We start from the raw sequence: 70,821 nt of genomic DNA on the forward strand, positions 1-70,821 counted from the left end.
GACACACATACAAACACACAGGCATACACACATACACACACAGACAGACACACTCAGACATACACTCACACACAGACACACACACCAATTATTAAGGCTTTCATGAGGCTCTTTGGCTGCTGAGGGACCCCTCGCCTCCATTTCTGATGTGAGCAGCTGAGACTGGGGGAGTGGCGAGGGCCAGCTGGAGCTTCTCTCCCAGTGCCCCTTTGGGCAGAGGATGGGCTGGTACAGGAAGTGTCACCTCACCAACCTCGACTTCTCCTGTGCACTGGGTGGCTCAGACTTGAGTCTCAAATGCTATTTGTTCTCTCAAATCTGTCAGCCTAGTCCTGGAGTTGGAGTCCCTGCCCACAGGTAGAAGACTGTTCTCAGGCACCTGTGGGCCATTATAAAAGAAGGTGTCATCGCTGCCTGAGGGAAGGAGGACAGGCAAGTGCCATCTGCCTTGCCCACCTGGACAGTGTGTGCTGCCGAAGTTTCTAGCCAAACCCTGTGCTGGGCTTTTGCTGACACTGTGGTTGGGTGAAGATGGAACTGGCAGGGCCAGTTCTGACAGCCTGACTCACGGCCTCTTCAGTCCCCTCAGTATGGCTGAGGAGATCAAGTGGGGGAGGCTGTGGGAATCTGTGCAGGAATGCCACACTGCGGGCTCCTTGGCCCTGGCCAGGGAGCCGGGGCAGGCCGGGGCCAAGGTTTAGGGTCTGTGGATCCTAAGGAACCTGATGGGCATGGGAAAAGGGGACTTGGAGAGCACAGATGCTCTGAGAATATAAGGCATCAACATAAAGTGGCTACACTGGAAGGGACCCCAGGCACACCTGCTGTGGGCGGGATGCCCCCCAACCTCACTGAAGATTAAGTCCCCACTGTGACTGTTGAGAGTGAGAAATCCTATTGTGGCCATTGGAGGGTGGGGCCTTGAAGAGGTGATTAGATTGTAGGACCCTGCAGTAGTGAATGGATTAATAACGCTGCTCAGGGGCGTGGTTCCGAGGGCTTTAAAAAAAAAGAGCACATAGGGGGTTAGTCTCTCTCTGCTCTGCCATTTTCTTCCATGTGAGACCCCTGGGTCACTGTCACCACTACCAAGACCCTCACCAGATGTGTTCCCTAGACTTTGGACTTCCCAGCCTCAGAAACTGTAAGCAGTAAATTTTGTTTTCTTATAAATTGCCCAGTTCCGGGTATTTCATTATAAGCAACAGAAAGGAAACTGGTGAAGAGGCTGTCCCAAGGCCATACATCAATTCTGTAGCAGATCTGGGATCTCCTGACAGTTATACCGAGACATCACTTTTTGTGGCATCTGGGCTACTTCCCAGACAGAACTGCTATGTTCAGAATTACCTGAGAGTAAATATTTCCCAAGGCCAGACCTATGTGCCCTGGGGAATCCCGTTTCCAAACACCGACATATACCATGCCCGATATCCTTGCTCCTTACTGGACCAGCTCCCTGAGGAAGATGCAGGGTGGCGCCCACCACAGGCTGAAGGAGCCTGATTGTCTGAGCCCCCTGCAATCATAAAAGCCCTTCATGTGAATTTCCAAGGAATGGGAGCTTGGAGACCTCAGAAGTCAGGTGGTTTTCAGGGCTGGATGACAGCATAGTCTAGAAATGAATGCCCCAGATCTGAGAGGTTCCAGCCCCACTGTACTTGGTGCTACTCAGACCACATCTGACTTCTCTTGCCTTATTCAGACACAGTGACAACCTGAGACACGTTCAGAGAAAGGTGACCAAGACAGTGAGAGGGACGCTAAACCAGGTCCTCAAGGAGTGCTTGAAGAAACCAAGGAGGTTTAGCCTGGATATGAGAAAACGCAGAGGAAGAAATGGTTATGTTCAGGTGTTGGAAGGATTGTCATGGGGAAGAGAGACTGGATCTATTCTCTATGGCCCCAGTGGGTGAAGACAAGGGCCAGTGACTGAAAGTTGTAGGAACCCAGAAGTTGGAGCCACATGAGAGACATGCCTAACACTCAGGACAGCTCTGCAATCTCTCCCCTAGAGGTGCTCAGAGGGCGCTGCTTGGCCAATGGGGAAGGACGGTCAAGGAACTTCAAGTGTCAGATACAGGGAGGGATGCCTGGAAGATTTTTGAGATCAGTTCAACGTGAGATTCTATAAATCTACACCGAGACTCATCTTCAGTTCAGTACATGTTGAGAACATGCTCTATGCTGGACACTGCACTGGTGTTGAGAAAGGACACAAAAATGAGTAAGTCACTGTCCCTGCCCACAAGGAACTCATTTCACAGAGGGAGAAAGTGGACACATGCACAAGTCAGGGCATGTTGGGGGCCTCCACATGGTTGCAAACATGCAGGTCTCACGGAGGGAATGACTGTGAGCTGGGCCCCAGAGGATGAGTAGCATTTGACAGGCAGAGCCAGGGGAAGGGCACACCAGGCAGAAGAAGCAACACAAAGACAATGGGATTAACCAGACAGGTCGTGTTTGGGGAGATGCCCATCATGGGTGGAGTCCAGAGAATGACTGGGGAGGAGCAGGAGTCAGGGAGGGTGGACTGGGGCCAGCCTGGGAGAGTCTTGGGTGACAGCCTGAGAATCCTAGCTACAGAAAACTGGGAGCTGGCAGAGGTTTTCAGGCAGGGGAAGGATACAGTCAACATTATTTATAAAAATCACTCTAGTGGTGGCACACTCTGGTGGCTGGGGAGGTAGTGGCAAAACAAGAGGTGGAGAGGCCACTGGGGCCAGACTTAGTGGTGGCCCAGGTTAAGACAGTGGTAATGGTTGTGGCGATGAGGTGACATTTTAGAGTTGTCAGAACTTGGTGCCTGAATGGGAAAGGAAGTGTTAAAGATGAGGCCAGAGTTTCTTGCTTGGGTGACTGGGTAGGTAATGATTTCATTAACCTTTGTCTTTTGTTTCTCAAAAGCAAACAAACCAAACTTACGGTTTGTTTGATGTGCCTGGCTCACTTTCATGTCCTTTCTCAACACCAGCGCAGTGTCCAGCACAGAGCACATGCTCAACATGCACTGAACTGAGGATGACTCTGGGTATAGATTTCTAGAATCTTACATTGAACTGATCTTAAAATTCTTCCAGGCCTCCCTTCCTCCCCACATCTGACCCTTGAAGTTCCCTAAACAGCCTTCCACGTTGGCCAAGCAGTGTCCTCTGAGCATCTCCAGCGGAGGGATCTCAGGGATGTCCCGATTGTCCTGGTTTTAAACTTTGTGGAGCCCTGAGCAAAGAAGGGAAGGCCTGGGAAGGCACTAGAAAACTGGGAAGAAGCTCAGATAGATAGGCACAAGAGGTCTGAGGTTTGGTGGGTGTGCTCCCCTCTTGGGGTCTCAGTTTCCTCCGAATGAGCAGCAGTGGCAGACACAGCATCCTGGCTCTCAGGCAAAGACCCAGATCATCTCCTCTGCCTCCCTCTCTCACACCTGCCTCTCTCAGTCTATCCCAATCCTCTGCAACTCTTGCTTCAAGACAAGTTGGTAGGTTGATAATAAGGCATCTTTACAGTGCCTGCTGCACCACCCCCCGCCCAGATCCCCAACCTGCCCTGCTGGGAGTTAGTGTAGCCACCAGCCGGGATCTTTGGTTCACAGAGCTCAGACCTACCAGAGCCGAAGCGTGGATGCTTTTTGCTCTAATCCCAAACAACATTTTGTTCTTGGGTTTTCTTTGAGCCTGTGGAGGAAAACTCATCTCCTTCACAAGATGGTGTTTGTGCATTGACCGGAAACTACCATAGGTGGAGTTCAGGAAAAAAGAAGGTCTGGTGATGAGTCGGAGCCTTACTTCAGTTTGGATAAACCAATATCTCATGTCATCACACTGTAGAGGTTCCACTGCTGTCCCTTCTGTTGCTGTCACCTACAGAGCTCAGGACACTCCTCTCATTTCCCTGAAGATTTTAACTCCAATCTACGATCATTTTCTCAGTACCGGTTTTGTTATTACTCTTGGTGGTTTCAATGCCTATGAGCACGATCATTCCAATATCTTGGCCTCTTGCTTCCTCAATCTCCTTTCCTCCTGAGATTTTGTCCTCTATCCTACCTTAGCCATTCGCTCCCATGGTTGGCCAGGGCTGATGTATTCAACAATGACAATTTCTGCGTAGTCTCAGTTTCAAGCAATGCATTATCTGACTACTACTTTCCAGGTGACACCTTACTCACTCAAGTACCCTGACCCTCATAACTTTTTAGACCTGGCAATCCATTCAATCTCTCATGTTAATTTTAATTATCTCTCAACCCCCTGATAGTCTCTCCTCCCTTGCCCAGGTTGAAGTTCATGGCCCATCTCTGATCACTCGCTTGCATACATCCTGAACGTGCTCCTTGTATACACACTCCTCCCTGGCTTCACTATACCTGCCTGAGAAAACCTTAGGTTAAATACTCTTTACTTACTCTACACCTGCACCTCTGTGGTAGCAAAATGTGGGTGGAGAAAACACATAACTCTGCTGACCAGTCTTTTTATATTCATGACCACCAACCTCAGGAGGGTTCTCAGGGTGCCTGGCATTCCTACTACATTTTGCTAGTTCTTCAGTTCTCCTACTCTCCTAGAAAACTAGTTCGTGCCTTCTCCCCTCTTCCAAACATCTAACATGTCCTCCTCTGTCCTCACTCTCAGGTAATAATCACTCTTTCTGTCTCACTGAGAACATGGAAGCAATGAAAAGAGAGCTTCGACAAGCTCCCTCTACCACATCCACCAGCCACCTGCCTTTGTGACTGTGGATGAACTGTCCACACTAGCCAAGGCCAACCCAACCCCTCCACCGTGCATCAGGTCCTATCCCCTCTCATCTAGTCAAGGATGTCACAGCAGCAATTCTTCCCTCTCTCAGATCACCAGTTTCACCTTCCCTGCTGGATTATTCCCATCTGCATATAAAACATGCTTTTATCTTACAAAAAGGCCTCTCTTGATCCACATCCATCTCCAAAACCCACCTCATTGCTCTCTTCTCCTTTACAAAAAAAAAAAAAAAAAAACTTTTCAAAAAACTGTCAATCCTTGGGCCGGCCCCGTGGCGCACTCAGGAGAGTGCGGCGCTGGGAGTGCAGCAGCGCTCCCGCCACGGGTTCGGATCCTATATAGGGATGGCCTGTGCGCTCACTGGCTGAGCGCGGTGCGGCCGGTCACGAAAAAAGACAAACAAACAAACAAACAAAAAAACTGTCAGTCCTTGCTCTCTTTAATTCCCTTTCTTCAACTTTCTCTTGAACCCTCTCCAGTCAAGTTTCTGCCCCCACCACTCAACCAAAGTTGCTCTTGTTAAGGCACCAATGACTTCCACGTCACTAAATTTGATGGTTACAAGGTTCCTTTTCCAGTAATGGTGGAGTAGTTCCTATCAAATTGTCTTTCTTATAGATAACAGCTGTAAACTCTGGACAAAATAGAAAAAGTAACAACTACCTGAAGAAATCAGAGTGATTGAAAGCAAGCAGAATTAAAGGGGAGCTGACAATCAGAGAAAAAATTTCACTGGGTAATTTTTCTACTTTATAGCTCTTTACCCAAGGGAAGGCTGCAATTGGTCCCATGCAGACTGTCTATAAAAAAATCCATGCACGCAGTGTTATCGGCTTAAAGAACCAGAGAGTTTGAGGCAGCTGGAAAGTGGGGAAGGGCATATTGGAAAGGAGACAGTAACAGAGAGAGTGCCCCAAATTCTGAATATAAACACTGCCTAAATCTGATTGGCCCTTCAACTGTGCATACATGGGAGAGAATCCAAGTAGTCCAACTAAAACAAAAAGAACTGAATAGAGATTTCAGCTGCTGCTCACCACAAAGGAAACAGGGTTTGAAGTTTGAGTTCAGCCAGTTAATTACCTGATAAAACAAAACATCAATATCCTTCAGAGGAGTAAAGAATGGAACTTAGAAGCTATGTAATGTATCATTCATAATGTCCAGAATGCAATACAAAATTACTAACATAAAAAGAAATAAGAAAATGTGACCTACAATTGAGAGAAAAGGCAACAAATGGGGACTGATCATTAAATGATTTAGATACTTGAATTAGCAAACGAGTATTTTAAAGCAGAAATTATAATTTTACTCAAAGATGTAAAAGAAAATATACTTGTAATGGATGAATAAAAAAATTATAAAATCAAATAGAAATTCTAAAACTGAAAAATATAATATTTAAGATAAAAATTTACTAGATGGACTCAATAGCACATTTGCAATGACAGAAGAAAGAGTCAGTGAACCTGAAATCGCATCAACAGAAATGAACCAATCTGAAGCACAGAGAACAAAAATAAACAGACACCCAGTGATCTGTGGAACAACATCAGAAGGCCTAACATATGCATAATTAGAGTCCCACGATGAGAGGAGAAACAAAATGAGACATAAAAGTAATTGAGGACATAATGGGGAAAACTTCCCCAACATGGTGAAAGATGTAATGTATAGATCCAAGAAGTTCAGCAAACCTTAAGCAAGATATATACCACACACACACACGCATGCACGCACACACGCACACGTGCACACACACAAGACACGCACACATGCACACGCACACGTGCACACACACAAGACACGCACACACAGACACGCACACACACAGACACACACACACAGACACACACAGACACACACACAGACACACACACACGGACACACAAACACAGACACACACACACAGACACACACACACAGAGGGACATTATAGTCAAGCTGTCATAAACCAAAAATGAAGAGAAAATGTTGAAATCAGGCAGAGAAAGATGTGATCCAATAGATACGGGGGGACAACAATACAAATGACTGCTAAATTCTTGTCAGAAATAATGGAGGCCAGAAAACGGTGGAACAGCATCTTTAAAGTAATGAGAGACAGAGAGAAAAAAAGGCATCATCAATCAGAATTGCATATCTAGAGAAAGTGTCCTTGAAGAATGAAGTAAAATAAAGGCATTCACAGATGAGTGTGACTAAGAGGATTCATTGCCATTCGACCTGCACAAGAAGAAACGATAAAGGAAATTCTTCAGGGTGAAGGGAAAGAATACCAAATGGAAATTCAAATATTCAGGAAGGAATGAAAAGCATCAGAAATGGTAAGTATTAAAGACTATTTTCCACTTAATTTCTTTCAAGTGCATGTGACATTTTAAAGCAAAATTATAACATTTAATCATAGGGTTTACAATCTATGTAGACATAATATATATGACAAGTCCAGCAAAAAGGAAGGAGGCTGGCAAATAGACCTACATGATTGCAAAATTTTTACATTTTATTTAAAGTGGCACAGTGTCACCTGTAAGCAGACTGAAAATTAAAAGATGTGTAATAATCCCTAGAGCAACCATACACACACACACAAAAAAACCCCATAAAAATGTATAACTAAAAAAACTTGATGAATTACAGTAGAATTCTAAAAATATCTAATTCAAAAGAAGGGAGTGAGGAAAGGAAAAACAGAGGATTAAAATGAGATTTGACAATCAGAAAACAAATAGTAAAATGGTAGACTTAATTCAACCATGTCAATAATTATGCCAAATGTAAATTGATTAAAGACTCCATTTCAAATGCAGAGATATCAGAATGGATAAAAATAAGAGTCTTAACTATTTGTTAACTACGAAAAATGCACACTTACTGTAAAGATACATGTTGAAAGTAAAAAGGTGGAAAAAGATGTAGGATTCAAACAGCAACTAGAAGAAGAACGGAGACTAGATTAATATCAGATAAAAATAGATTTCAGAACAAAGAGTATTAACAGAAACAGAGAGGAACATTTTATGATGATATTCATTGATAAGACATGGCAAACAAATATATGTAATACACTCAATAACTGTAGAATATACATATTTTTCAAGAGCACTTGGTTCATTCACAAAGTATGCTGGGCTATGAAACAAATCTCAATAAATTTAAAAGAACTGAAGTTATACAGAATATGTTCCTTCAGTGTAGTGGAATTAAATTAGCAATAAATAAAAACAAAGTATCTGGAAACTCCTAGTGTTTGAAATTAAATAACACTCTTCTAGATAACCCATGAGACAAAAAAAAAAAAAAAAAAAAAAAAAATCACAGGAGAATTGGGAAAATATTCTTACTAATTGGTGATGAAAGTACAATATCTCAAAATGTATGAGATGCAACAGAAACAGAGCAGAGTGGGAACTTCAAATACTTGAAAAGTCTAAAATCAACCTCCTAAATTTCTCCTTTAAGAATCTACAAAAAGAAAAGCAAAATAAACCCAAAGTATAAGAAAGAAAACAACAAAGAGCAGAAAGCAATGAAGTAGAAAATAAGCAATAGAGAAAATTAACAGGGCTAAGATTTGGTTTTCTGAAAAGGTCAACCTCTAGCTAGACTGTCGGAGAAAACAAAGAGAGAAAACACAAACTACCAGTACTAGAAGTGAAAGAGGGCCTCTCGCTATGGACACTACAGACATCACCTGTTTTAAACAGGCAAAATCAATCTATTGTAAAAAAGCAGAACGGTGCTTGCCTCTTAGGGGAAGGGGAATTGTTGACTGGGGAAACGCATGAGGGAACTTTCTGCGGTGGTGATAACAATCTGTATTTTGATAGAATTTGGGTTGCACAAGAGTGTGCATTCGTTGAAACATACTGCATGGCACACTTAAGACCTGTGCATTTCAGAGTATCTAAATTTGACCTAACAGAGGGGAGGGTAAGAAAAGGGAGAAAATAAAAGAACCACCTATGCAGCAGTCAGCCTCGTCTCAGGCGGTCGCTCCCTCTGTCTACAGGCTCTTTCTTCCCTGGGCTTCCCGACGCTGCGCTTTTGGGGGTGGCCTCCCATGTCACTGGACGTTCCTCCTCATTCTCTTCTCCACAGTCATTGGACCCTTTCTCTTTTCTACCCATACTTACACCTCTGGTCATCTCCTCCAGTGTCATGGATTAAAAGCCCTCGGACCTTTGCTCAAAGATGGCTGGCCCCAATTATTCTAGACTGTGTTTAGGATGTGGGGGCCTTTGGTATCAAATCGTCCCCTTCTGAGTCCTGGTCACCAATGCTGGGGCTACAGGAAGAGCCCTACTCACCATACAAGAAAACTAATCCTTGCCAAGCCTCTGCCCTGTGCCCACCCGGGGCCAGGTGCTGTCATCGGTCCCCCTGTCAGCCATGTGGCTGTGCGAGTTCATGTATGTGAGCGAGTCTCTCTACCTTTAGATAGTCTCATGTTTTGTGAAATCTTGGAAACCAGTTAAAACAGTATTCCAGACAAAAAATATTTTTCTTGCCATATTTGCCATTTTCCCCTTCCTTTCTTCTGTCCTTCCATCCCTGTGACAGGCACTGCTTGGATCCCTGCCCTCAAGGAGCTCACAGTCTAGTGCAGAGAGAGATGAACAGGGTGTACCAACCAGCCAGGCTGGTAGTGTTACTTTAGGGCTCCTGCGGGTGCTGTGGGAGCAGCAGGAGGTCCACTTGGTCTAGTGGGAGGGGAGAGACAGTGTGGCAAGGAGCCGGGGGTCGTGTAGGAGAAATGGCCTAGCTTGGAATTCAAGAGACCAGAGCTCTAGACCTGGCCCTACTACTCCGACTGCTTTGTGACCCCTGAGCATGTCTCTTTCCCTCTCTGGGCCTCAGTTTCCCCACCTGCAAAATGAGGGAGTTGGACTAGACCAGAGGTTTTCCCACAGCTCCTCGGAGAAGAGGGGCAATTGGAATTCCTGTCCTGAGTCTCTTCCATCAGGGCTGCCTCTACCTTATCTGTTTGGTGTTTCAGCTTTCTGTGTTAGATGTCATTCACCTAAAGGACTCTGTGGTTGGAAAATGTGTGAATATCATCTGCCAAGGAGAGCTCTGAAGACCCTTCCACCTCAGATAGTCCGTGACCCTATGTGGGCCATCTCCAGAGGGCAGGACCTGGATGTTGATGTTGAGTCCAGGGCCAGCCCTGTCGTTGAGTCCCTGCCTGCCCCGGCACCTGTGGCTACAGCCCCACCCTCCACAGTCCTGCCAGTTCTCAGTCATCAAGGAGCTCTGATTTGCTGAGGCCAAGAATAAAGCCTCTGCCCCCAGGATTGCTCTGAACCAGACAGACATGGAGACCAGGCAGGACCAACTCTGGGCTGGCAAGAGCAAAAGAACAGAGAGGTTGGGCAAGAAGTGACCCCTTCCAGATTCAGGAGTGGACAGTCGGTGGGAGGTCTGGAAAAGGGCTTTTCTCAGCTCGGAGGAGTCAGTGGGGATGACGTGTCAACCTGTATTTGCCTTGGGAGGTTTTTGGAGGTGGACAGGAACTTTTTTTCCCCAGATGTTTCTTGAATTAAAAAGAAAATTTGAGCAGTGAATGACTGGGCACAGGTGTTTGTTCCAGTCTCACACCCAGGTTACAGAAGGCTCAGTGGGGCACCACTCTCTGAGGATGGAGTCATTATTAGGCTGGCAGTTTAGGAGCCAGCCTAACTGTTGGCAACCGGTGTCTGGATGTCAGCTATAGTGAAGGGAGAAGAGCACCAGCCTTGGCCTCAGACCTGGTTCAAGTTCCAAGTCCGTCCCCCACTAGCTGTGTGACCTTGAACAAGTTACTCGACCTCTCTGAACCACAGAGGGTAACCTTATGGGTAAAATGGTAATGGTTGTAGAGGTAGCTACTTTGTGGCATCTGCAATAAGATTAAAGATACTTAATGTGTGTCAGTGTCCATTACTGCTGCTGGTCACGGAATAGGTGGCCACTCTTCTCTAGATCTAAACCTGTCCCCCCCAACCGCACTGTCCTCTAGGAAAACTTTGGGCCCCAGAATGCAGAAGTGTGAGCCTGAGAGGATCCAGGACCACACACATGGGCTTAGTGTGGGCCCCATTGGCCTTGGAGACCTGGGTGAAGTTTCCTTTCTGAGAGAGGGGCAGAGAGCAGGATTTTAATGGCCTTGTGTGAAGGGGGTGGCATCTACAGCCCAGAGATTTAGAACCACTCAATAAATACTGAAGTGCTTTTATTATTTTTATTAATTCACCAGTCATGAAACTCCTTAATGGTCGACCAGAGCGTTTGGAATATTGGAAGCATGAAGTCCTTTCTGTATATGGGATGTCTCTGCTGGTCCCCCACCAGTGTGGCTCGTCAGCTTTGACATGCTTCCCACAGAGGGCTGATACATCACTCAGTGACATTCGTATTCTGCTGAACCAGCGACAGGTGTCTGAGGATGATGGGTTAGGGTGGGGGACACCTGCTGGGTCATTGAGGCATTTTTTTGCCCTGTGGCCTCATTACCCCCATATTCTAATCAACCAAACCAGCTTGTCCCAGACTAGATGCTCCACACAGTAGTAGTTCCTGGTATCTCATCTGCCATCTACCAGAGCTTTTTATTTATTGGCATGTCGGCACAGCAACCACAACTCGGAAGATGTGTACTCTTCTGATGCCTCAAGGTACCATGAGCTTCTGATTCACTAAAGATTAGATTACGCACAGTCTCGCTCTTGTGTCAAGCCTATCTGACTGTGTTCTGATGCTTTGACAGCTGGGCAGCCTCACTTGAGTGGACCAGAGTCGCTTGGGCTGGTACACAGGAGGCCTGGGTCCCAGGCTTGGTTCTGCCACAGTCTCACTATGGGACTCTGGGCTAGTCTCTCTCTCTCTGGGTCTTACTTTCCTCATCTGGAAATCGGAATATAATACTCTGTGCTCTGCCTATCTCACTAGAATGAAGTAAAGATCAAAACAAGAAAGGAACACTCTAAGGCTGTGAAAGTGAAAGGGTTGTTGTGGACCCCCTAGGAAAAAGACTGTTGACATTATTAACACCTCTGCTTACTCTTTTCTCCGACTGTGCTGGGCAACAGAACGCACTGCATTCTAAAAAGTGATGCCCAGGGAACTTTATCTTCAGTGGGGAGTATCGGCCCCCAGGCCAGGTTAGTTGCAAAGGGAACAACAGTGTGTGTGGGGGGGTTGCTTCAAGGCTCAGCAGGGGCAGATAGGCTGGTGGGCAGCTGGGACGTGGGGATCTGGGAGACTCAACCTCCAGGACCACGAGCTTCTCATTGCCATGAGAAGTGCGTGCAGGCTTCCAGCTGCTCCTGGTGCCTCCCGGGCTGATCTTGCCTGTCTGCTCCTGGGCTCAAGACCCTCCCACTATCACTGCCAGTCCCCTGAGGGGCTAGAAGGGCCTGCCACCCTTTTGGCCAGGGATGGCTGAATGAAGACCTTTATAGTCCTTTGGCACTCCTGCACATTAAATGCACGCACATCCCACATAAAATCTAATTTCTTTCCCATTAGTTATAATTTCCCAGTAACCATATCACACATGGGAATTTGGGGGGAGTGAGACAACTCACCCACAAATTGTCTTCAAACATTTGTGAATACTAGATGCAACAATGATGGGGATGCAATACTGCACTTTGCAGTGTAGCACAGTCATTACTCTACACAGCAAATTACCGTACACGGTGGACGTGATATGCACTGGGAACGAATGAATCTTATGAACATGTTGGGCTAAAGAATCCAGATGCAAAAGTGGACTCACTATGGACTCCATTTATATAAAGTTCAAAGCCAGGCAAAATTAATATGTGGAGTTAGAAGGCAGGACAGTGGTTCCCTCTGGGGAGGAAGATAGTGGCAGGAAGGGGCATGAGGAATCCGGGTGCTGTTAACGTTCTGTTTCTGGATCTGCGTGCTGTTCAGTTTGTCAAGATTCATTGAGTTGCACACATTTTAAGTTGTGCCCTTTTCTGCATGCATATTTCAATGGAATCTTAAAAATTTGAACATTTATTGATTTTGAATTTGTAATTTGATCTCCCAATTTGGAATCAATACATGTGTTTCAGGTCTCAAAAAATTTTCGGAGCCCCAGGTGTATTTAACAGTCTGGGCCACAGACAGGCCATCTTCCTTTCCTGGGCTGTGGGGCAGCCCCTCCTCCCTGGCCTCCCTGGTCATTACTAAAGTGTGGATGACCCGGCAAGTCAGGGCCATGAGATGTAGTAGAGAGGGCTTGCTGGTCATCAGCCTCCCAGGCTGGGAAAAGCTCGTCTTCAGCCCTCTCCCAAGCACCCCGACCTTCTCCACCCAGCTAGCCCTGCCTCTCACCGATGCTCACAGCAGTTATGCTCGTGCCATCACCAGTGCTTGGAATTTACTATGTGTGTCTCGGAAGGTTCCACATGTATGTCTTGCCTCTTATGAGTCTCTTGAAGCTGGGCCCACCACATCCTTCATTTTTGCGAATCCCTAGCACCTGATACAGAAGTCAGGCAGAGCAGGCATTGCATAGACATGAGCTCCTTGAACTTCATCCTTGAAGTTCTCTTTCCTACAGATGGGTCCGTGGTTGGGGTGGCTTTTCCATTTACAAGTTGCATGACATTGGGCATGTTTGGTCCCTTCCTAAGCCTCACTTTACTTTGTAAAATTAGTATAGCAATCCTAGCGCCATAGAGCTATGGTGAGGCTCAGATGGGCTAAGGTTTGGCAGGTGTCTATGAATGGTGCTGTCCCTCTGCCTCAGGTGGTATACTTGATCCTTGTCTGGTACAGGGTTAATAAGAAGAGATGTTGGAAAGATGTGAGTAGCCCCTTCATTGCTCAAGAGCACCCCAAATAAACCACTGCTTGAACAAGTTCAAAGAAACACTAGCAATTTATTGATTTCCTATATTTCCAAAAAAGCAAATACATAGTATATCACACAGGGAAACTGGGCCTGGCCAGCACAAGGTTCTTATACAAACACGAAGCAAGCGGAGGGATGGGCTATGGGGAGGCTGCAAGATACCTCACAGCAACCCGGGCTTCCTTTACCTGCATGACCCCTAGCCCCAGCCTTGGTCATCCCAGCCATCCACCTCTCAGCCAGCTCCAAGGTGGACAAGCAGAGAGAATTACTGCCTCTTGGGTCCCAGGGAGAACTGTGGGGTCTGAGGTGCTAGTCTGGGCCCCATTGGAGAGGCCACTGGTAGCCAGTGACAGGGTTTGTCTTAAGCACAGGAGATCCCAGAGTCAGGATGGGGACAGGGTCTGTGTCCTTCCTCATTTGGCCCCAAATTGGAACTTTGTGTTCTAGGTGTCAACCCTGGCAGCGTGAGGCCAACGCGGGCTTAAAATACTGGGACATGCCTCGGGTACATAAACCCCTTACTCCGTCTCTCTAGGAAATATGACCTCAGGCCCCTCTCAGTTTTGCCTCTTCCAAAATGACAGGCAGGGGTCAGAGGCCTGGGTGAGTAGGCCCATCTGGCCAGCCTGTGAGGGCACGAGAGAGGTTACAAAAATCAGGCCTGGCCTAGCTGCCCACCTCAGCCCACTGAGGTTTGAAAAGCTGCCCATTCCCAAGGCTGAGGGCTGGGCCCACCTGGCTCTTCATCCTGGGGGGGAGGAAAATGAGCCGAGGGTCTTCAGGGAGGAGGCTGAGGGGGCGTGCGGAGCAGCTTCTATTCTCCTAGAGAAGGGGACAGAGTGGCAGCTACTTCCTGCCTGACACCAGCAATGCAGAGGGAAGCCAGAAATCTATGCTCCGCTCCATCTGACAGCCTGGACTGAGGGCTGTTGACACAGAAAAGTTTTCTCAGGAGGCCTTCAGGAGCCTTCTACTTCTTCTCATCTGAAATGCACATAGTCTGGAGTCTTGGGTGTGGCTGGTGTCCCTGACGGGCCTCCTGCTCACATCCCCTGTGGGTTTCACATACACCGAGGGGATGGAGACAGGACGGCTGGGGTTCAGGGGAAAGTGGGGATGGCCCCTGGCTGGGATGTGGGCTTGCTGGTGTCCCGACAGGACACTTCCCTTTCCAGATCTATCCAAATTTCTTTCCTCCAAGTCTCCTGGAACCCCAAACACTCCCTCACTTGGCTCTCAGCAGGCTCGGTGGGGAGCATCTTCCTGGTTAATTTCCACCCTCGCCTTTCCACTGGCAGCCGGAGCAGGTAGATGCCCAGCCCTGGCCTGTTCCCTCTCCGCTGGGAATGTGAAGACAGAACAGCCATTCTCTGAGCAGCTCTTTGGATCTGAGCACCATTTCTTCCCTTCTCTCTCTTGTAACAAGTAGATGACAAGCCCCCTGAAAGCAGGGGCTTGGCCGGCTGAGCCTGCATTGATGGTACACGGCCCAAGGAATAGCGAGTCCCATCTCTCTGGCTCCTGCCCTGCAAGGCAGACCTCAAATAGCAAAGCAAGTAAGGTTGTCCTGCTGTTTTCTAGAGCCCCACACCCTGTCCAACCCAGTCTTTGCAGCATGGTGAGAAGGGCGGCATTGTCAGACACACTAAATTTTCCCATGAGATACACTGAGGTTAGCCCAAGCCCCAGTTACTCTCCCCTCCCACCCCAGCCCCGGGAGATGGCAGGCAGGAAGGTTGCAAGACTCCTCCGTGGTCCTGAATCTGGGGAGGACCCCCTGCCCTGGCACAATACATTTTAGGAACTACGGGCAGCTAACCAAAAAGCACGTCATCCTTGCTTATGAGGAAGAAACACGGGAGAGTCCTTTTCACCACCTATAAGCTGCAATAAAACAGCTTACCTAGATTTTTGCAGTTTGTGGTTATGCTTTCAGGCACTCATGCACATACACACACACGGACACATGCGCACACACATTATACACATATATATATACCATTTTCAGAGAAAGAAGTATTGACATCAGACATAAGCCCCTTTAACTCAAGAAAGTCCCCCCACCCCAACCTCCCCAATCCCCATCTCCTGCCAGTTCCCCCAAGGAAAAAAAAAAAGAACCTAAAAATATTTCCATCATCCACAGTTTTCAGGTTTGCTGTCAGTTGCATTTGAACTTTTCTAAATACTGCACAGTATGGACAGAATAACTCATCCAGCAAGGCCTGAGGTCTTCTTAGCTGGGTCATATCTTTCTGGAAAAAGAGAAGTCCTCAAGTTAGCATTTATAGTGAGGTGTTTCCATGTGGCAGTAAGTCTGGCCAGTACTGCTACCCTCTTCTCATTCACATTTGCTCTAAGGTGTACTCTGGCCTGTGACTGGATTCAGGGCCTCCCTGGACACATTCATAGGTTGCTCCTGTTGGTTCAGAAGCTTGTCAGCCTTGACCCCCCTAATCCCCCACCCCCTGCCCACCCTGTTCAGCGCTAAGCATCGAGACTGTGCTCACTAACAATCGCTGAATCTAATCAGCTCCCCCTTTTCATCCTCATGTTGTTGAAGCTTATCTACCTGGATAGGGTGTCTGAAGTCTTATGTAATCTCCATCTGGACCAAAGTTACAGCCCTGTCTCCCCACCAGGACCCTCCTCACATGTCAGGATTTGGGGGGAGGACGGTGCTGGCAGACAGCTTGAGCTAAGAAGTCCCCTTCAGCTCAGGAGGCCTTGTCCTCATTCCTGGCTATTTGCAGATGGTTCCACGCTGGAGCTGCCCCTGGCGACCCTCTCTATATTTGATGACATCTGGTGTGAGTACCCAGCTGTGGTTCCTGGCTTACCCGCATCAGAAACATTTTAGGAGTTTGTTTAAAAATGCATGTTCCTGGACCCCAGTCCAGGGCTACTGAGTCAGAATTGCTAGGGTTGGGGCCAAGAGTGTGCAGTTTAGCAAGCATCCCAGGTGATTCCAATGAATGTTAAGGCTTGCAAGCCTTTGTCATAGTATTGGTTTTGAGTTTTTGGTCCCCAGAATCATCAGCTAGAAATAAGCTTGTGTGTACGAGGCATGTGCAGAGACTGGAAAGTATACCGTAAAAAGGATTTAAAAAAATGAGCTGTGGATGACCAAATCCAGAATGACACATTGTATAACTCATTGTAGCCCATGTGAATGGCACAACCTGCATGGCTGTACCTAGCAGTCCTGCCCAGACTCTCTGGCCCTTCTGACACGACCAAGACATTATACATCCCTAATGTCCTATGGTGTGGGATAGTCCATGCCCCAAGCCAAGCAGTGTACACAGCTGCCCTCCCAGTCTTCGAGTCAGCCACAGCTAATCTATTTTCTGTGTCCCTGAGGAGCCCAGGCCTAGCCTGTCTTCCTGAAACTGGTGGAGACTACTGCAGTGGTGCTGGAGGCACCGTCGCCTGGGGCTGGGCTGACTTACCTGCAAGCTGGACTTGCTTGGTCAACCTCTTAGAATCGGGAGGTGAAGTTCCTGAGGCTGTTGGCCCCGGCCAAGGATCCCAGCATGTTCCTATCGAAACCTTGCTGCAAGGGGAGAAACATCAACCATATGTATAACATACCCTAGGACAAAACAGTGTGGGGCTTACTGCAGGGTCAGACACTGCCCTCCCAGGGCATCCTCAGGCTCACGTAGCCTCTGGACGGCGGTGAGCTCTGACTGCCGTGTCCATGTGTCAGGGCTAAAATTGGCCTCATTTCATGTGCAACAAACATGATGCCGTTCCTGTCCCTGAGTTAGTGAAATGTGTTTGGACTTCCATCAGCACGTTTGAATTTCCTACTTGCATTGGCAGAAACCTGAATCAAGGCATGAGGATTTCAGCTAGTACTCATTACTTCTTAAACAGATCAACTGCTGAAATCAGATTAGATAAGTTGTTAGTTCTCCCCTCTGACCATCCTGGTTTTTTGGTTTTGTTTGTTTGTTTGTTTGTTTGTTTAAATTCTGACATGAGCACTTGGGCAGGCAGGATGCGCCCTGTATTTCTCAAATACACGAGCAGGGGGCTGGGGCTGGTGCTGAGAAGCTGCCATAAGGTTCTTTTTACTTCTCTGTTCTCCCCCCTCCAGCCCCACCAGCCCCTGAGCTCCTGCTAGGTGGAGACCTTCCTGTTATTTCTCTTAGCATACAGCAAGTGCTCAATACATGCTTCAGAGCAAATAAGACAGCATAATGAAGAGTAGCAATAGGCCCAGGTGCCCTTGAGAAGAGGCCCCTGGTGCCAGCCCTGAGTGCTGAGAGATGTTAGCTGTTGCCAACCTGTGGGAACAGGAGGGGGGATGGCACGGGGGATCCAGACCAGCAGCCAGTCCAGATCCCTATTCCTGCTGCGTTTGGGCACCTGCAGATTTGCTTGCTCATTCCTGTTCAGTTTGGCTGAATTTGGTGGAAAGAACCCAGGAGTGAAAAGTACTGGATCCTAGCCTCGCTCCGGCCCTAACGCATGGAATTAACACAAACACCTTGGACCCTGATTCCCAATTCAGCAAAATGGACACAAGCCATGTGGCCTGCCTCCCCTGCTCTTGTGATGGCCTAATTAACAGCAGATGTGAAGGTGTTTTGGAGCACCAAGCTAGGACCTGCCAAGGCTGTGGTCAAGCACAGCTGGGGGGAAAAGTAGAGACTGAATAGGGATGCTGGTTCCCAAAGGCCCTGCATAGAAGGGAATTAGTGAACATAGTGAGTGGACTCTCTGTGTGTCTTAGGTCAGGGTGGTCTCTGTCTGTGTTTTGGGGCATGTTGAGCCCTCTGGACCAGCATCAAGTGGCATGACGAAGCTCTCACCCAGTCCTCCTTACCTGTTTCCCCCCTTCCCCCTGGTCTACCTGGCAGCTGCCACTTGGCCCAGCCCAACCTCATTTGTCCTCATATTGTTGGACAAGAGCACTGGACTGTCAGATGGGCACGGGGGCCACTATTTGCCATGGCCTTCAGATTTTCCCAACCACCTTTGACCACAGTGGTTTCATGGGTGTCTTTCTTGTTTCCCTACTATATTAGGAACTCCGTTCCTTCCTGGCCAAACTGTGGTGAGCGGTGTCTCCCCTCGTCCCCTCATTCCCTCCTGTCCCCCCCCACTGCAGTAGGCTCCACAGTGCTCCCCTGGCTTTGCCAGCAGTGCTCTTAGAGGTCGCAGATCCAGGGCCTTTTCCAGTTCCCATCCTCCTTGTCCTCTTGGCATCTCAGGGAATGCAGCCCACCCTCCCTTAGAGCTTTCTCATCCCATAGGGTCGTCAGCCCCTTCCTGGGCACCTTGCACAGCTCCTCCCGATTCCCTGCCGCTCATTCCTCCCTGGCCTTCAGGTGAGGGTCTTCCTGCTTCTGCCCTCGCCCCTTAAGACTCTCCCACAGACACACACCCCATGATGGTCTTGCCTGTTCTCATGGCATTGCCGATCTGAACAACGCTCAGATCTGTGCAGTAGCTCTGACTTCCCTGCTGGGGTCCCACACCACATTCTGCCTGGACTCCCATCCAAGTCTTCCAAACTCAACCTCCTCTACTCAGGACCCTCTTGCTCCAACCTCGAAAGCCTCGACCTCAGCAGATCTATTTCTAATAGTGTAGCTGCAGTGTCTCCAAGCTGAAAGCCTGAGCATCAGCAGTCTTGCTATTCTGCATTTTCTACCTCCTGTCCTTTGTCTTCATCATCACCGCTGCCTACGTCTCAGCCCAAAGGATGGCTGCTGCAGGAATGGGAGAGAAGGGGCAGTGTGAAGGCGTCTCATAAAAGCAGAACTTCGATAGGACTTTGTGCATGATTAGGTTGGGAGGTGTTGAGGACAGAGAGAAGCCAAAGGTCACCCCTGGACAAGGACAGCAGCCTCCAGGTCTCTCGGTCCGTGCTGCATTGCTCAGTGGTGTGGAATTAGTCTTTCTAATGCTGATTTGACCATGAGACCCTCTACACCAACTCTGAATGGCTTCCCAGTGCAAAGGCACAAGTCTGAACTCTTTGGTCTGACTAAAGGGGTTTGATGATCTAGCCAAACCTACTTTCCAGTCAGAGTGCAAGTCCTGCCCTCAAAGGACTCTTGTGCCTTTCATCCGCATGCTTTTCAGTTTGCTCCTAAAAGACCCCGCCCCAGGCCTCTCACACATTTCCTTGATTTCCTCCACCATCTATGGACCGAGCACCCCTCGTAGGTCCCAGAGCCTAGAGATTTGGTCACTGCGTTTGTCACATGCATTGTCCTGAGGACTCTGTCTGTTTGCCAGACTCTGTCTTAGGCAAGTCTCAGCAGCCTGGTGGGGCAGGCCAGTCTGCCTTTCCCTTCTTGGTCCACTCGGACTTCATTCAGTGGGGAGAAAGTGCAGGAGAAATCTTGGCAGAGGGGTTAAGGTGTAGGCTCTTACCTGTCTGAGGATTCCCTGTAGCTCCTTGCTGGACCACATGTCAGACAGGAGGAGTCGGGCAGCTTCTGCAGCCTTGGGGGAGGCACTGGGCAGGTGGGAAGTGCGTTTGTGAGGTGAGATTCCGGGAGGCATGAGAAGGACATCCTCCTCCCGCCCCCCGTCACCTCCAGGTTTTGGAGACGCGGGGAGGCCCACGGGTGTGCTGAGCCCTGGTCACTCTGCACAGTGGGCACAACCCCACACCCCTCCCCTCTAGGGGCACCCCAGGACTCTCCTCAAGGGCCATAAGGTGGTAGTGCCTCCCACTCCAGTCCCCCAGTCCTTGTCCTGAAGAGAGAGCCTCATGAAGCAGAATTAAGTTCCCTGCAGTAGGGTCTGCTGCCCATGCCTCCTGCTGATCCTCTGAGGACCCAGGACCTTGCATGACCCCCAGCTGAGAAGTGCACTGCCTCTGTCCCCTCTGTGCAGCCCTGAGGCCTGGACGCTGGACCCTCAGCTCCATGGCACTCCTGGCTTCTGGAACTTCCCTTCCACTCAAGCATGCCCCACCTCTGGCTCCCCCATCACTGGGGGCTTGCCCTGCCCTACATCTGTGCCTTCTCGGAGAGTTGCAGGATGCCTGCCATGCAGCGTGAGGAGGGGCTGCATGTGGGGCAAGGCCAGGTGGGGGCCCCGTCCCCTTCCCCTCCCACCTGCTGCGGCACAGGTTGATGACGTTGTTGAGCATGCTGCTGGAGAAATACTGCTTGGCCATCTGCGGCTGCGAGGCCATCAGGTTCCTCACGGTGTAGCAGGCAGAGGACAAGATGTCTTCAGAGTTGCTGGTGTTGCCAGTGTGACTGGTGAGGAGCCTGGTCACCTCTGGGAACACTTGATTCCCTGGGAGAGGAAGGATTCAGGGCACAGGGTCAGAATGACCAAGGGAAGGGGGCGTTGAGGGGTTCCCTGTAGGGCCACAATCCTGGACTGCCCTCAGCCAGGTTCTAAGCCAGGCGGCCCCTCAGAGCTCCATGCCAGCTCCAGCTCAGGGCTAGAGACCCAGATGGGACCTCTGCAGCCCTATTCCCATCCTTAAGGTGACAGGCCCTGTCCTATCTCCACACCTCTCTTTGGCCGGCTTCCCCTTCTGGAATGCTCACCCAAGGAATGTTTAGATGTTGTCCTTCCAGCAGGCTCTGGAAAGTGGGAGTCTGCCATGTCCTATTTAGAGGGGGAGGAGAGGTAGGAGGCCTTACCCATCACTCTGTGCAGCACAGGGTGGCGGGACATGTTGCTCAGGAGGGAGGCTCCAGACCGCACCACATCGGAGTTGCCAGACTGCAGGAGGCGGGTGATTTGCGGCAGGCCCCTTTCCTTCAGCCCAATCAGCTGGCTCATGCCGCTGGACATCTAAGAGGGAAGGAGCTGGTGAGGAGCTGGCCTGCGGCTTCCCAGGCGCCATGGCAGGCAGAGAGAGGCAAGTAATCCCAAATGAAGAAATCCCAGAACCTTTTCTCTTTCATGTTGGATGCACTGGCAGACACAAAAATCTGCTCACACACGGGCAAGGACAGACTGACATGCACCTCCCGCTTGCCGACCCTGCTCCCTGCTCATCCTGCAGCCCAGGGCAGTGTGACAGGGAAGTCTCATTTCTCTCCCTCATGGTGACCCAGGGTCAACTTCTAGATGAACCAAAGTATCCGATGCCACTCCTCACCCCATTGTCCCAGCTCTGCTTCCCTTACCTCTCCCAGCAGCATCTGCTCACATGAAACCATGTGGACAAGGGTGTTTGTCAATTAAAGAAGATCTGGCCATCTTCTTCCAAAGTCCCTACTTCCATAGAATTCACTACTTATTTGTTGAGGGCTTGCCTGAGACAAAGATGGATAACAGAGGGTCTGGGCCCATGTGGAGATGTAATTGGGGTCTGCCGAAGGCAGGTCAGCAGGCCGGCTTATCTGGCCTCTAAGCAATGGTGCCATCCTGGGTGGAATCTGGTCTGTGCTGGTCTGGAGTTCTTGGAGACCCCCAGCCTCAACCCCTCACAGTCAGGGAAGGTCTTTACCCCCAATTCATCCTTTTCCAGCTGCTGCCCAGTTCCCTTTGTCCTAAGTGAGGCAGAAGAATAGTTGGAGCCCTCTTCTTGATTGCAAACAGGCCTCCTCTGGCTCCACCCACACCACCATGCCCTGCAAACTACATTGGCCCTCAAACTCTACACTAATTCTGTCACATCTTCCTTTGGACCTGTCTCTGCCCCAAACCTTTGTTTTCCATCTCAACAAAAGGGAGACTCCTCCTGCCACAAACATACTCTCCATCCCACCCCAGGCAGAGCCCAGGAGGCCAGCCGGGGACCAGGAACCACGAGGCAAAGGGGATTGTGTGGGCACAGACAGATCCAACAGGAGTGGGTCCATCCACAGTGCACCACCAGAGAGTCCCCAGAGGGCAGGGCATCGGGCCCTCATCATTTCCCCAGCACCCAGCCCGGAGCCGAGCATATGCCAGCAGCCCTGCTCCTGCTTGCAGAAGGAAGCTCTAAAGCCCACATGTGTTTGACAAGCGCAGGCAGGGGCGGGCTGGTGGGAAGTGCAGGGAGCAGCCTGAACTGCGGGTTGGAGAAGAGGAGAGAGTCACAGCAGGAGGCAAGGAGGCCCCTCCTTACCAGCCCCTTGCTGGCGGTCAGGTTCTGCAGGGCGCCAGCGCAGGCCTCCAGGGTGGCGTCTTTCTTGCTCTTGCCCATGAGGCTCAGGTAGGTGCGGATGGCATCTGAGTGGTACAACCAGCTGCTGCCCTTGGGGTTGGCCTCTTCCTCGGGAAGGGGGCAGTCATAGTTGTTGTTCTGAGCACAAAGAGCAGGTCATGGGGAGCGTCATGGGGGACACAACACAAGCATTCTGCCCCCCCCCGCCCAACCTCAGCATCCTGGTTCCAGATGGGAGGGACCGAGAAAGCATCTGCTGAGGCAGGGGGCCCAGAGACAGCCCTGCAGCTCCCCTTTCCTCTGGAGACTGTGGCAGCTCCACAGATTAAGGGAATGGGCCGTGGTCCCCCAGACTGTCCCCAAGGCAGATAGAGAGCATTCCCTGTGTGCCCTGAGGCAGCCTGGGCCCAAACCTTCCAGCTGTGCAAGGCTGCTTTGGGGTCTCACATCCTGGTGCTTCCTCTCCACTCAGACTCAGAATGTGGGTTTCACCTGCCCTGGGCTAACAGGACTGGGCTGGGGCCGGCTCCCACAGTATACCCAGTGAAGAAGGCCTGGCCCTCCATCCACAGCACCCATCTGCTTCTGGGGAAACCTGGGAGGGCTCAAGAGGTGGTGGGAACCAAGGCCAGGGAGAGGTGGGAGTGCTGGCTATCCCCAAATCCTCAGGGGTAAGGGAGAAGATGGCTTATACAGGGAGAGAGGCTGAGGCCTGCAAACAGAAAGCTAGGGCCTTTGACCTCTGGGTTGGTCTGGGCTCCGACAGTTCCGAGAACACAGATCCCCTCTGTATGCAAGACGGAATGCCCTCTACCTAGTTCCTGGGGCACAGCATGGTCCCATGGCCAGGGTTCTGGCAGGAGCCTGTCCCCAGCACGCTGAGAGGAAAGGGTGGGTGAGGCCGTGGGACCTGGTGGGGCACGGGGAGGGGCACAGTGCTCACCATCATCTTGTCGCTCTTGTTGCTGAAGCAGCCTGTCGAGGACTTCTCCGTGTAGGCGTTGCGGGCGTTATACTCCAGCTGGCGGTAGCGGGTGGGCACCTCAGCGTCCAGGCGGTAGGAGAGGTTGTGCAGGATGCACATGCAGTTCTCCACGGACTGGGGAGTGAGCAGACGCACGGCTCCTGAGCCCCAGCCCAGCCCCTGCCCGGCTCCTGCCCCCAACTAATAGGACAGTGGCAGGTCCTCAGCTGCAGCGGGGGGAGGGGACGAGCACAGGCGCCCACCACACCCTCGCTCTGAAAAGATCTCCTAGGAACGTTTCTGGGACCTGGATCTGAATCCCAGCTCTATCATTTCCTGGCTGTGTGAACTTGAGTGACTTGTCTCATGTTTCTGGGCCTCAGTTTCCTCAGCTTAAAGTACAACTAAAATCACCTACTTCACTGAGCTATTAGAAAGATTCTATGAGAGGGGTCTTCAAAAAATTTGTGGAAATGTTTGTATTATCTTTTAATTCTATGAGTACTGTCATGGGCCTAGCACATAGTAGGACGTGACAGACGGTGGCTACTGCTTCTACTTAAGTGTCAATGAGCAGACAGGGATATTGCAGAACACGTCCTCCCTCCTGGAACAGACTCCTTCAGAAGAAGCCTCAATACCTTCAGGTTCCAAAGCCATCTAGTGCCCCTGTCCCTACCGTCGCCTCTTTCCATGGCCAGCCCTCAGCTCCGATATCAAAGGTGCTAGGTCTACACTAGCAGTGAGACCTGGGGCCCAGTACCTCACAGTGGCAGCTGGGCCCAGATCGTTGCCATCTTCCTTTGGTGCATGCCCCAGGCTAGGGTTTGGGGCAGCAGATTTAGCCTCCTAGTGATGCTTGGTCCCTGTTGGGGTTTGAAAGAATCTGACTTCCAGGGTTTGGGGTTACACTCAGAGCAGAAAAGCACATTGTCCGCTGGACCCAGGCTGAGCAGCCAAGTGACAAGGCTCTCCTCTGAGGCCCTGTGGTCGTTTCCAGTGGAGGGAGTGGGAGATAAAATCCTTTCTCATGGGTACCCAGGTTCCCTGGTGATCTGAGGACAGCTGGACCTCACTGTCTCTAGAGTCACTGTCCTGCCGTGGTGGAAACATCTCAGCCTTCAGTTTATCTCCCTCTGATTTTTTCCTTTCTGTCTGTCTGTGCTGTTGTCCAAAAAGTCCAGAGAGGGCAGGAGGGTGGCTCTGCCAATGGCTTTTGGGGGAGGCACTGGGAAGACAGCAGTGGTGGAGGGAGTCTGGTCTCAGAGAGGACACTGAGGCCCTGGGAGCACTGGTGTGGATTCCTCAGGGCTGTGGGGCAGGGCTCAGCGCCGCCAGTAAATGCTCACTGAGAATATGCTCCAGGCCCCGCACTCTTCGTGTTTTGCTTACTGACTGACCTAGTCCTTCAAATAACCCATGAGGTAGATATGATTAAGAAAGCAGCTACATGTGCCCAACTTCCGAGGGAGAGAGAGAGGATTTGCAGGGCCTCACAGACCCCAGAGCCCACCCCCCACAAGCACCACCATGCCCTGCATCCATACAGCTGCTCTGCTGCTCTAGACTCTGTGCTCCTATCATGTCACTGGGCCAGGCCTCAAAGACACCCAGAGAGTGCAACCCTGACTTGTGGGGTCTGGGAGAGAAAAATGTCAGGACCCAGAGTGCAGCAGCTGTGCTCACTGACTCAAGGTGTGGCCCTGGGCTTTAGAGCTCTGGGCGCTGGGGTCGTGGGTCAGGGGTGCCGCGGGTCGGGGTGTGGGGGGGTGCCACCAGGGGGCTGCACTCTCACCTTGTCATCGCAGCGGCTGGCTGCCACACAGTTCTGGACGTAGGCCATGAGGGAATCAATGAGCCCCGTGTAGTTACGCATGGTCTGGCGGCCAGCATCGGCTGAGCTCAGGTTCCTGAGGGACAGAACGTGGAGGGTGGAGGATGCGGGGAGGGTGGGAAGAGAGAGAGAGGGAGTGGGGACATGCAGGGCAGGAAACAGGCAGAGGGGATGCGGTGCAGGTTGTGGGAGGAGGAGGAAGGAAGAGGAAGAGGAAAGGAATGAAAAGGGAAAAAGAAATGAAGAAAAAGAAAAATCATTTAGTCAATTCTGCCCGGCTCTGGCTGAGGCTGAAACTGGGTCTCATTCAAACTCATTTCTTCTCACCCTCCTTTCTGCCCCTTAGTTGCCAGGCCCATGATGTTTATAACCTTCAGTGGCTCTCCTGTAGCTGGCGGCCCAAGGTTCACACCAGCCACTAGCGGCCACTTGTCACGCAGGAGCTGGAAGCACCTGCCTGTGGGGCAGGAGGAAGCTCTGTGGGGTGCTGGATCGGGGCATGGAGCTGAGGGGGGCTGGGCTGGGACTGGATGCCCCCTCCCATGCCATCTGTGTTCTGCCCCAGCAGTAGTCTCATTCTCAAGCAATCTGGACCTATCTGCCTGGTGCAGGCATGGTGTGTGCCTGCTTCTCCCAGCAGCCCTGTAGTCCCATAAAGTCCTTAGTTGCATTGGCTTTTCATCTCCCAGCCTCTCTGCTCCCTGGAAGCTGCTGGTGGAGGCTGGCAGGGAGAAGCACAAGTTGAGACACAGAGGCACATGCCAATTGCTCCCCCATTCTGGGAAGTTCTCAGGAGTTGGGGAAGACAAACCCCGTTAGAGCAAAGTGTGACCCTAAAGAAGATCTTGTTCCGTGGCTCCACACTCTGTACCAGCAACCCCCACCACGCCCCGCCAGCCTGTCAACCAAGCACACCCAGCAGCCCCACAGGGGCTTTGCCACATCCCGATGTGGAACTCAGGAACCTCTGGGCAAAGCAGTGCCATCTCCATGCAAATGAAGATGGCAAACGGTTTTCACACCACAGCCGGGAAGTGACTCATTAGCAGCCAATCAGTAGACTTTTGTCTAAAAGAACGCTCTTCAAGATAGTACAAGAAATGCATTTTTTCGGGAGTGGAGGAGGTGGAAATGGTTGAACCAGTTTGGATGCTCAGATCCAGGCATTTCCACTCTTACATTCTTAACGAATGTCTGCTGTGCTCCCTCAAAGGAGGGGCAGGATCCTGAGCCACATCCAGATCCAGGGAAGGCTGGAAGGCCTGGCCCCGGGCCTCGCAGGCTGCCCGTGAGAGCCCGCGCCAGGTTGGAGGTTCCGTTCCCCGTCCTGGCTGATGTGGGCTGGGGTGGGGCTGCCTGGAGAAGGGCCCAAGGCTGAGGCACAAAGACCCCACTGGCCTCTTCCCTCACCTCAGGCAGCCTGTGGCATTGAAGAACACCTCAGGGTCCACCGCTTCCCGGGTCATGTTGCTGTTGCCATCGCACCAGCCGGAGAAGGGGATGATGACACGGTCGGCCAGGACAGGCAGGGCGTCGGCAATGAGCTCCTCCTTCAGCTCGTCAGTGGAAGACAGGTTCCAGAGCAGCCCTGGGGGTCGCACGAAGACCATCAACCTGACATGTGCCAGGCTCAGGAAGCCCCGGGGAATGAGATACCACGCCCAGCTGGGGCTCGGGCAAGTGGACGCTAGTGAAATGTCACCCTCCAGGTAGACCTGCTCTATCAAATCTACTGACGATTGTTTCATGGTCCCATTTCTCAAAGTCCCAACTAGACTGCAGGTTCTTTGAGGGTAGTGAGCATCTCAGAGTTCTCCATCTAGGTCAAAATTATGCACATGTGATCAAAAAACATTTGATTGATCAGTGGTTTTTAATAGAAATTTTAGCAGGCGGGATCTTCTAATGTTCTCTATTTTCCATCTGAAAGTCATTCTAGATATACTCAGCAGTTGTTACTTTGTACAAGATCTCATCTTCTCAGTCCAATTCGAGGACTTCATCGTGACGTCTATGTCTTGTGCCCCCTACCTTGAGTGCTTAGCATATTTTTTGAACTCAGGGTAGGTGCATAAGAGCTGTTCACACCTGCCCCCATCAGCCTTGCTCTCTTCTCCGTCACCTGCAAATCCCAGGGACTGCTGAATATGGATCCTGCCTGGACCCAGCCTTCCTCCACTTGCCCTCTAGCCTCAAAAAGACAGTGACCCTGGTGGGTGTGTACACCACCCAGGTCACCATCTGGACACCACTACTCTGACCAAGGCCAGTGCCATTGGGCTCCCAGGACATTAACCTAAAGTCTTCACAGCTGTGCCTTGGCCTGGCCTGGAGGTACTGGCCTGTCCCCTAGCATGAGGCCACAGCCAGCGGTCCTGCGCTGCTCCCCACCCTGGCTCTTCACAGCTGGGTGACCTACCGGTCAGTTGTTTCTGGATCTCAGTGCTCCCAGTTCTCCTCAGGAGGTTGACGGCCTCACGGATCCCGTTCTGCCTCCGGGTCTCCAGCTTGTTGGTTGTGCTCCTGAACACCAGGTTGCGCAGGGCCCCTGCTGCGGCCTGCTGGACGTTCTGGTTGGGGCTGCGGAGGAGGTCCACCAGCTTACAGATGCCTCCCAGCTGATAGACCTGCCAGAAGACAGTCACGCAGTCAAGGGGGTTCAGGCTGATCTAATAATTCTCTACTCAAAGCGTATTTATCTCATACCGAAAAATCTACTTCCAGTTCAGAAACATCCAAGTCCTCCAATATAAGTAAGCAGTGTGAAGTAATGGTAACTGACCCAGACCAGGAGCCAAAGGACCTGGGTCCCAATCCTAGCTCCCCCGCATCCTGGTGGGAAGACCCTCAGTGAGTCGCTCCTCTTTCCTGAGCCCTATTTTCCTCTTCTGGAACATGTTGGTGAGGACCAGATGAGAAAATGGATATAAATACACCTCAAAATCCTAAAGCAGAACACAGATGTAAGGGAGATGCTCCCATGGAAACCCTTTCTCCTATGGAAGAAACTTTCATGCAAACTAATCCAGGACTCTAGGAAACCCATTTAAGGTGCTATATCCTTAGGCTCAACTGCAGAACCCTGTAGGTGTCCTGCTTGCCAGCCAAGCTTGGGAGGCATGAACAAGCCCTGTTTTATACCATAAGATGCCTGGAGGGGAGGGAGAGGGAGAGGGAGAGAGAGAGAGAGAGAGAGAGAGGAATGGAGCTGAGCTGTGGGGAGCAGTCATGCTCTCTAGTGTCATTTGAGAAGGGATTTCTGCTGAACCTATGGCTGTCACCGAAGTGCCTCTTCCATGGCCCGTGGAGGAAATGCATCTATTTGCCTAATGTCCATTCGACCAGAAGGCTTTGCTCTCCGGAAGGTTAGGATGCTCAACTCTGACCTTAGGCAATGCCAGGCACACTCCTCACTCTTGGAAGCTGGCAGGGTGAGAAGAAGCCAACAGCAAATGCCCCCACCCATTTCTAAATGCAGGTCAGGCTGTCATGCCCAGGTCCTGCCCAGGCCTACCAGGAGGAAGGTGTGCAGCCAGTTACCTGTTGCTTGGCAGACTCATCCTGGAAGCAGGTGTGCTGGATGTAATAGGCCCCAATGGCCTGGTACTTCTCATCCTGAGAGCTCAGATACTGCACAGCCTTGGGGATGGTCAGCCCACTGCACTCAATGTCCTCACTGCAGATCCTGCAAGGAGTGGGCAGGGGTTACAGGGTGGGCTGGGAATGCTAATGAGGGGGCTCGGGAGTCCTCATTGCACTCCTGAGCTGCCACATTCTGATCTTCCCTCAGGAGAGCTAGAACAAGGCAACCCCAGGCCCACGTGGAAAGCATCCCTGTGGAACAGCTCCTCCAGAGGAGGAGAGGGCTTGCAGTGGATTTCCCCCACGTGAGAACATTGGCTGTGGTGAGAGCCTGATCATGGGTTAATGTCCAAGCAGGTAAGTTATCTCTGCACTGAGAAAACATTCCAGCCTATTCCTGGGGGGAAGCTTTCCACCCACCCTGCTGTCTCTCATGTGTGTGCCTGGTATTGGGAAAATGGTGGAGAATGGCCATGAGCCTATCTGTCCATCCATCTGAACATCCATCGGTCTCTCCCTCCCCAAGTCCAATGGGCTCTTCTTACACAAAAGTTCTCACATCTACTCTTCCTCCCATCCTCACGGCCACCACTTTCTTACCGATCATGACCACCCTCATGGGGATGGCCACGGAGACCCCGTAACTGGCTCTCTTCTCAAGCTCCCCCATCCAGCATTTCACATGCTTTGACCAGGTAAGTGGTCCTAGAACCCTGTTCATGGTGCTGTTCCTCAGCTCCAAAACTGTCAGTGCTTCTCCATTCTGAAGGTTTAGGTTCAAACTGCTTAGACTGACATCCAAGGTCGTGTGTTAGGTGGCACCGTAGGAAATGGCGGATACTCTACAATGTTTGAGCCACAAAACCAGAAATTTCATGTTTTCACCTAATGACCGGCTCCACTGTGTCCTCTTGCATATGGCCCAGCTCCTAACAAGGGTCTGCTCCAGCAAGACCATTCTCTTCACAGTGCCCTGACCCGGTCTCAGGCATCCAGCCCCCATGGTGTTGAGTCACAGGCTGTCTTTCCACCTGACCATGACCTGGTTCCCAACAGAGATGGAGAGTTCCTCAAGGGCAGGGGCAGGCCCTTCTGTGGCACCCAGCCCTGCCCCACTAGATGCCCTTCAGCATTCACAGAGGAAGCCCTCTCCTCACCCCTACTAGACTCACATTTTGCCATAGTAGGTGCTCAATAAACAGTCATGGTTTTAGCTATGGCAACCCAGCTTCATTTCTGGAAAAATCACTCAAGGGGCAGAGGTCTCTGGGATTGGGTTAGTAGCACCCCTACCTTGCATTGAGAGAATGTCACTCTGTATCCTCCAATGAAACGTCATCTCTAAATGGCTTGTCACTCATACTCCCCATATCTCATGTAGACCCTCCACTCAGGGCCTCTGGTTGGGGCAATAAGCCGGGGCCAGATCCTACCCCGATCAGTCTCCAAGGGAAAGAGGTTTCTTAGTCCTTCTCCAAATCATCCTAAATATTCCTTATGGTCTTCAATAATTAGGAGAGGTCCAGCTTTATAAGGGCGTTCTGCTTATTTTCAGAACAGTGTGGTACCAGCAGGGAAGATCACAGGATGCAGAGTCAGCTGTGTGGCCTTGGGCAAGCTACTTAACATCTCTGTGCCTTGTGTCCTCAGGAATACTAGCACCTGCCCGGAAGGCGTTGTGACAATTAAAGATGAAGAATGCAAAGCCTAGGGCTCTATGAAAAGTAGTTAATTGTGTAGATCCAGGACAGCTCTAGGCTGACCTGTTTGTGGCTGTGTCCCCTGCACTCAGCACAGAGCCTGCCACGTAGTAGAGGCTCAGTAAATGTTTGCTAAATAAGTGAATAACCATGACCATTAGGTGGTGATAAAGGACAGTTCAAAGGTCCATGGCACTCTGAGCCCTGAAGGGCAGGCTCAATGTCACTCATGACACCGTAGCCCCATGACACCTGTGCGTACGGGTCTTCACAGGACACCCCATTTGGTCTCCTTCATTCCCACTGGGCAATGGCCCTTCAACATTTATGTGCAGTTGTGTTCTGTTCCTTTGCACTTGCTCATGTCTCTCATTTTTTATGTCTATTTGTCCTGTTTGTCCTTAGGACTTACCATCTTATAACATAACCTGCAATCCATTCTATTCCCACCATCTGTACCAGGGCGCATTCCTTTGCTATTTCACAACATGGATAGAGATCTGCATGCCTGAGATCAGAGGTTCTCAAACTCTTGTGTGAGTCACAATTACCTGCAGGGTGTGATGAACACACATTGCCGGGCTCCTCTTTCAGTGTTTCTGAGTCAGGAGGTCTGGGTGGGGCCCAAGAATAAGCATCTCTAACAAATTCCCAGGTAATGTTGGTGTTTCTGGTCAGAGGAACTCACTTTGAGAACCACTGGCCCAGCTAGCTACCTTTTCTAATCAGCTTCCCTCTGTTCATAACCTGTGACACCTTTAAAACCTACATACTCAGGGTCTGGGTTCTGTCTTCCCTTCACACTGAGAATTCTCTGAGGTCAGGAGCCCATTGGGCCAGGGACTCCCCAAGGCAGGGTCAACAAACTCCCCAGGGACAGAGGCTATGCTTCTCCCCTCATCCCAGGAGACCATTGCAGAATGCAGCCAAGCTAATGGTTTGCCTCTCACCTGGCCCCCACCGGGCCCCCCACCCCAGCCTAGCAGCACTCACTTAGAGCTGGCCCTCGAGTGGCCAAAGGACATGTCCTTGTTGCAGGAGATGGGCGGGACACACACTGGGTCCTGCTTGGAAGCACAGGAGGGTGGGCGCACCGGGCATTTCTTGACTGCCTTCTGACCACTGCAGGTGCTGTAGAAGCTATAGCGGTTCTGGGTGGTCTTGTGGCCCTTGCTGCCCAGTGTGCCCTTGCGCAGGGTGCCCCGCGGGTCGCAGTAGAGGTCCGGCTCACTGCGGCTCGCTTTGATTTTCTGCATGAAGCAGATGTCGCTGCCTGCGCCGGTGGTGTTATAGCTGCCCCGGGGGTAGTGCCGGCTCCAGTTCTCCATCTGGCTGTAGGAGCTGAAGCGCCTGCTGTCAGGCTCCCGCTTGAGGGTCCCATTGTAGATCTGGCCAGGGAAAGAGAGAAAGGCTCAGTCAAGTTTCTTGATTAGGGATCCTAGATCCAGCTGACCTTGTGATGCAGCCTTTCCCCGACCCCCATAATAATGCTCATAGAATCCCAGAATGTTCAGAGTGGAAGGAACCTTAGCCATTAACTGATATTACTTTCCAAACTTCAGGTTGTGACCCATTATGGATTATGGAATCAATTTAGCAAGTGTGACCATCACTGAAAAAATAGAATAGAATAGTATATCCTGGCATATAAAACATCAGAATGCAGGGCAGGAGGTAAGACACCCACTATCGAGTGAAGCAGTGTGTGGGTACTGGGTTGCAACCTAAAATGTAGTTCTTACTGTGGGTTGCAGTCACAGAAGATTTATACTGATCTGGTCCCACACGTGCGCAGTCCAGGAGGGGAGCTGGATGCCCAGAGAGGAGAGGGGCCTTCCAATAGTCACTTGGTGAAGGAAGGGGGAAACTGGGACTGGAGCCTGGATCTCCAAGCCCTGGTCCCCCCAACCCTGACACTAGCAGCTTCTGACACAGCCAGCTTTCCTTGGTCAGTTGTACTCAGCACATAGAAACTTCTATGCTGGCCAGGACTATTTTAATTGTTATTTTCTGCTAAACTCCTCAGCTTGTCTCCCCTCTGCCAGGGCAAGAAGCAAATGCTAACAGGCCCTCTCGGAGAAAACTCTCAAAGCCGAAGAGGGACAGTACTCCTGCTCCTTGGGCCCTCTGTTACAGGCACCGTCAGATAGGGGCCCACCTGGACACAGGGAGGCAGGCCCGGGGACTGCAGGGTGGGGCTTTGTAGACAGGCTGGCGGGGGAGGAGCTGGACAGAGGCTCAGTCCGACAGAAAAACATACAAGGGACAATGAGCTGCCCCCAGGGCTCTGTGTGAGCCCAACTGGGGAGCCAGCCTCTCTGGGAGGAGGCTGCAAAGCTGGAGACTTGGTGGGAATTAGCTCTGGAACAGAACTGTCCGAGGAGGACTTTCCCAGGAGCTCACAAGCCGGTGGGTCTGGCCTGCTCGAACTTGTTCTCAGACTAGAGGATCAACCTCGAGCCTGATAAAATGTCTCCACACAGGTGCTGACTTGGGACTCACCTTTACTGGGATTAGCCAGGGCCAAGTCCAGCAGCCCAGAGCCTGCCTGCCCCACCCCGTGAGTGTATGTGTGTAAGTGTGTGTGTAGGGGAGGTCGTGAAGCAACTGGGTAATTCCCCTCTACACCAGATCTAGCCACACAAGGCTGGGGCTTTCGAACCACCACCCATGGTTCGAGCTCCCAGAGACTGGGTGTCAGGAGCTACCAGCCAGAAGCGGAGTCCAAAACTCAGAAGCCACAGACTATTAACCTGGGCAATGGCATGCTCACCCCCTTCACCCACACACCCAGCTGTGCAATTTCCTTCTCCTAACTGGGTCAAACCAACCTACCCCAAAGGTAACTGGTGTGTGGGTGCTGGGGGGAAGCATAATCGGACAATCACAAGGCAGAACAAAGAGGAGCTGGGCAGTTTTCTGAGCGTTTGGACATGGAATGCGCACCTTGCAGATTATTTGCAAAATATGCAATTAGGCCTCCACGGTTTTAGCCAATGGCCACACCCTCCATTCTCCTCTCAGGAAGGGAGGTGGCAGATGGCACTTTGGAGGGAAAGCCAAGCACTCCCAAAGGGCAGGCTAAGCCTTAAATGGAAATGCAACAAGAAGCTCCCTTGTTCTCAGTAAATGACACGCCTGGACGTCATCTCAGACACCTGATGAGAAGTCAAAACGCCCATCCTGGCCCAAATCCAACAAAGATGTGATCATGCTGATTAAGCCTGACGGAGGCTTTGAGCTTTGCTCTCCTGTGCTGGGAACGGGGCAGCAGGCAGCCTTGCCAAGTCTCAGCGAGGGTGGGCTGCCCACGGGGAATGGATGCTGGCTGCACCCTCGGGGGAGTGGGCGAGGTGGGGAAGGCAGAGACGCCCCGTTGGAACTGCATTTCCCACCCCCCCCCATCGGCCACACTCCAGTGGCGTCACCCATCCCTGAGAACCCCACGCCAGCTCCTGGTGTCACAGTACTGGTGGGCTGTGTGGCCTGAGTATGGTATCTGAGAACAGCTGTGGATGACTCTCCCCCATCACCATGGCCCCGAACTGCCACCTTGACAAGCAGGAGAAAAGCTTCCTCTCAGCCAGACCCCATCCTCCTCCAGCTCCATGAGGGGTCTGGGGTCCCCTCCAAGGCTCAGAGGGAGCAGGATGCCACCAGCCCTTCCTGCACAGATGGCCTGTAACCCAGCCAGAGCCGGCAACTGAAACAGCAGCTTAGGAATCCAGGTGCATTCCTCTAGCTCACTGGGCTGAGACCTGTGTGGGAGGAAGAGCCGGGGGTCAAGAATACAGACTCTGGGGCCAGACTGCCCTGGCCATGTCAATTGCTTCATGGGTGGCCTTGTTACTTAAGCCCAGTGTGCCTCAGTTTCTCCATCTGTAAAACTGGGATTATAATTGTACTCAATGTATAGGGTTGGGGGAGAATCCAATGAACTAATGTTTGTAAAGCACTTAGGACAGTACATGACATAAAGTGTTTGTTCAGTAGAGACTTCTGTATCCCTCTGACTCAGATTGGAGACAGGATGACTACTTTTAGGACTTGGCTGAGGTAGCCAAGGACACCCACGTCATATCTAAAGGAGCCACCACTTTAGATATGTCTTAACGTCACCCACGACATATCTAAAGGAGCTACCAGGTTGGCATATGAAGAGGATGAACCCAGGAAGCCAGAACAGCCCAGGAAAGGGGAAAACACCAGTATTCAGAACCCCATGCTGGTCTCGCCTGATGGCCCCAGAACAGGTCTAAATGTGTTTCAGAAAAATGAAGGAGCATGATTCGCTCAGATGGCACACCCAGAGTGAAGCCTGCTTTATGACGGGATGGCGTGGTGTTTCTTTACGTGGGTGCTGTTGGCATCTGAGGCAGGACAATTCTTCGTTGTGCATTGCAAGAAGTTTAGTGTCCCTGGCCTCCAGGCCCTAAATGCCAGCAATGCCTTGCAGTCCTTGCTACTAGCAAAAATACCCCCCCACATTTCCAAACATGATCTTCCAGGGACCAAGTGAGCAGCTGCAGATGTGCGGGCAGCGCTCACATGTGCCTGCAGCAGGTGGGACAGCCTTGTTGCCGGTGCCGGGTCTCCCAGCCACACCCCACATCCAGATAGTGATCTGCTGGCAGCGTCTTCCTCTTTGAATACAAAGGACAGGGACACACACACACACTCCTTGTCTGGTTATCCCATATCTCCCTGGGAAACTCCAGCCTCAAGTGGGATGGTCCATGGGTTAGAACATTCCAGAGGCTAGAAACTTAACTTCCTGGGAGCAGAGTTGACTGCTCAACCAGAGAGAGGCTGGGCTGGACAGCCAGGTGGAAGCCTGGGGTGTGTCCAGAGAGACATGTTTCTCCACTCGGGAGACCAGTGGGACTCTTGGGGGACCAGTGCAAGGTGGGACAGGGAGGTCGGCTTTTTAGCCAGGAACCTCCCCTAGCCGGTCCCTGCTCTGCTTGCCCTTCTGCCAATGACCTAGGTCTTGTAACTCATCTACCTTTCTCCCCATCTCCCCTTCCTTCTTGGAGAAGTGTGGAGTTTTAACCCCCCACTGAATGCTCCCTCTTTTCCTGTTCCCCCTAAAGTTGGGAAGCTCTCAGAGTCCAACCCTTCATTTTGTAGTCAAGGAAACTGAGTCCTAAAGAGTGACTGAACCAAAGTAAAGCAATATAAGCGCAAGATCCAGGGCCTCAAAGAACTTAATCTGGCCAGCTTTCTCTTGAGAGAACCATTCAGTCTGAAGAGACCTCCAAATCTGGAAGAGCTCCTGTTTGACCAAGATCATTGGACGGGACAGTAACTAACCATTCAGGCAGAGATGGTGTCCTTCTGTCTTTCCATCTAAGAATCCTTTCTGACTCCACCCTTTTCACCCCCATTGCCCAGGCCGTGGCCCTAGCTCTAATCAGTTAACCACTGGGCAACTCCTGTGCCTCCCACCAGCCTCCACCCAGCCCCTGGGACTCTGGCCCCTGCCATGCGATGCCATCACCTTGACCTTCCGCAGGCAAAGCTTTCATTAGCTTTTGCCTTGGTGGAGAGTCTGCAGTACCTCTCTGCTCCTTACATGACAAACTCATCAGCCTGGCCCCACCCTGCTGTCCAGCCATCTCTTCCCCTCCCCAGCATTCCCTATGACATCAGCCACATCCCGGCCTCCCTGCTTCTGCTCAGACTCTCCACCACCCTGGCCAGCATGCCTTGCCCACCTCTTCTCAAATCCTGAATTCCTCCAAGTCTCTTCACAAACCTGCTTTGACCCAACCCAAATACCAATAGTGCCCAGAGTTGGGATTATTTGCCCTGTGGTCTTGTTTGTCCTCTAGTTGCTAATGTAGCTTTCTGTCACTTCTCCAAGCTCTCCAGGGCGGAGCTGCCCTTCATTGTGTCTAGAACAGGGCCGGGCTCACAGCAAGCACATTGAAAGGGGTGCTGTGACTTGACCTAAGAATGTGTGCTTGGGTGAAGATTCAAGCTGCTGATTGGCAGTGGGGTTGCCACGGCCTCCAGGGAACAGTGGAGCCACCGTAAACAAAGTTGGATGCTAGGAAGGCAGGAGGGTTCTAGACAGGGCCAGCCAATCTATGAAGGAAGCACAACATGGGTTCAGTCTGTGATGGTCCAGGATACTTCCCTCTTCCTCCCAACCCAAGTGACAGTAGCAGGTTGACTGAGCCCAGAGAGTTCCATTCAAGGTCTGGCTGATAGGCCGAAGCTGCCTGGCTTCTTGGGAGTTGGGCATGTGTTGGGCAGGCCAAGATAAAAAGAGTGTCTGTGTCCCCAGCTATTACCCATTTTGAAACCAAGCTTCTGCCAGCAAGGTAGGGCTGGCATGACCGGCTCTCCAGCAGGACACACCCTGCTCTGCCCTGCCAGGTCACACACCCAGCAGAGTGCCCAACAAGGCCATCTTCAGCAACGTGGTCTCCCAACACCCTTCTCATGAAAGCAAGCACACACAGTTTCGTGGGGTCATCGTGCCTCTCAGTCCCAGGAGGGTTCTCCTGAGAAAGGTCCTTGATTGGAAACCCTGTGAGGACACATTCCATTTGCCTGTTTCCCAGCACCCACTGCTCCCCACTCAGCGCCAGTCTGAAGGGCCCTCGTGGAGTAGGCGTGCTGCAGCCCTCTTCCATCTCACTGGGATTTCGGTAGGGACAGGGACTGGGCAGAGCTAGCCGGTCACAAGGCAGCAAGGTGCACCTCTGTGTGTGGCTCAGCAGCTCCGCTCTGACCCTCTGGAGGGATCTGGAGAGTATAGGTCCTCTCCCAAGAAGGTTGGCAGGAGGGGGGCACACAGGGCTCCAGGGCATGGAGAATTCCCCCAGAGGGGCAGCTGCTTACTCTGCAGACTGAGTCAGCATGAAGCCACTGGGGCCTGAGTCACCAAAGACAAGACTTCCGCAGGGGGAGTGTCGATCCCTGTCTCCTCTGGGCACAGCTCCCTCTCTGAGAAGCAGGGGGTCCACCCTGAGCTGGCCCTCCTTTCTCTTCCTGGCACACCGCTTTGAACAGAGCAGTTCCACTGCTCAGAAGCCCTGAAGTGTGGGCAAAGAGCAATCACATTTCACCTTGGAGGAGGCCATGGTGAATGTGCCTCACTGTGGAGTCCTAAAAGGCAGGAGGAGCTGCATCGGCGATTCCATGACCAGCACCCTGAGAGCAGCAGGCCTACCCTGGACAGAACTCTAGAAGGCACCTTCTAGGTGTTTGTGAACTAAAGGACAGTGGCAGTTGGATGAACAGCTCCTGCCTACGAAGAAGAGGTACAGAAGAAATTAGAAACAGCCCGAAGCCAAGTGTGGCCATGTTTTGTCACCTGAATTCTTAAAACTGTAAAAAAAACAACAAAGTTTTGATATGCACCCTGAGAGCACAGACTTTACTAGAGAGCTCGTTAATAATGGCCAGTGTCCCTTATAACCTTTGAAGAATAGAAATTGTGGGCACACGTTGATCAGACCAGTACTAACAAACATCTGTGGATCATCGAGGACAAATTTTCTAAAGTGTCAAGATAGAAAAGATCGTATAAAACTCCGGGCTGAAACGCAAGTAGAAAAGATCGTATAAAACTCCGGGCTGTGGCTTGTGGGTCTTTCAGGAAGGTGGTGCTCTCTCCAGCGTGTCATGAATCTGGAATGAAGGAGGCATCCTGCCCTCTTGGGTTCCAGGCTCCAAGTCTGCTTTGCAGGCAGGTGGGAGGGTTCCTGGTGCCCAGTGGGGGAGAACATGCACTTGTGCACCCCAGCACCTAGCTGAGAGCTGGCGCTCAATAACACCTGCTGTCTGAACAAATAATGTCGCCAGCGTCAGCACCCAGCTCTGCCTCCGTGTCCTGCTCCCTGCCTAATCGCTGAGCTGGGGGAGAAAGCAGAGTCTCTGAGATGCTTCTCTTTTATTTCTCCCTTCCACACTTGACAAGGCTTTTTTCAGCTCTTGACACTCCTAGGATGGGTTTGGGAACAAGGACCTAAGGTTTCCTACAAAGACATCTCTGTTTTGCTTTGGAAATGAAGTCCCTGGCAGGTGTTTGTCACCTCAGATGAAGCTCTCACAGGCCCAAGTGGCAGAAGACCCATGGCCCTAGGCCATCTCTTTTCCATGGCTTCAGACAAGTTGGAGGCATGGTCATCCCACCCTCCATATTCTGTGGTCACAGCTTCTGGCTTTCGGAACTAGAGGCCAGCTCAACTGTCCCAATGACGGTTCATCCTGGAGAGGGGAAGGAAAGGGGACTGTCCTGATGTGAAATAAATCCTGTAGTCTCACATGAGGGGCCAGCTCCTCTGAAGGGCACACGTGAGGGTCAGGAAGATCCCACGGGGCCAGGCACTCCCACCCTCTGCTGGCAAGTTGGATGGAAAGGCTGGCTGGCCCTGGAACCACCCTGGGCACTGGGTCAGGAGGTTCTTCCCAGCCCAAGAAGAGGAGGGCCAAAGAATGTGAGGTGGGAACATCTGAAGAGCAGATGCTTAACTGGCCCCAAAAAGAGCTCCTTGGAGACCCAACAGTGGAAGAAAACACTCCTGCTGATTAGATAGTCAAGAATTTCATAAGAAGGGAGGGACAGTTACCCCTCAGTGCTGGGGTAACGGATGTCTCCTTTGGAAGATGAGCACGTGTGCGTGCTCGCTCACTCATGCACGGCATAGGCACAAACGCATGTATACGTGCACACACTCTCCCCTATGCACTCCCCACTTGCACATGTGCAACACACATCATTTCAACAGGGGTGAATTCAGGTAGGGAAGGACTTTAGAAGTTCCTCGAGCACATCCTAGAACATCTTAGCAGGTGTGGTGCCTTACAGTTTGCAAAGGGCTTCCCATTCATCATCCTGTTGGAGCCTCCCAGTACCACCCCTTCTCCCACATGGCCAGTGGGGTGTCAGGGCAGAGAGCAGCAGCTTCATTATCTCTAGGAGCATATTAAGTTCAGAGAACTGAGGCTTTTCCAAGGCCACACAGCTAAGATGTAGCAGGCCTCTCTCCCAGTGTTTGTCCTCCAGGCACTCTGCCACCAGAGTCTGGTGACACAAAAAATGTCTGAATGGCAAGGAGCCTCTGTAGCTACGGGCCCTCTGCAGGAACTTCACCAGCATCTCTGGCCAGTTTCTGGCCCTGACTCCTAGAAGACCCCTCCCCAGGGATTCCAAACATAGGAGGTGCCTGTCCCTTCTCTTTTGGCCAGTTGTGGAAGGTCTCTGGAGACATTTAAGAAGAGCATAGCTGCTCAGCTATGTGACATTCTACTGTCCAAAGACCTGTGCTAGAAGACTCTCTGTCCCAAGAGACATTTGTAGGCCAGGACACTTTGTGGTCTGTCCTGGCTAGGACCATGAGAGCAAAGGCACTGAAAAATGACTGGTTGGTACCCTTTCAACCACACCTCGCTCTAAATGCACCACTGAGTACACATAAGTTGGGCTGAGAAAATAGGGACTCATTAAGATTAGCAGCTGAGGCTGAGCCTTAGAGTCTCCTGGAATTAGTCAAGTCTGGCTGAGCTTCTCTGGCCTCAGGGAGCTGGGCTACCCTGCTCCAAGCCTCTAGGACAGTCAGGAGGGAGGGGGAAGGAGGGATGGGACACGGATTGGCCCTGAGCGCCCCCACTCTGCCTCCAGCACTGTGTGGCCTTCTGAGAGCTGACTGAGGCCATAGGAACGTAGAAGAAGCTTGGAGGTTTCCTGTGTGCCCTCCCCAGGTTGGCTCCAAAGGGCAGAAACAACATCTTTATATGATCCATTAAAAAAGTATCCAGCTTGGCATGGGGCTGGTCATCTTGCTGAGGGGAAGGGGCTCTGCCCTGTCACTTTTCTCCCCTGGCCTCTGCTCTCCCACCTGACCTGTTGTGTCAGCTTTGGGAAAATTATCCTGAATAACTAGCTTAAGACCCCAGTGCTGGACACAATCTCCCCGAGTGCCAGCCATGCCCCATTGGTGGTTGCGAGGTGACTTTGGGGGACTCAAGGGCACAGCAATAACTAACACTGAAGCACAGAGAAAGCTCTTCCTTTTCCCATTTTGATTACCACGAGGAGAAAGCCTGGGTGGGTGCCACTGGGTGTAACACTTGCCAGCCTCCCTTTCTGAGCCCAAACCCCCCACAAAAAACAGGTTTCTACAGATAAAAATATCTAGCTAGAATTAAATAATGCTCTGTTTTTATTCTATTGATTATTACTGGTTATTAAAGTTATGGTTAGCCTTTATTTATGGCAAAGGATACTATTTTTTGTCATTTGAGTTAGTGATATAAAGTTTTCTTTCAAAATAAGTAAATTATTGGAATTTAAAAGTAACCCCATTAAAAAATAAGTAAATAATAGTTGGTATAATGATTTCACAGAAATTGTGACAGCAGAATGTAAATGACCGAGGTTTGGGGGACACGATTGCCCACTCTGGCAAAGGTAACATGATGGGATGGTGTGACCAGGAGCACTGGGCAATGAGTTGGGGGACCAGGTGCCTATCCTGGTTCCTTCCTGCCTCTTGGAGGCCTTGGGCAGTCACCTTGCCTCTTTGAGCCTCAGTTTCCCCAACTACAGAGTGCCCTGTAAGGCTTCTTTTGTTTGGCAGTCTACAGTTCAGCCCTTGCTGAAGTACAGCAGCCTCTTTTCCAGCCTAGCTCAGCCCTGTCCTCGTCCCCTTCCAAGCCTCGCCCTCGTGTGCCCTGTGGGGGTGGGAGGGGAGGGGCTCCCAGTCTGGAGCCCTGCAACCACTCCTCTCCCCACCTGTGTCTCGGCATATGCCCCATCCCCTCCCCACACCCGGTTTGGTTTTGTTTTTCAGCTGAGTTTGCTCTCCTGGGGCAGGCAGGCCTCCGCAGAGACACGCCAGGGCCCTGGGGGAGAAAGTGGAGCCTCACCCTAGCACAGGGTGGGGATGGCCCTTCCGCCCACTTGGGAAATGCCGCTGCATTTGTCTCGCTGAGCCCAGTGACAAAAGGAAAACTCGCAAACCAGAAGAGAGGCCCAGCAGCTCTCCCGCAGCTGTGCTGTGAGGGCCTGTCTTCACGTCCCCCTGCTTCCTGGCTTCAGAGAGAAGACCTGACCCGCCTCTCCCCCTGCCCGCCCAGGCTCCTCCTCCGCTCGCTCTTCACACCTTCTCAGAGTCCACTGAAGTCCAGACCCAATTCTGCCAAATCTGTCTGAGGCAAGGCCCTGCACTTTTCCACAGCTTGATTTCCCTGCAAATAAAATTGGAATGACCATACCCAATATACCTACCGACTTCACAAAGACTGAAGGACCAAGTGCAGAAGTGAAAACATGAGCACTTTGGGTAAATTCAAAATGTTACACTCATTTGAGGGATTATTACATTACTAGGGTACCGGGGGTCGAAGGGAGCAGACTGAGAAAGCCGGGGCCGCAGCAGCTCTACAAGCCCCACACTTGCCTGCCCATCTAGTCCTCCAATCTCTGAGACCCTGGGGACTAAGGCTGGGGAAGAGGCTTGGATCACCTGGTCCCACCCCTTCACTTACAGACGAGGAAACTGAGGCCTGGAGAGGTTCTGGTCAGCACCTGCTGCAAAAATTAGTTTTTAATTATATCCTTCCTTACGCTGTTGTTTCATCTGTTCATTGCTTTTACCTATAGCGTAAAGACTTTAAAGACTTGTTGGTTGGGTAGATTAATTCTTGTCAGGACCAAAGGGTAAAAAAAAAAAAAAGAAAAAGCCCCAAACAAAACTCTGCTAATTTCTTCTGGAGCAAAATAAAGAAGTTTACAATTATCCTTGATCCTTCAAATCTCCCCTCTAAGGTTTCAGAGGCTCTACTTTGAATATGTGTGTGCAGGGGCAAGGCTGAGAGCAATGGCCAGCTCATCCAGAAGCTTCCTTCTTGGGAGAAGACACTATTCCCACCATTCTGTGTCCAGAGAATTATCTGCCTCACAATATCTCATTGGGATGGAAGAAATTGAGTCCCGGGTTGATCCAAGTATTAGTTTTCCCAGCCTAGCTATAAACTCAGCATTAGGAGAACTTGATGAGAATGGCTGATGAAGACTTGCTGATTGATTAAGCTAAAGAAAAATGCAAAGCTGGCTTCTGTTGCCTCTGGGGAGAGAATTCCTTCCCAAGGACCTTCTGAGAAGGGCCTGCTACCAACCTTGTCCTGGGCTGGCAGAGCCTGGTGCTTCATAAGCTATGCAGCTGCCACCCCGAGTCCCTTAGCAGAGATGTCTCTCCCTGAACATTCTGACCAAATTGCCCTGGACCTGCCTGCCCCTCCGCCACAAAGGTCCACACAGCCAGGACAGTGACCAGTGAGGTTCTGCCTTCTCCTGGGTCTGGCGCTCCTCACAGGGCAGGAGGACGGGGCAGGCCACCATGTTCACTCAGCTGAGGGACATCCTGAGTTCGTGCCCCTAGGATTGGCTGCAGAAGCCAGGGAGGCTTAGGAGAGCTCTGGAACTGACAACACGCAACCAACCAGCTGCCCTCCTTGGGGGATGCCTGTTCTTGGTGGACAGTCAGAAAGGTCCTGTGGACCCCAGTCCCGGGCCTAGGAGCATCTCATCTCTTCCCTGCCCCTCCACCCTCCCTGCCGAGGAAGGCATTCTTCTCCTTTCACACGCAGTTCCATGCTCAGCTCCTCCGCGAGCCTGCCCTGGTTCCCCCCACCTGCAGCTCACCCTTGGGGGACACCGCTTGCATTTCCTCGCTGGAGCAACACCCTCCTCCATTCATAAGCCCATAGTGTTAACCCGGGGCATGGGAGGCGCACGTTCCGACTTCTCTGCCCCCAGGAAGGACACAGAACACGGATGAACAGCAGGGAGATGGAGATGGTCTAGCAACAGTCTCGTCATGCTGATGAGACACTGAGCCCCGCAGGGAGAGGGTCCTAGCAAGGGTCCTGTGGGCAGGGATGGAGGACCGGCCCCCAGGCCAGTGCTTCTCTCTCTCCACGTCCTCTCTGGACCTGGCTTACCCGGTGCTCTAGTTACTCTTGCTTTTACCCATGGAAAGAAAATCGAGCAGAGAAAGGAGTCTCCCTGAGCTCAGCCCCAACCCTAAGGGCGACAGAAACTCCTCAGTCGGAAAGCAGAGCCGCTTGGATGCACTGTGGCTTATAAAGGAGGGCCTGTCCCCAAGAACACCCCTGACACAGACATTTGCCATAGGCTTCTTCTCCAGTATGAGTCTAGGGAGTGTCCCAGTAGCAGCAATTTGTCTGCGAAAACATGCCACATGCTGAGCTGCTACCTTCAGCAGGGAGGGGTGCTCTGGGAGCCGGCCCGGCAGCTCTCGCTCGTTCGCCTCCATTCTCTCTCTAGGGCACGTTCTGTCCCTTGGCAAGTAGGATCGTTGCCTCTTCTTGTTGGGTGAGAGCCTGGGGCCCTTGTGGGACCCTCCTATCTCCCAGGGCTGGGTGGGGGTGAATCACAAGCTGGCAGCAGGGACACCGAGTTGGCAAACACCTCAATCGCTCCCTCCTGGAGCAGGACCCATGCCTGCTTGGGAGTAGGAGCTCGTGGCTGATTTTCTATCTTTCCCTCACCTGGATCTTTCCAGAAAAGACAGAGGCTCAGCGGGCACTGCCAAAGAAACCCAGCTCATGTGTCTGGGAAGTGGTGTTTAGAGCTGAGAAACGGGGGCAGGGGAGAGGGAGTTGGGTCTGAGTTTTAAGTCAGGGTAGTCACTCAGCAGAGCGACTTGCTGTGTCTCAGTTTCCCCCTCTGTAAAGCTAAAGTAAATGAACTCCTATTATCTCCTCATCCTGTTGCAAGGGCTAATTAGCTGCTGTTCTCCCGGTGCCCGGAGGTGCTCAGGTGAAAACAGGAGGAAGTGCAGAAGCCTTTATCCATCTGTAGGCCTGAAGCAGAGACCTGGGCTGGAGGGGCTGACACTGCCTCTGGCCCTGGAAAGACTGCCATGCAGGCTTTGACTGTGGGGCCCTGCAGCTACTCAGAGTCAGCTCGCAAACCACACAGAACCCTAAATGGGTCCTGGGCTAGGATCTAATCCAACTTCCTTGCTCTATAGTTGATAAAAGCCACTCCAGTTCCCTCAGCTTATAACAACCCAGCTGATACTGGTATCCAGCCTCCCGCTGCTGATCTGATAGGTCGTATCCATAGCCCTCCTATTGTCCTTTACATAGGAATTTTCACCTATTTCAGAAATGGGCAAGCTGAGGCTCATCCAGATTATAAACTTGTCTAGGGTTACATAGTTAGTTAAGGGGCAAAGTCCAAGGCTTGCTCCTCCACACCAGGCTGTCTCTGGGCATGGCCTCTGTTACCTGTGCACTGGTAAGGATGGTCTCTTTCTACTGCTCCTAGGGCAAGGTCCTGCCATGTTTCTCTCTGGCCTATGGCTCAGCCCTTGGGGACATTCAGTCAACATGGTTAACTGTGACTAAGCGTGAATCACCAACCTGGGGAGCACTGTGCTTGGATTTCCCATCCCCTACTGAAGCTCAATACAGCCACAGTCCTCTCCTCTGTGACAGAGGCTCACCCAGGCTGCATTGGGTCTAGGGTGGACAGGATCAGCTCTCCTGAGGGTAAGGGTCCCTAGCATGTTGTCCACAAGACCCTGTCATGAGGGGACCATTGAATACCCACATATGAGTTAGGCAAGTACGACTGAGAAGGGGTGGAGAGAAAGATTGTTAATGAGTTCTGGGTCAAATGAAAAAATTCAGTCAATGAGTAGGACAAAGCCAGGACAAAGGTAGAATTCTCCCTCACCATATTCCTGGGGTTTCCACTCTCAAAAGCTTCAGGCTGGATTTAACCGAGCACCATGGATGACCTGTTCCAGCTCTCCTGGCTGATGATACCCACATGGCTTTTCTTCTCTGTGGATCAGATCTTGGGCAGCATGGTCTAGTCCAATTCACAACTGAAGAGCATTTTACTTGATATGACTCACAGGAGAACTGAATGATCAAGATGTGCTTCTTGATTTAAAAATAGGAAAACCCTTTAGAGCTGGAGTTGATAGAGAAGAGTATTGTCATCTCAATCAAAGCATTTCCTGGAAATCAAAATTGTCCACTTGCCTCAGTTTCATCTAGGATGAACCCATGTGATAAAGGCCTATTTTCAGCTTTGGAATAGAAGAGCTGTGCTTTCCAATGCCTCCAGCTCTCTATTCCCCTCATCCTGGACTTGACTGACCCAGAGGAAAGTATTCAAGTGACCCATTACTGGGCCAAAAGCCTCTATTTTCTCACCAGAAGGGGCTGCAGCCTGAAGTAATTCTGCTTTGGTCCTTAGCCTAGGAGAGGAGAGTTTAAAGGAGTCTTGTTTTTTTATAGGATTGAGTACAGAGATACTCTGACCTAGGGTTGCCAGATTTAGCAAATAAAAATACAGGACATGTAGTTATATTTGAGTTTCAGAAAAACAACAAATAATTTTTAAGTATAAGTATGTCCCAAATATTATATTTTGTTGTATTTTATCTGGTAGCCCTCCCCTGACCCCCATTAATGCTGAGTGAACACAGCTTGACTCTAGGAAGGAAAAAACATGACCATTCTCCTGCTGTGTTTGAGCTAGGCTGACTCTCCAAAGGAGAGAGTAGACCTGGATAGAGGGCAGGATAAGGCAGGAAGTGAGGGGACTTGAACTCTTGAGCCTCTTCCAAATCCCTATAATGCAGATGTAGTGTAAAAATATTGAGATTGCAGAAACACATAAAATGGCCGTCAAAAAAAGTGCAAATGTTTGGGGCAATGAAAACAAAATTCCACTAGGTTAGGAGTTAGGAGGTTAGGGATCTAGTCTGCTCTACCATTAGCCATTAACCAGCCGTGTGACCTTTGATGAATAACTTATCCTCTCCGGGCCTGATTTTCCTCAACTATAGAACGTAAACCCAGATGGGGCTCTGATATTCCATGAGCCTGGTTCTGAGACTGGGACAGCATAGCTGAGTCTGTCCATCTGAGAAATCAGGCAGTGGGGCTAAAAACTGCCCCATCCTCTCCCTGAAGTCTGTGGAACTCTGACGCTCCAACGCTGTCCTCTAGAACATTCTTATTTCTGAAGGAGAAGCAAGTTGGAGTGGCCAGAAGGGAACAGAAACTGACTGGGCCAATGACTTTCTTTGGACCATCTTTTCTTCTCCTTAAGCCCCTTGATGCTTTTTGTATGTCAGACTAACTTTGTTTTAAGCTTTGTTTTATTATAAGACTCTCTATATTCAATTTTATTAATTTGTGATATGAGTGACTATAGATCTCAAATAATATGATGGTTTTTTTAAAATTAGAAGGCTATTGCTGAAATAGAATATAAGGTAAAATTTTAAGGTAACAACACTGCTTTTTAAACATTTTTTTTTTTTTAAAGATGACTGCTAAGGGGATCTTAACCCTTGACTTGGTGCTGTCAGCACCACGCTCACCCAGTGAGCCAACCGGCCATCCCTATATGGGATCCGAACCCGTGGCCTTGGTGTTATCAGCACCACACTCTCCCGAGTGAGCCACGGGCCGGCCCTTAAACATTTTTAAATCTTTCTTTTTGGAATTGCCTACAGATCCCTTACTTATTTAAATAAAATATATGTTCCAAGATGACAAAGCTTTATTATTTGAGGATGGTTTGATATTTGAACCTTGAGCCAAATCTCAAGAGTGAGGTGCTCAAAGTGGGTAATATTGTTCCTGGTCAAAAACAGGACATGGCAATAAAGAAATGAGACCGGTTTTCTTATTGGCTCCTAAAATGACACTAAGAACAGTTTTATTTAAAAATTTTTAGAGGTTCTGGAAGCATTCGGAGCCATGGCAGTATTGGTGTAAGATCCGGTAGAGGAGCTAATGCTTTCATTCTATGTGTCTATTGACCTCTGTGCTTCTCCCAATTCAACTGCAAGTTCATCAAGGGCAAAGTCAGAGTCTCTTCAACCTGTAGCGTGCCTCGCTCACTGCCATGCCCCAGCAGTTGCTCAATATAAGTTGGCTGAATGAGTGAATATAAAGTACCTGCGAGAAATGTTCTTCATCAGCTCTCAGAAGCTCTAGAAAACATGCTGACTATGCTTGTGCAGACGAACCACACCCTCCTCCCCACGCTCCCTGCCTTCTGCTGCCATGTTGTTTTCACCAGAGACAGGAAATCAAATTGTTCTGTTGTACCATCCGTGGGAAAATCCCACAGGCACAGGATCATCCCATGCCACAGATCTCTATTACTTTCTCTCCTGCTCCTCTTCTCCCTCAGTCTGGACCCTGTTTGGTGTTGCCCAGGCCTCGGCTGATTATATGTCTGGCTCCAAGATCAATTATTCCTCTTCCTCCCTACTTGGCCCCCTCCCCCTGCCAAATCCTCGTGTGTGCTCAGCTCTTCCCTGTTCCCATAGCCTCTCCTGAACTGAGAGGAGACGGGACATGCCTCAGCAGCTGCCCTGACATGAGTCATGTCTGCAGTCCAGCCAACGAAGAAGGATCTAGGAGGGTTGGGCCTTAGGCTGCGGGGAAGGAAAGGGTTTTCACTGGTCGTCAGAAAATGGGCACGGTGGGGGGCAGTTTGGGAGCATTAAAAGCTAGTGAGATTGCTGAGGAGTGAGTTGATTAACCAGAAGCAAAATGCTCAACATGGGCTCTATGAGGATTTTATTCAAAAACACCTCCTGCAAAGAGTTTCTTTACAGCTCTTGGTTACAAATTTCCATGGTCATGCTGACCATTAGATAACACTTCACAATTAATGTAACGTGATACCAACCTGTGAGTGAAGTATTCTCATTTTACAGATGAGAAAACTGATGCCCAGAGAGGTTAAAAGGTTTTTCTAGAATCACAGAGACAGAGAGCGGTAGGATCAGGACTAGACTCTAAGTCTTCTAAGCTCTGATCTGGTAGCATCATCTATGTAAGACGTGGAACATCTATGCTGTCAGCATGATTACTCATTCTGACTTCTGGTCCAGTGACCTGCCTTCCTTAGGTTTCAACTAATTCCTTTACACTGCATTACTAAGCCATTTTCTGAGTCTGTCTGGTCATCACCCTTTCTGTCAAAGCCCTTCATTCGCATCTATTCCTGATCTGCCAGCTTACTGGACTCAGTAGTATTCACATTGCACTGAGGGTGTCAGATGACATCAAGAATCAGGAAAAAAGGCAATGAGAGAGGTAAATTTGCTGCAAACCTAGTTCATTTTTCCCTTTAGTGTCCAACTTTTAACATGCAAGAAAGACATAGCCTCCAAATTTGACCCAACAAGAATTTAGGAAGGAAGGAATCATACAAATGACAAATGAACACCCGACTCATAAACCATTCACCCTCTGCCTCACACAGGACCCAGGACCTTTGACAATCAAGAGCGACATCTGTGAGCAGTGTGGCTCAAAGCAGACACTGTTGATCCTGGAGCCCAAAGAAGATGGAGCCCCAGTTACCTGTGGAAAAGCAGCCTTTATCCCCATCTGCACAATGTCTCAAGGGCCTCACAAAAGAATTCCCAAGAACAACGCAGGCTATTGTTGAGATTAGCAAAAATAAACTTGGGGGCTAGGAGAAACCTTGGGTGCCATCTGGTCCAATGCCCCTGATTTTAGAGTAGAAAAAAACTCCTGCTCTGGTTCTCGTGCTTGTACCAGAGCGCCTACCACAGCAGGTGGCACAGAGTTAGGGCTCAGTAGATATGTGTTCAGTAACTGGATGGATGGGTGTAGTGGTTTGAGATCACAAAAAAAGACTGAAAACAGATCCAGGATTAAAGAATCTAGAATAATCTCTACCCATGTTAATTAATAAAATAGTCAAGAATTGTAATATTTGCTTTTGTTCGTGCACATTTGTTCATTTAATGCTAATAATTAACCCCCAAAGTAGACTTTGTTATATTTGCAAACTGAGGCCCAGAGGTTGAAGTATCTTGCCCGAAGTCACATGCTCCATGAATAGCAGAACTAGAATTTGAACCCAGCTTTGTCTGACTTATATACTCCAGCAACACTCCACTCCAGCATGTAGCCTCTTATGCAGGAGTCACTGCAGTGGACATGCTCTCCTGGCCTCAGGGGACCTCTTAGATCCCCCTCCCTGGCCATCAGTACGTACTGAAGAGAGAAGCCCTTTCAGGATTTTCCTAGAAACATCTAAACTGGCCCACAAATGGACCTCAAGAATTCAAACTTCTCAAATCCATGCTCAAATCGGACACATTGAGAAGTGGGCTTCTTTTTTAATGCTTTTTAAAATGCTTTTTCTACAATGTTCTCTTTTGAGACATTCAGAAATATCCAATCAGCCCAAACAGGAGGCTGCATAAGAGCCATCTGTGAAACAACGGCCAAACCAACAGACCCACTCAGAGTCGATAAGCCTTGACTCACGGACCAAAGCCTGCATCACTCTTTTTAGGAACCGGTGCAGGTTTTCTCCACCATAAACGCCAAATCATCCCACAAACATTCCAGGTCTTTTATAATGGAAGCAGTTCCTTACCGGATATCCCCATGAGCCATTCCCTGCCTGGAACTTGGAGTAGTAGCTGCTCCGGCTGGTGGTCCCATAGTTGTTGTAATTGTCAGCCAAGCCATCATACATGGAACCTGGAGGGCAAAGGAAGGGGGTTAGGACAGGGACAGTCATGATCTTCTTTCACCCCTGTGTCCAGGTCCACCATGCTCATGGGGAAGACCGGGTCTGGGTTCCTGGAGGAGGAGGATGGAGAATAAGTCACCTGCTGGCTCTCTCCACCTATCACCACACCCTCCACAGCCAGGGCCAAGGGCAGAGCCATGACAGACTTCTGCAGGGATAGCTCCAGAAGCCTTGGGCAACCCCTTCTTTGGAGCCTAAAGGCTCCCCTGCTGCTTGGGGTAGGTTGTCAGAAGTTGGCTGGGAGGGCCTTGGAGCACCATCGTTCCATCCCAGGGAATCACGACTCCGTGTTCCACAATGGTCATCTTCCCACTTGAGGAAGGCAGGCAGGATCTCGACACTCCAGGTCCAGCAGAAACAGCTGATTAGAGTCTGATTCTAGGCGAGATTCTGGATTCAAACTCCAGCCTGGCCCCCACCAGGTGACCAGGTAACCTACCGCCCCTTCATTCATCTCCCACATGCTCCAGCTGGTTAGGGGGAGTGGTAATCAACCTCAAAGGCCAAGAGAGGATTAATTAATGTTTTTGGAGTGCTTGAAGACCCACAAATGACAGGCTCTGCAGGACGACAGAGTGTCATTAGGGTTATTAGCGGCAAAGTGGCTTTGAATCACAGAAAGCAGAACTGGATTTTGGGCTCATGGTGGGGTCACTACCCTGATCTCCCTTTCACTGGATGGCAGGGGGGCCCTAAGGGACAGCCTCAAGTCCACACAAGCTGGTCTATTCATTGTCTTACTATCCTTGCAGCATGGCCAGCAGTGACACCCTCGTGACTTTGCTCTCATCACTTCCCTTGCTGGATCTCCCTTCCCTCCTTGGCCACACCATCATATCTCACCCAGCTTTCAAAGTCAAGCTCAAGACTTCACTCCCTCCAGAAAGCCCTTTCTGATCAGCCCTGCCCAAGGCAGTTTCTCCCACCTCTAAACACATACTGTCCTGCTATCTGCACCCCAAGTCTCATCCTGCCTGGTGTCCCATTCCCTTGCCTACACTGGGAGCTCCACAAGGGACAAGCAATGGCTCTATGGCCTGGACATCCAGAGCAAGCCCAGCCCCATACTCCTATTAAATGTGGCCTCTGGGAAGAAAGGTAAGTAGGATCCAGTGAGAGCCTCCTAAGAGGAATGAGCATGCCTTTTCCCTAAAGCAATGGTCAGACTCCCTCATCAGAAACCCTGTCTGGGGAAGAGGGTTGACTATGATCTTACCTGGCTTAATTAGCTAAATCTCACCCGGCTGCCACACCCACTCAGACTCCCAAGCCTTTTCCCGGGGGACTGGAATATCTGAGCTGGGAACAGAGGGCAGCTTTGGAAGAAAGCAGCATCCCTGCCTGGTGCCACCTCCTCTGTCCAGTGCCAGATAACCACCATAGCCCACAGCAGATGGCACTGCCACTGATTCCCTGCCTGCCCCCACCCTCCATCATGGAGGAGCAATGCGACACTAGGGCTGTCGGGCTGTGGCAGACGGAGCTTGCCCTGGGAGCCTGGAGGTGTTGAAATTGGTCCTGGCTCTGGCACTTGGGCAAGGCACTTGCTCTCTCTGGGCCTCAGCTTCCTGTTCTGTAAAAAGAGGCAGTTGGCATCAAAAGGCACGTACAACTCCAATGTTCTGTGGCTGTGTGGTCACAGGACACAAGCCTGATGGCCCTCAGAGGAGCCCAACTTCTCTTCTCTAGAGATGGGGTTCAGCTCATAAAGATCAAGGGCAGCCGTCAAAGGCTACATCACATCTCTTCTGCAGACTGTCTCAGGGTCCTTCCGGAAGCTTCTGCATCCTCGAGAGCCCCAGCATCCCACTCTTGAAGCTGCAGGCCCAGGCCTGTCTCCTGGAGGGACTCCCCACTGTGAGCGACCTCCTGGGCCTTTGCCCCGTGGCGCCTGAGCCTCTGACTCGCTCCGCACTCCCTGCCAAGAGCAGGTGGCTTGCCCTTGCCCTTATTCCAGTAGCCACTCCTCCAGGAAACACTGCCTGATCAGGAGACTGGAGGCAAGGCTCATGGGCTCGGCTACCCAGAACTCGTGCTCACCAGGGAAGGGGGCTGCAGCTAGGCTCATGCAGTTAGGCGGCTGATAGGGTCCACCTCCCCTCCACCCAGCCCACTTCCATCATCCCTTCCAAGTTCTTGGCAAAAAAGAGCTTGCATGGCTCTCGCCTTATGAGCGGTTATTTCCAAAGGGCAGGTGTGGGTCAGCCAGATGCTTCCGGATGGAAAATCTGGAGTGGTGACAGACAAGGAATTCTATGGAACCCCAGGGAGGCCTCCAACCCTGCTGAGAGGGAATCTGCCAGCAGTGACGGTGCTGCCCCTCTAGGTCTTCAGATGAAGCATCTGCCTCCTTGCCCTGCACCTGCCACCTCCCTTGCACACACTCTTCTCTGTGCACAGGTGAGGCCTCTGCCATCAAGGCAGGGGTAGACCCAAGGACACATGGAGGCAGCGGGTTGGATGCCTGATAATTTCCAAAGCCAGTCCCCATGTCCTGGCAGTGACTCTAGTGAAGACAGACGTGTGCCATAACTCTCACTTCTGGTTGGGCCAGGGCCTCCAGGCCCTTCTGGGCAGCTCTTGAAGGCATGCCCTAAGATCCTTCTGCAGCTGGGGGTCTGCCTGGTTCCCTGGGAGAGGGAGGCTGCCGCCACTTCAGCCAGGACTGCTTCTCTGGCACAAGGTAGAAGCACTTGGGGTGGAGGCAGCGAGGGAGGGGAGGAGTCCAGAGATGTCCACACCTGAAGTCACACCTTGCAGTGTGCCAGATAACCAAGGAGTGCAGGTGGCAGATGAGCTCTGTCTGTAAGAGCACAGCTCCCACAACAGAAGCAGTTTCTTCTCTCCTGGCCTCCAGTATGTCTGGCTGGTAAGCAACGCCCTTTGAAAGTCAAGTTCAACAGCAAGAACATGGGGCTTCTAATAAGTGTAACAGTGATAACTCTGACAGCTTTACTTCTCCACCTAAGAACTCCCTTCTAGGAAGCCTTTCCTGATTAACGACACCTGGTCGCAGCACCCCTGGCCAATTGTCTTCTCAGTACAGGAGCATGGTAAGGTGTAGTCAGTCTTCCATCTCATGCCTGTGCCAGTCTCTACCATCATGAACGTAGGGCACTCCCTGAAGCAGGAATCAGGTCTCTTCTTTTCTCAGGATCTTGGGGACAGGGCACTGCTCCGGCCAGGGCTGACCTAACTGGCCTGAACTGGCCCTTTTTGTCCACAGCTCTTCTCCCCTGCCCCAACCCTTGTAGTAAAGGTGCTCTGGTGCTTGGTGCCTAGGGGCTCAACATCCCCTATTTAATACAGAATGAGCTCAGGATCCTTGAATGCTACTCAGCCAGGCTTTCCTCCCACCCAAAGAGGTCCCTAGTGGTTGGGGTAAACCAGAAAGAGAGAGGGGCTGCACACAGCTCCAGAACACCCAAAGCCACCTACTTGAGGAGGATTCTTGGTTCCAGGGTGGTAAGGGGAGGTCACCCTAGCACCCAGCTAATCCTACAGAACCACCCCATCCTCCCCGCCAAGCACCCGCCTTCCCACTGTTCTCTTTAGATGAGTGTATACACCAAGAGCAAAAAGATGGTGGCTTCTCAGCGAAGCTGGCAGCTGGCCCAGCCTGTGAGTCACCCTCAGGAGGATCCGCCCACCCACAGAACCCCAAAGTCAAAGAGCAAATATCTCAGAGCGTATATGATTTTCACCAGTACACAAGCAATCCGAGCTGCTCTGTCCATAGCTTGTCTCATTCTACATCAGTGTCTCAGGGTGTAAAACCTTCTCAGTAAACCTGCCACCTGCATGACCAGCATCTCTGTACGCTGCTCCTTTCGGTGGAGCAGACGGGTGACTGGCTGATTCTCTCTTGCGTCACAGGGACAGCCCAAGCTTTCCCACCTACAAAACCTTTGGAAATGGAGGCAGCTGCTGCGCGAGGATACGTGGGATCCTCTCCCCGGTGGGCCTGGCAAAGCCGTGTGGGATGACTCAGCCTCTTCCACCTCCCGGCTCTCACACAGGTCACACCCACCGCACCTGAAACATTCTTTCTCTTCTTCTCAGCCAAGCCCTCTCCCTGCATTCAAAACCTTGCACACAAATCAGCTTCTCCTGAAGATGACCCCACCCAGCTCTGAGCACTCCAAGGCCTCCAGCATAACCGCGTCAGCACTCCGTCCGGCTGCTGTACTTACTCTGTGCTGGCTTGTGCGTTCCTTGGAGTGTGGCTTCTGTACACTGTGTTTGGGGATGGGGGGTGCACACCTGTGTACCCTTCTCCCAGAAAGCAAGGCCTCAGTCTCCTCCATCATGGGGGCTCCCTGAGCAAGGGATCTTCACTTTCCCTAGATCTCTACCCTACCCCACCCCATCCCTGGGTCGGGTTCTACACAGAGAAAGTTCTTAGGACGTTGGTTTGCCTGAGCAGCAGGCTGCCCTCAGGAGCAGAGGTCGTCTGAAACCCTGCTCCCCCATGCCCCCTTCCAAATCCCTCTCCCTGGCTGGACTTGTCACAGGGCAAGCTGCTCTGGAGGGTCATCTCTTGCTAAGTCTGTCTCTGACAATGCTGATGTCTCTTCTGACTTCTTCTATATTTGAATAAAGCCCACCTGTCCCTCAGCATTAAAAGTTCAAGGAAGGAAACCTTGAAAATGCCTTTTCTTTACCCCCTGAAATGTCTTCCACCCATGGTGCGCAGTAAGGCTGGGCCCATAGCAAGAGGAACTTGAATGAGATAACAGGAACTGCCAGGAAGACATGGCTGAGACAACATCCCTTGCAGGTGTTCAAGAGTGGGCAGGAGTGGGCTGTGTTTACAGGACGGTTCAGGGGCCTCGACGGAGGAGAATGGCCAGCTGTCCTCCCATCATCTGTGTCCAGCTGCTGGGAGCACTGTGGACATGCCTCCCCTACTCCAGAGATTCGAGGAGCCCGAGGAGGGCGAGGAGTTCAGCACAGCCTCCCCAAGCACTTTGGTGTGGTTCTTGACCTTTCCCTGGGCATGTGTACAGAACAGAAATGCCAAAACAAATTGGGCTGCTATGGCTTGTGTTCTCTCCTCTCCCTCACCAGCCCTATGACTCTCTGGGGCTCTGCTGGGACATGTTCATACCCACATCTGCCAAATCCTGCTGCTCTTCCTGATGATCTGTTCATGGCCACCCCTAAACCTGAGGATGGGGCAAAGCACGGGAGCATCCTGTGGGGACAGGACTGGCACAGGGAGCAGAGTGGTGGGTTAGAGTGGGCAAGGGCTGGAACGGGACTCAGCCACCTGGCTGGGGTCCACAGTAAAAACCGTCACCAGTAACTACTACTTTAGATGTCCGCACAAGCGTGTGCATGCGTGTGCGTGTGAGTGAGAGTGCGTGTGACGGGAGTAGCTCAGTGGTTCTCGAACTTTGCTACATTTCAGAATCAACTGAGAGTTTAAAGTTCTCATGCCTGTGCCGTCCTCCATACTAAGTCAAAACTGCGATTTTAAAAAGCCCCAGTGATTCCAATGTGCAGCCAGGTTTGAGAGCAGTGGACTAGAAGATTTTTTTTGTATATTAGGATGTTTACAAGAGAGACTCCCTGAGTGCTATGCCTGGAGGGGAGGAGTCTTTTCACAGTTATAGCTGCAGGCAGTATGGGTGAATGGTTTGCAGAGGTAGGGAGTTATAAAATCTATTTCTAAGGAGCATTGCCATCACAAAGCACTTTAGATATGATCTAATTCAGTCTCTGACAGTTGCAGAGACCCATAGAGAAGCAGTGACTTGTCCAAGATGGCACACCAGGCAGCAGTAGATGCCAGGCTGGGCTCCTGCCACAGCACAAGCTGCAAGGTGAAGTGTGTGTGTGTTCGTGTGTATGTGTAGGTGGTGTAGGCATGTGCATACATGTGTATATGTTTGTGCATGTGCATATGTGTATATACATGAGTGTGCATGCGTGTGGTACATGCCTCCAAAGAACTTCACATGAGGATATCTAACATTCTTCCATTTGCAATGAGCTCAGCAAAGGAGCAGGATCCAGGCAAACAGCGTTCGCCATGAAACACCCTGGAATACTCAGCATTTTTGCATGTGTTGTAACAGGCCAACGGAAATTCTGGCTAAAACTCCAACTTTAAGCCAAGATACATTGTAAAGAAACAAGAATTGGTTCATGTGATGTTTAATTAGTATGTTTCACTGCTGGAACAAGCTGAAGCACAAATACCCTTCGCCATCTCCCATCTCAGCTTTGGTCACAAGAAAACAACCCACAGTGATGTCTGTTCACAGTCTGTGGTCGGGAAAGGGCAACTTTCAAGTGAGTAGAATGCTCAGGCAGAGGTTCATGCTGAGACACAGACAGACACAAATACAAAAAGCCACCAAAGGCGGGGGCTCCCAAGGCTAGCTCCTTCACCATGCCCGCTGTGGAGCTGGCACAAGCCTGCCCCCTAGGAGGGCCTGAACACACGCAGAAACCATGGAAGAGGAGCAGGCATCTCCCCTGGCCCAATGTCGCCGCCACCCCCTATCTCCTACCAGAGAGAAATAGAGGTTTGGTAATTTTAGCTGGGAAATGGTACTTTCAGAAGAAGAAAGAACTTCAGGCCCAAGACTGAAATAAGAACTCACAGACATCTAAGCAGGCAGCGAGACACAAACAGGGCAACGGCACTGGTGTTAGGCTTTCCCTGGAAGGAGGAGTGATAGGAAGCTCCTTTCATTGAACTCTGCGTGGGATGTGTGTTGGGGGTGGGGGGGTAGGGGTAGGGGCGAGGGGTTGGGATCGGAACAAATAAGATTTGGGTTTAGCTTTAGGAAGAGATTCCAAGTGAAGTTATAAAGACCTGGAAGGTGGAAAAGTGTTGTTGTTGTTTGTTTTTTTCAGGCTGGATAACTGTGCCAGACATTTACCCCCACCCAGGGCAGCTCATCATCAACCCTGGAGGGCCTTACCCCACCTCAGAGAGGTCAAGTCTCCCTAGCTAAGTTCTCTTGCTGAGTGGCCACTTCCCCTCGGTTTCCTGTTGCCCCTCACACAGTCTGGAAAGAAAAGTACCCCAGACACCCTGATGCACACAGGGACACTCTGAAACAGAGGGGAGCAATACTTTGGGGCCAATTCAAGATGGGTAGGCAGGTTCAGAGCAACCTCCTCTGCAGAGTCTCCAGGCCACAGAGACCCCTTCCCCCACCCAGGGACTTCGTGACCAGGGTGAGGTGCCTGTCTGATCTGCCGTGTTTCAGGGAGGGCATGGGTGGAGACGGGCATTTAATGCCAAGCTCCTTCCCTGGAGGTCCTTCTTCTGGCTCTCAGTGGCTCAATTCCCCCTCAAGACAAGACAGAAAAGAGCCTAGTGGGGACGACTCTGAGGAAAAACTGATTCTATCACCAGGACCACAGGTGGCCAACCTGGCTGTCCTTCATGGGGTACAAGGAGCGGGAGCCACTCTGCTAGGCAATCTGTGGGGTGTGGCTGGTCTTCTTTAGAGTGGAGTCTCTTAAGTAGGTGGGGATCTGAATGGGATTCAGGGGCCCAAAAGGATCAAAGACCCTAGAGAAACTCTCTTTTTTCTTGGAGGAGACTAAAGGAGAATTTGAGTCTATCCAGGGCGCAAGGGGAGAGGTCTGCGTCCTTCCGTGTCTGCCAATTCGTCCCTACTGGGAACTATAGCAGGCTCACAGCACACAAAAAGAGAAAAACACGGGAAAAGAGGGAGCAGAGTGAGTAGAGTTGGCCACAGAGCAAACAGGGAATGCTTGGGCGTTGCCAATGGAGAGGACAGAGAAATTTGATGAACACAAAGCCAGATAAACCAGAAACACCAGCTCCAAGTGACCAAACCGCCTCTTCCAGTGAGGAGGACGCCGCTGGGGAGACTGGCCCCCTTTGGGAGCCTCCCCAGAGGCTGAGGGTGGAGAGGACACGCCCCACAGGATCAGTCCTTGGAGAGGTTCTGGAGAGGTATGCATTAGCCATCAGGGTTAAGTCACCTGGCGGCTCAAGCCCCCGGGGGAAACTTGGGATGGAGAAACAAAGAGGAAGTAAATGGGAACCTCATCAGATGGATGTCATTGACCAAGACCAAGGCCAGAAACAGCACTTCATGACCACAGACACTCAGCCGGTATCTGCATATGTGGGAAGAAGAAAGGGTGTTTGGGGCACCCAGTCTGACATTTTTCTGGAGCTGTGAGCCGGGAGCTCAGGCTGGGATCGGGTGTGAGTGGAGACAAGACAGGCAAGTCTTGTGCGGAGAAGAGAGAAGGGTGGCTTGAGCTGTGCCCTGGGCTGTGGCCAGAAGCGGGGGCACTTTGTTATTCCAAACCTACATCCGAAAGAGGCTAGTAAGCGGCTACCAAGGCACTAAGTAAAAGGGAAGGAGGCAGGTCCTCTGGAGGTTGTATGACCTCAAGTGGAAATCTGGCAGGAGAGGAGCCAGGAGCCGGCACAAGAGCAAGGGGCACAGAGGGCAGCAAAGGCCTTTAGTCTGGGTGCGGGGAGTCCTCTGCCAGCTGTTTTCTCTGTCCCCGCTCTACGCAGGGGCCACTCAGGAATGGGGGTGAGGGGACACGACAGAAGCCAGAGGTAGAAAGTGTGAGCTGGGGTTTGGTGGGAGAATGGTGGGGGTCCATCTCCTTTGTCTCCTTTTTCTTTACTACCCCCTGACCCTCACTCTCTCATAAGGGCCTGACTTAAAGAGTAAGTCTTGGTTGGCCTCTGCTGGAGTGTGCAGAGTCTTTATTAGCATTTTACTAAATTTAGCTAAATGAAAAATAAACAAATCGAAAGTTTCATTTTAGTTAAACTTTCTTCCTGGGGACCCTTTGTGTTAAAGTATTTGGTTTAAAACTTGTCCACAAATGCCCCTGTTAGGTCCTGCAACTTCCTCCTTGTTTCAGGGGTCCTACCCCTTTCTTCTGGGGGAACTTGTCATCCACAGAGGCTGGTGGAGGGGGGTAGGGCGTCAGACCCAAACCCGGATTGAAAAAGTACCAGTGAGGGCTGAACCGAAGTCTTCCTGCATCTAGGGTGTTTCCAACCCTGCCACCCTCATTCCCAACTCTCCCCAGGAGACACTTGTCCCTACTTAAGCTGGGTGGGGTAGGGAGATTCCAGTGGGAAAGGGGGTTCTGCATTAGCTATTAGGGAAAGAGGGCATCCCCCGCCCTCTTCCCTGTCCTGGGGCGCGCTGGCCTTGGGGTGGGGGGGGGACACCTTCGAACCAGACTTGCCTCTTCCTGTTGTGAGGCTCTCGTTAAAGTGCTGCGGAGTTCCAGAAATTTATCCCGCTCCTCATGTCACCTCCCCAATCCGAAGCGTCTCTCCTAAGCCCACACTCCAGTCTCAGTGTCGCCCTCACCCCGTCCACCGCCACGCACGGGCCCCACCCAGACTCGGATGCCACTCGGCCTGGGCGCAGGGCATCGCGAAGCCCGGGGAGGATGCGGTGTGAGCGCTGGGCCAAGGCCACCAGGACAGCTGGGGCAGGAAAGGATGCGGGGTCGGTCCCCGGGGCAGGATTGGGAACAGAAAGCCGTCCAGACCCAGGGATGCGGGCCGGAGAACGGCTCGCGGGTGATCTCAGCCTCCCAGCGCCTTGGAGAGATGCTCCTGGCTGTGTCCCCTCAGTGAGCCACCCACCCCTGCCCACCAGCGCGCCGTCGAGCTCATGGAGTCCGGCCGCGGCTCCATTCTGTTGGAACCGGCCTGGAGCTCGGCTGCTTGCAGTGGGCGCGGACCCTGCCCGGGGCCCGCAGCCCCTCGCCTCCCTGCAGCCCCCGGGCTGCGCGCGCCCCTCGGTCCCCGCCACCAGGTCGGGAAGGGGCGCACAGAGCACGCGGGCGCCGGGCCTCTTTACCTCGGTTGGAGGGGCTCAGGGTGGACGACTGGGAAGACTTGGACTTCTGCCGCTTGAAAGTCATCATCACCTGCTCCTGCACGCGCTGCCTGCCCGACGTGCCTGTCTTCATCTTTTGGTCCGACGGCAGGGCCAGCGTGGAGTGGTCCTGGTTCTGGAAGCATTCGTACGCCAGGGCGGTCTTGAGCGGCGAGTGGCTCATGGTGGCTGGGGGCGCGCGCGGGCCGGGGCCTGGGGCGGCGGAGAGGCGCGGCGAGGTGCGGTGCAGCGGGCGGGCGGCAGCGTGCTGTGGTCGCTCTCAGCGGCTCCCTATGGCCATAGGGCGAGTGGTGCGCGCGAGGGCTTCCGGCGGCTGCTGCTGGCGCCTGCCCCTGGCTCGTCCCTCTCCGGCACTGGCGAGGCCCGCCCTCCGTCAGACAGGATATACCACCTCTGCCCTGCACCACCCCCTCCAGCGGGCTGCGCGCCGCCGCTCGGACGCGGAGCTGCAGGGCACGGCTGCTGCGGGAGCGAGCGCTCTCGGGGGCAGGGCTGCGAGACGCTGCGCACCTTCCTGCTCGCTCTCCCTTTCTCTCCCTTTAACCGTCGCTCGTGGAGAAAGCAGGCGCTCAGCTCAGGAACCGAGGGGGACCTCTCTCTGGGAAAAAAATGAGCCTTTTTTGAGCCCCTCGCCCAGGAGACACAGGCGCCCATCTACCTTTGTACTGAGGTCATGGCAGAGACCAGCGCTGTCAGTGGGGGCTGCCAGGCAGATGGCAGAAGCACGCTCCTACCCAAAGGAAGAGCTCAGTCTTGAGGGGACAACCCGTTCTATCTCAGGCAGCTTGAGTCTGAAGGGAGTGGGGCGGTGGCACGAAGGCCGCAGACTTGAGATACAAAGCCACAAAGTGTCCACCTGTCACTCGTGGGTATGCCCTGGTAAAATACCATGTGAACAGTGGATCCTCTCTGAAACTCCATGCACAGCCCCTAAAACAATGCCTTGCATATGTTAGAAACTCAATAAAAAATATTTTTGAATGGACGAATGAATGAATGCAGGTTTATTAATTTAATTTAAGGTAAACTAAGTCTAACGTGAATCCTACCCAGATCCTTGCTGAAAAACTGGAAAGCTGCCTCGCCCCTAAAACTCCCGCAGAATGGACCTGTTACTCTAGGACTACCGTGTGCATTCTCCTCTACACGCGCATCCCTCCGGGGACATGTGTGCCGTGATGTTTCATTCACACAGCTTCCTCTTCAGGCACGGAGGTGGCTCACAGCAGCGAATTTGGTGTGTAACTGGAGCTGGATTAAAGTACGGTGTTGGAAATCTTTTTAAATAATACCCATTCTGCTCCTCTTTGAGCAAACGACATTGAACATATGGGACGCAGTGCAGTGACTCGAGTTTCTCATTCGACACATTCATTACTGAACTGTGTAGCAGTGCAGTCCAGTCAGCTTCTTAGTTTCCGGGTGTCCACCAGCTGTGCGATGCTATCACAGCTGTCACTCTTGCTGTCGTTTGTAGTTGCCACTCACAGGTCACATGCTTCACTTCTGGTTCACCCTTCTGATCTGCAGAGGTCTGTATAATCAGAAAGCTATGCTTGTTGGGAGTTATATGTCAAGGAAGGATCAAGAAGACTGTAACTGTCTCAGAGATCACATGAAGGTCACTCACTTACTTCCAGAGAAATGGGTGTCATATGTTGGGAACCTCAGCTTTTCCCCCAAAAGCATTCCTGTGGCCACATGCAGAGCAGATTATTGTAAAGCAGATCATAGTTTCAAAGAGCAACTGTTTTATAATCAAGGATTGTGTTCCTAAGAACTCGCTGTTAAATAAACCAGAGATGTGACCCAAAATATGTCATAGATAGATGCAAAAGTTCAACACCCACAACCTTCCATCATCACTTAATATTGTAAGATTCTGCTTGCAGCCATACACTGCCGGGGATGGAGGCTTGGACACCATCCAGCCGAACTCCACATTTCGTGGATGAGGAGAGGAGATAGCTTGCTCGTGGTGTCTCGGCTGACATGTGGTAAAGCCTCCATTCTAACCAGGCCTGGTGACTCCTGGTCCAGGGCTTGTTCCACCGCACTATCCAGCCTCCCTTATAAAAGTCCTATAAAATGGGCATTAAAGCACAGTGCACACCGATGATATACAGGCCCAATGTAGTATAAAGTATACACAACAGCATATAAAAATACATTTCCTTTGTATCACACATCTGGCCTATCTGAAACCTAATAATAAACATTAATTAAGTCTTTAAATAATGATAATTTTGTTACCTTCTATGATATAGAAGGCCCTGAAGGAGGTGATTGGAGTAGTCCATATTCCTATAAAAGGCAAGGTCATGGGAGATGAAACTGATTATCTTTAAAATTATTTCCAGGTACAAAGTTCAGTTTTTCTCGCTACTTCTCTATTATTTTTGATATTGACATTGTCTTCATGTATTGATAGCAATGGCTGGCATTTACTGTGCTCCTATGAGGACAGTGCCTACAAACAAGGCATGGTTCTGAGCCCTTTATATGGGCCATGTTATTTGAATCCTTACAGAAACCCTATGAGGTGGGTACCAGCGCCATCATCCTTCTTTTTCAGATGAGGGAACTGAGGCTCAGTGAAGTCACCCAGCTGGTGATTGGCAGAGACAAGGCGCAGCACAAGCGACCTGGATCCAGAGCCTGGGCACTCAGTGGTGGTGCCAGGCGGCCTCCTTGTGATTTTCCTGTGACCAGTAGTGGGTTCAAAACCCCTGCATGGATCAGTCTTTTAACAGCATCCATCCCCATCACATGGCATGGAATTCCAGCCAGCTAGTTCCAGTTCCAGTTGTGTCACTAACTAGCTTCATGATGTTAGACAAGTGTCCCTTCCCTTTTCCTTGCACCAAATCTGTAAAGTGAGGAGGTAGATTTGATGGCTCCTAAAATTCACTCTGTAATTCAAATATCAATTGCGGGCATTTGTAGAGCAGGAGAGTCTTGAATCAGATCTTCTGGACAATATGTTTTTTGTCTCTCCTACCCCCAACATCAAAGTGAAGAGGAGTCTGGAAGTGGTCAGAGGGGAACTAACTAATGCCTGCCGAGCCATTCATGGAGCTAGCGAGCTATCCCATTGAGACATCAGCCATCCCTGCACACCAACAGCAGGTCTATTTTGAGTATGTTATTTTATCAAATCCTCCCAATAACTCCTCAAGGAGGGAGAAGCTATTATATTGTGCAGATAAGGAAACATGCTGAGAAAGGCTAAGTAAGTGGTGAAGCCTAGATTGGAGCCAAGGTCTCACTTCTGACCTAGGGCAGTCAAGTCACTTGTCCTGGGCCAAGGTGTGGGGGTACATTCGTGCTGGAAGGATTGGTGTGGGGCTAAGTGTATGGTTTTGAGCCAGCAGGCCAAAGCTGTTTCTATCACCTCTCTTCTGCCTGCCTAAACCCCACCCCATATGGGATCCTGTCTCAGAAATCAACTAGAAAATAGAGTGATACTTCTAAAGTGGAGAATCGATGCCTAGGAGGCACTGTCACATGAGGTTGAGCTCTGAAATGGCACACTTTTAGGTGACTATCAGAACATGTATCTACATGGGGAGAAGAATTCTAATGGGTATGGGTTGAGTTTGGAGGGCTTGGGGGTGGTCTGGGGAAAGCTTGACCTGATTCTGAAACAAGACAAGTATATCTTCATCCTTGAATGGATGAGTATGAACGGGCTTCTAATTCTCTCTGCTACCTGCCCAACAGCATTAAGTGTGACCCAGATTTCACTCTCAACACTCAACGTTCCCGGTCTTCATGACAGTAAGACAGCCTGGCACCTCAATGTTCACTAAAAAGTGGAATATGAATTCATTTATTCAGCAGGTATTTACTGAGCATCTACTATGTGACAGACCCTGTCCTAGGCACTGAGGATAGGGCGGTGAAGAAGACAAGTCTTGCCTTTACAGAGCTTACCTCTAGAGATGGAGGAAGGGAAGGCTGGGGCTCCTACTGCTTCTAAGATTGACTGGGCTAGACCTTCTCTTTGCTCAGGTCTCCCAGGTGAGGGGACCACCTCCACCTCAACCCCAAACTGACGCAGACACCCCCAGGGAGCTGGAAGAGGTAATCATCCTCTCTGGAACATTATGCTTTCCAAAATGGCCCCACCTTATTCAGCCCAGTCCCTCTGCAACTGACCTTTGGTCCAGGCACCTTCGAACTTCACGGACAGAGGCCACAGGCCAGCTGTCAGGGCTTTTCTATCTGAGTTCCTTTGGTCAGTTAGAAGACTCAATGGCTGCCCAACTCAGGAACCTCATAACCTTCCCTGATGAACCCACACTGCCCTCCAATCTCTAAATAGCTTCTGTGTTTTCTCCCTTATCATTTAGTTTCCCTACCAGCCCGTGACCGACTCACCCCATGCGATGTCTGCCCCTGTGTCTTTGCACATATGCTTATTCCCTCTTCCTAGAGCACTCGCAGTCGGTCACTTAATATGTACTGAGTGTCTAAATGGGCTGGACACCGTGTCAGCCCCTGGGGATCCAGCGAGGAAGAGACCAGATCCTGTTTTCATCTGACTTGTGTTCTAAAGGGGTAGACAAAGAGTAAACTTGTCTATGAGCTAGCAAAATGATTACAAATTACAGTAAGTGCCATGAAGGAAATAAACGAGAGGCTGATAGAGAATACAGACAGAGAGGGGCGACTTTAGCTATGGTGGACCGTGGCAACGGGGCTGAGGCCAGAGCATAAGGGGTAGTGTCTATCTCAGAAGTGAGGAGGGAGCTCCAGGCACAGGGAACGGTGAGGGTAAAAGCCAAGGGCCTGGCACATCCTCGGAACTGGCAGACCAGCGCGAGAGGAGAAGTGGGCACGAGATGGGCAGGCAGGCAGTGCCCCAGTGATGATGGAAGTGTTCTGGGTCTGTGCTGGCTATTTAAATCCATTGAAATTATATGAAATAAAAACATTTAGTTCCTTAAACAAACCAACCACATTTCAAGTGGTCCATCACCTCATGTCACTGGTGGCTACTGTATTGGACAGAGTAGGATCATGCTGGACCTTCTGTATTTCTGACTGGGGATTGAATTTTATTCTAAGAGTAATGAGAGGCCATTAAAGGCCTTACACAAGAGGGTGGCAAAGCCCTCCTACCTCCTGCCTTCCTACCTTTGGTCACTCCTATCTGTGCTCATGGGGGAGTCCCCAAACCAAAGTCAACACCCCTCCTGGGGCCCTTTGTACCTGGTGCCTGCCCTTGTCCTGCTTGATCCTGTTCACGTGTCTATATGACCTTGAGCAACCCGATAGAAGGAATGTGTGCATTCATTCCTGTTTCCTCACTGTCCACATTACGGTATACATCGGGTGCTCAACACATGTTCAGTGACCCAGACCTTTCCCAAGTCTCTTGAGTAATTTGGGCTCAGTGCATCCTGGTCAAGCTTTTGCCTTTCTAAAGGCCAGTTTCTTTTAGGACATTGTCCTCACCTCCTGCTGGTAGGAATTCCCTCAAAAATGCCTACAGAACCCAGGCCTATGTCTCTGGGCATCCATGAGAGCACAGGGAACCTGCCTTTCTACTTCCTAAGGGAGATTTACATCAGGAAGTTAGTATTTGTTCAACCCCCTGCCCTGTCCTAGACATCTCAGGAAAAACCAATCTAGAAAGTCATCTTCACAAGGATCTCAATAAACAATGCCTCATAGAAACTCTGTGGTGGCCCCTTTCAGAATCTTGAACCCTAACTGCCCTCAGGGTACCAAGGCCAGGAACGGACCAGACTCCTGATGTGACTGTACGTCGCCCTAGGAACTAGACTGCAGGCCATTGTGCCTGGAAGGTGCAGATGGTGCACAGAGAGGCTCCGGGCCATGGACGGGGGAGATGGACAGATGCGGGAGGGGTGGGAACAGCAGAGGCCACTCCCCCAGCCCTTTGGCAGCACCCCATTTGGAGGATCAGAGCATGTGACCATGGATCTCCTGTCCACAAAGATGGTGCCAGAGGGCTGGCCTATGCCTGTTCATACCAACCTCTGGAAGGAGCTGGTGGGGGGATGGGCAGGCAGTGGGAGGAGAGAGTCAGCAAAGGGGCTGGGCGTGGAGGCCCAGAAAGGAGGGCCTGGATGAGTCTGAGGCGTGCTGGGCTGGGCCAGTGAAGGGGCGAGGCCAGGGTGTGCACCTAGGGCTCTTTGACACGCCAGAACTCTCTCAGAGTTGGTCTCTCTGGGTGGGGTGGGTGGGGTGAAGGGAGGGAGGTGATGAATTACACAGCAGTGACCCAGCCCATGCTGAGTGGCTGCTGTCAGCACTAGATTTGCCCCATGCCCTGCCCCTCTGCTCTGCCAACCCAAATTCTAGATCTGTCCTCCCACCCTGCATGTCCAGGGTCCTGCCTTTCCACTTGCCCTCTCTCCCTGGCCAACAGTGCTGTTTTGCAACCCCTTGTAGAACTAGGGCCCAGACCTGTGCTGCAGCCTCAGGGTCCTGTTCAGCCCAGAGCTGTCTCTGGGACCAGGAGTCACTTCAGAACTGACTTGAGGGTACACCCAGGGAGAGGGTCTGAGAAAATAAAAACAGGACTTTGGAGCCAACAGACCAAGGCTTGCACCCCAGCTTTGCCACTGCTAGCTGTGTGACCTTGAACAAGCCACCTAACCTCTCTGTACCTCAGTTTCTTCATTTGTAACATTAGGTTAGTAACACCTACCTCACAGGGTTCTTGTGATAATTTATGGGTATTACACATAAAATGTCTACAACAGGGCTTGGTACAGTATAAGTGCTTAATAAGAAATGGAACTTCTTCCTTCCTCCAGCAGCACCTCCCATCCTCTAAAAACTGCCCTCTCTTCCCCACTCTCCACTTTAGACATATGATCAAGGGCCAGATTCCCAGCTTATGCCCTTCCTCCTCCGTCTCAGGGCCTCAAGCTTTCCTCCCTCCCCTGGGAGCAGGGCCAGACCCCCTTCCTGGTTCTGCTCACAGCCTCTCCCCACCGCCCCTGCCTCTCCTCCCCACCCAGCGCTTTTGTCTGCAGCTGTGGCTGCGTCATTATTACCCTTGGAAACTTCAGAACTTCAGAGGTGAAAGGGACCTTGGAGACCATCTGGTCTAGCCTCTTGATTTGTCAGAAGAGGCGACTGAGTGCAGAGAGGTGTGGTGACATGGCCCCGTGAAGGCCTCAGTGTGTGGGTCCTGCCTCCCCCACCAGGGTGGCATGGGTCCCCTCCTCCGTCTTTGGTAGGTGGATGGGGGTGGGGCTGAGTGACAAGCTTGAGGCTGAAAAGAGAAGCCAAGGCAGGAGAGGAATCCAAGAGGCAGTTCCTGGAGGTGCTGCTCTCACTGGCCTGTGCTGGAAGAATCACTAGGACTCGGGAGGCGGAGCAGCCAGGGCAAGGTCGTGAGAGCTGCAAAGCTGGCAGGAGACTGGGGTGTGTGGCGAGAGCTGAGCAGGCCCCTGTGCTTTTTCTCTCTCCCTGTCTTGCAGTCACCTGCCCAGCCCCAACCCCAGCCCTGCACAGCCTTGATGATAGTTTGATGAGTCACTCGCCCTTGCCTGAAGACAGGGCAACCACACCCAGGGCAGCTGGCATTCTGTACGGTGTGTCTGTTCTGAGCTGCTGGGCAGGCAGCCTGCCAGGCCATGGATGGGCACTGATGGGAGCCAAGATGCTCCAGGGCCCTGGGCCAGGCTACGAACCTGCTGAGTGGCAGAGCATTGCCCCATCGCTGTAGCCAGGGCCTTCTGCAGAAAGCCTGGCCAGGTGTCTTCCTGTGAGGGTGGCTGATAACAAGCAACAGGCCGGTATCTCCCTCATCTGTGTTCAGTGAGGCCCTGGGCTTCAGATTGCTCCCAAAGGGTCTGTAATCTCCCACTGACTAGGCTCGAGTAAAGGGGCAAGACTGGTCACTTGTGGCTCTCTCTGTCAGATAGAGCTGCTACTTCATTGCTGCCAGTCCAGATCCCATCATAGCCCTGCCCCTGGGACCCGACCCAAATGCTCTCACTTCCCCGCAGCCCTCCCAGAGGTCCCCAGCTGCAAGTACGTGAACTCCTCCCTGAACTCCTAGAGAAATTTGTCCCCATCCTGTGCTACTTAGGGTGTCATGCTGTCCGCAGTGCACTGCAGGCTCTGCATCCCCAGCAGACCTGCTATAGTGCTCTGAGTATTGAAGTGGCTCAATAAATGTCCATTGAGTGGATCTACATCCCACTACGTGTTCTGTTGTGACATCCCATGACCAGGTGCCCTTTAGGCACTTTCTGCTCCCCTCCCCCACTCTCTTTCCAAGCCATAACTTCCCACTGGAGGACATCACCATGACTTGACTTCAGGCCCTGCTGAGCTTGGGGCTGGGCCTGAACCCATTTTGACAAAGAGTCTTTAAGAAATTGGGTGGTTCCATGACACTTTGACTTCCTAGCCATCTCTGGCCATAGTGATTCATGGTCACTGCAGTTGCTGAGGGAGCAGGGCAGAGGGGCAGGGTGGCCAGTCTTGGGGTGGCCAGAGCCTGGGGGAGCTGGGGAGAGCTCCTCTCACTCCTTTTTCTCTGGATACATTTTTAATCTGCCAGTCCTGGCCCTTGACTGGCTTGCTCTGGGAGCCCCTTCTGCCCCAAGGAAGACCCCTGGTGACCTCCATCACGGAGGACTCTGTCCCTACCCCACTGTCTTGGAAGCTGGTCAGCCAAACAGGGATCACTGGGATTGGGTTGGCAAGAAGGATCAGCTCACAGCTCCCCTGGTGACCCCTGACCCCCAAATATGCCTGCTTAGGCCAAATATGGCTGCTCCACTTCTCTCAGCTCTAGAACTCAGGATTGGGGGGGCTAGGGAGGGTGGGCTGTACAGATAGAATTTGGAGGCATTTTAGGAGCCAGGGAATACTAGAGACCATTGAAATTGGGAAGGTGAGTTTGTAATCGAGGATGAAGTTTTGTTTTTACTGCTGTAAAAGGAAATCACATGACTCTCAAGAAAATAGAACTATTCGGACTAGTTGCTGGTTTGGATGATTTTGCCTCTCCATTCATCTTTTTGCACACACAGAATAATGACAATGTTTCACATCTATCTACCAAGTGGTTTCCTGTCCTTTACCTCTTGGAATCTGCCCATCAGTTCTTGAGAATTGTGGTCACTATTATCCCAATGTAAGGATTAAGAGACTGAGGCTCAGAGAGGATATGTGACTTGCCCAAATCACTGCTGGTTAGTGGCAGAGCTGGGTCTCAAAAGTGCTTCCTATACCCAGGCCAAGTGCTTCTCCTCCATGCCATACAATGTATGCTAAGACATTTCTGGGGTGGAGAGAGCTGCTGAAGTGCATAGTCTTTAGGGGAAATTTTATTGTGTTGAATGGTGTCCCCCCCCCCCAAAGATATGTCCATGACCTAACACCCAGAATCTGTAACAGTGACCGTATTTGGGGAAAAGGTCTTTGCGTGTGTAATTAAGTTAAGGATCTTGAGCTGAGATCATACTGGATTTAGGACAGGCCCTAAATCCAGTAATAGGTGTCCTTCTGAAAGCAAGGCAGAGCAGATGTGCAGAGAAGGCCATGTGAAGGCAGAGGCAGAGGCTGGAGCTGTGCTGCCACAGGCCAAGGAACATCTGGAGCCACCAGAAGCAAGTCTAGAATGGGGACTCCAGAAGGATCCAACCAGGCCAATGCTTTGATTTTGGAGTTCTGGCCTCTGGAACTGTGCAAGAATAAATTTCTGTTATTTTAAGACACCAAGTTTGTGGTAGTTTTTGCAGCAGCTCTAGGAAACTAATAGAGACACCAACCTTGAAACTGTCCCAGTCACATGGCAAGAGCTGTCATGTCATCCTCTCTCTGCAGACCCACTCAGCATGCTGCTTGGTGGGAGACCCATGACTGGCTCGGGGTGGTGGCCGGCAGTACAGAATGACACCGTGCCTCAGCAGTGGTACCACGCAAGGACCAGCTGGCTTCTGCCCAGTACTGGACAGCCACTCTGTCACCCCTCTGCCCCTCCCCCCTTGCCACTTGCCTTTAGGCTGGGTTCCGCTCCACACCAAGAGAAGAAAGATGCCCCAATGGCTCTGGGAAAAGTGAAGTGGCCATGGGCGATGTCACCTCTCTGCCAGGAGGAATTTATGAAGCCAGCTACGCCTCTGCCAGGAAGTTGGAGGGGCCCAGCCTCCAATAACCACCAGCTCTCGGCCCTGGCAGCCCGTCATTTTCATTCTTCCCCACTTAATGGGATGTCTTTAGGCAAAGGCAACACAGTCGCAATTAAACACAACAAGGAAACATAATAAGACTTTGTCTTTCTATGGGGCTTTTCATTCTGAGCGCTCAGGCAGTTTTATGAGCCTTGAGCCCCTTGTTACTCCTTTTATGGATGGGTAAACAGAGGTACCGTACAGAAAGAGAGCCAGAACAGGCTTCTGGTCAAGCTCTCCATCAGTGATATGGCCAAGAACTTGGTTCTGAAGATCTATCTGGTTCCCTTGAGCCAGGTCCACCAGGCTTTAAAAAGAAGTCCTCAGGATTTGCTACATCTTTTGAGAGATGGTCAGAATAG

At 51.3% G+C, this 70,821-nt stretch overlaps 1 protein-coding gene across 1 annotated transcript; it reads right to left on the minus strand.

Annotated features, from left to right (window-relative positions):
* Positions 1-15,718: 15,718 nt before the first annotated feature.
* PKP1 (plakophilin 1) lies at positions 15,719-60,621 on the minus strand. The gene is made up of 14 exons (XM_063114612.1): positions 60,246-60,621; positions 50,242-50,348; positions 31,788-32,182; positions 29,053-29,197; positions 27,932-28,139; positions 26,923-27,100; positions 25,474-25,588; positions 23,658-23,813; positions 22,676-22,852; positions 21,258-21,411; positions 20,715-20,901; positions 20,023-20,107; positions 17,079-17,182; positions 15,719-15,881 (listed from the first exon to the last, which is right to left on the minus strand). The coding sequence occupies exons 1-13, from the start codon at positions 60,445-60,447 to the stop codon at positions 17,108-17,110; spliced, it is 2,184 nt and encodes a 727-aa protein (XP_062970682.1). The 5' UTR covers positions 60,448-60,621; the 3' UTR covers positions 15,719-15,881; positions 17,079-17,107.
* Between the last annotated feature and the right edge of the window lie 10,200 nt (positions 60,622-70,821).

The sequence above is a fragment of the Cynocephalus volans genome, chromosome 11 (genome assembly GCF_027409185.1).
Source record: "Cynocephalus volans isolate mCynVol1 chromosome 11, mCynVol1.pri, whole genome shotgun sequence".
Taxonomy (NCBI): domain Eukaryota; kingdom Metazoa; phylum Chordata; class Mammalia; order Dermoptera; family Cynocephalidae; genus Cynocephalus; species Cynocephalus volans.

Excerpts from the sequence above, each read along its gene's own strand:
- PKP1 (XM_063114612.1), bottom strand. The coding sequence starts at position 60,447 with ATGAGCCACTCGCCGCTCAAGACCGCCCTGGCGTACGAATGCTTCCAG. Across the intron at positions 32,183-50,241 it reads ATGGCTCATGGGGATATCCG|ATCTACAATGGGACCCTCAA; the intron begins GTAAGGAACTGC and ends TTCCCTGGCCAG. Across the intron at positions 20,108-20,714 it reads ATCAACCTGTGCCGCAGCAG|TGCCTCCCCCAAGGCTGCAG; the intron begins GTGGGAGGGGAA and ends CCACCTGCCCAG.